Source organism: Citrus clementina, unplaced genomic scaffold (assembly GCF_000493195.1).
Source record: "Citrus clementina cultivar Clemenules unplaced genomic scaffold, Citrus_clementina_v1.0 scaffold_1, whole genome shotgun sequence".
NCBI lineage: Eukaryota > Viridiplantae > Streptophyta > Magnoliopsida > Sapindales > Rutaceae > Citrus > Citrus x clementina.
The window spans coordinates 16,985,200-17,057,288 of NW_006263303.1; the positions used below are offsets into that span (position 1 = coordinate 16,985,200).

A 72,089-nucleotide genomic window follows, 5' to 3' on the forward strand; every position below is an offset into this window, starting at 1 on the left:
GATGGGTTAAGAAGTGTTGAAGCTGAATCCAGTTATTTTCCTGCATCTTCATCTTAGAAGAATCGGAACACGGTGGGTCTAGATGATAGAATGGAGGAGTTGTTAGATCTATTGATCGAGGGACCACCTCAGCTGTCAGTGGTGGTCATACTTGATAGCATTGGGTTGGACAAGACGGCTTTCGCCGGAGAGGCTTACAACAGCAGTTATGTGAAGCATTATTTTGATTGCCACGCTTGGGTTCCAGGGACTTATCCGTATGATGCTGACCAAATGTTAGATATCGTTATTAAGTTTCTGATGCCTTCATCTAGGTTGAGTGAAATAATGGATAAAAATTATGAAATGAAAAAAATAATTCTTCATGAATATCTAATGACCAAGCGGTATTTGATTGTGATTGAAGATGTATAGACCATTGGTGTGTGGGATGTTATTCGAGAAATACTTCTGGATAATCAAAATAGAAGTAGAGTATTAATCACACTCAGCCGAATTGAGATTGTCACCTCATTTCAGTTCGAAGACGGAGAGAACATTGGGCTTGATTTTGTGCCCACTGGAGGACCATTGAGAGCTACATACCAAGGATGGCCTTTCCTCATCTTATATCATGGAAGCATCTCATTAGAAGAAAATATAGGGGAAGCAGTGGCGATACCCCTTGGGCTTTGGTACTTCAAATATTGCAGGTTACCTTTTTGCTTGAAACTTTGTTTTCTCTACTTATCTGTGTTTCCTGCACACCTAGAGATATCCACCAGGCAGTTATATCAGTTGTGGATAGCTGAAGGTTTCATCCCAGACAATAGTGAGGCAACTGCTGAGAATTACTTGGAACAACTAATCAAGGGAGGCTTTGTTGAAGCAAATAAGAGAAAAGCTGCAGGCACTATCAACACATGCTCTATTCGTAGCCGTTGCCATCCTGTGTTGTTGTCAGTTCCTTATAGGGTGGAATTTATCTCTTCCCCTTTCCTGGATCCAAAAGGTAAATCACCAAAACAAGTCAAACGGTTAAACGCTGTTAAAAGACAGGAAGATTTTGCTTGCTTAGATTATTATGACTCGCAACTGCATTCTTTGTTGTGCTGCTCTCCAGAAAGCCGCCACTTTGACCCCATGGATTGGGAGAAAATTTGTGGAATGTTCCAACTTCTCAGAGTATTGGACTTGGGATCTCTTGTTCTCATCCAATATCCATCCGGAATTGAAAATTTATTTCTTTTGAGATATTTGAAGTTGAATATCCCTTCCCTTAAAAGCCTGCCTTCATCGTTATTAAGCAATCTTATGAACCTCTATACCCTAGACATGCCCTTTAGCTATATAGATCACATGGCAGATGAATTTTGGAAGATGAAAAAACTCAGGCATCTAAATTTTGGGTCAATCACACTTCTTGCGCATCCAGGAAAATATTGTGGCTCTCTGGAAAATCTCAATTTCATTTCAGCCTTGCATCCTTGCTGTTGTACTGAAGATATATTGGGCAGACTACCTAATCTTCGAAATCTCCGGATTCGGGGAGATTTAAGTTATAATCAATCTTTGTTGTCTAAAAGTCTCTGCAGATTGAGCTGTCTCGAGTCATTGAAGCTGGCGAATGAAAGCAAGATGCCACGGCTCTCCAAAATCGTCCTTGCTGAATACCTATTTCCTCATGGTCTAACCCACTTGAGTTTTTCTAATACTGACCTAATGGATGATCCCATGCCGGCACTAGAAAAGCTGCCGCTTCTTCAAGTGCTCAAACTGAAGCAAAATTCGTATTCAGGTAGAAAGCTGAATTGTGGCTCTGATGGTTTTCCAAATCTCAAGGTATTGCACCTGAAATCAATGCTAGAGGAGTGGACTATGGGGATTGGAGCCATGCCAAAACTAGAATGCTTGATTATCAACCCCTGTGCTTACTTGAAAAAGATGCCTGAACAGCTCCGGTGCATAAAGAGCTTAAACAAGTTCGATTGCTGGTGGCCTCAGCCGGAGCTGAGGCAAAAGCTACGGGAATTTGAGGATAAGGAACAGTGCGGCATTCAACTATTTCCCTACGGAATTTGATTAGCCCCTATTGAATTTGATGTAAGTTTTTTCTTCTTCCCCGATTACTTCAACCTTTAATTATTGATCTAATTTCATATAAATGTTTTCTTCTCTACAATAGATTTGATAGTACGCAGTGCCTAAACTATAATCATACTATAAAGTTTTTTCTACTAATTGTGATTGCTTCTAATTTTTGTCTCAACATAAACTTAAAGTGTCTACCACAGTTCTTGATGCTGACAGCATTCATTAAAAACTGTATGATGCGATCTTCAATTAGTTGTATGTGTAGGTAAAAGCAGAGCGGAAACTATCTTAACTGCACTGCAGCCAAAGTTTCAATTACAACCAGAATTGAGCCTTCATCCTTTCAGTGTTCACTTCTGCTGGGTTGTCTACACGTTGTTTGGTTTCTTCATTTTCAAGGATTTGCATGCTAACAGTAATAATGTCATGTTCGGATTAATATATTGAACAAAAGTCTGATTAATTGTTTTACTTTCTATTTTCAGTTGCACTGGTGTGTATTCAATTTGTCAACATTCAAATTGATATATGTTATTGTTTTTTTTTATTTTATTTCTTCCTCTAGTTTTTAAGTAGCGGTATAGTTCAACTTCAAGCTTAGTACTTCAGTTAGAAGAAAAGTATTTGTGCGGTGATCTCATCTCATCATGTCAACACTGGCAGAACGACATTGTTGTTCGGTTTTTTGGAATTTCACCGACATGTCGGTCATCATAAGGGTGAGAGTGCTGGTCAAAAGTGAGTTGGGGTTAGGTAAAAAAGTACAGGAAAATTCTAGGATTGTTAGAGATAGCCTTTATCGTAGTTTATAAGGCTGGTTGATGGGCCATCTTCTCAGATCTCATCAAAGCTATGGAGAGAGAGAGAGAGAGAGAGAGAGAGAGAGAGAGTTGAAATAGAAAGTTGTATATTCTTGTTCTCTATAACAAGCTCTACATCCTGGTAACCTTGATTTGTGAAATAGTGAAAGCTTGAAAGCTTGAAAGCTTGTATCCTTGTTCTTCACTGGATTTACGCACTTTGATTCAATTTTTAGTTTGGATTTCTGAGAATGAGTCTTCATACATCAAATCAAAGATGGTCTAAGGTGTTTGATCTTGGTACTGTTAGAGGATTAAACACAACAAAAAGAAACTGGGGCATGGAGATTAAGCCCTAGTCAATTTGGGTTGTCCAACAGCCCTTGTAAAATCGAAAACCAGCACTAATCCTTGGTGATTTGGAGCAGAAGTTTAACGAGTAAAGTTCTGAAAGTGGAAGATTTAATCGATAGTGCTGCACGTTTTGGAAGCTCTGTTAGAATTGATGACTGAATTCTTTCTCTATTGATTGATTAGCAGCCCCATAGCATGCTAATGGTTTTCACATTTTTCCCTCCACAGCATGCAGAGGGTGTCTGTAGTGCAAAGAAGTTGATGGCACGCAAATAAGTTGCTTGTGTTGTTTTTAATCTCAATAAGATATATATCATCGGCATATTGAAGTTTGTGATTATTCTAAGAAAAAATAGGTGCTTTATTATTTGAATTATCGACAAAATAATTCCATTTCATTATTTTGTTAGATCCACTATATGTACATGTTTGAATCTTATTCATAAGTTTTGATTTCACTCTCACGTTTCATATGATGTCAAATCAGATAAAAAGAAAAAAAAAATGAAAGCTAGCTTGTCGGTAGCAATTACATTAGCATTTAGCAAATGTTATTTTGAGTACAAGCACAATTTGGCTCATTTTCCAGGACCAACAATCTTCCATTTAGAAATGCATTGACAAACAGGTTAATTCGTAAAATGATGGTTTCTAGATAGAATCTTTCCAAGTTGCACTAACCTCCTTTCCTTAAAGCTAAACATTAATTAATTTGCATTTTATTAAATTTTTCTTTCTATTCCTTTTACATAATGATTGGTCACCAATCTTGATTCAATTTTTTGAATAGCAACTTACTGCTGGATTAGTTAGAGAATTAGATATCACTCATAGTGTGTCAATCGGAGTTGAGTTTCATCAACAACTAAAGTTATTTTTATACAATTAATCTTTTCATATCACATTAATCTGTACAAATTTATTTATGCAACCCCAGCTGAGGTTGGCATGGAGACACACCGCACAAAATATTATGATGAGACAGTAAACATGGAACATATGTTGTTGGATTTAGATTTGCTTGATGAGAAGAGAAAGGCGACAAGAAGTCGAGCAACAATTTACCAGTAAAAAGTGGCTAAGTTCTACAACAAGAATGTCAGGCTACGACAATTTCAGGAGGGGGACTTGGTGCTCCGTAAAGTCAACCAATCAACCAAAAAGCCAGCTGATGGAGTTTTAGGGCTGAGCTGGGAAGGACCATACAAAGTACTACACTCATTTGGTAATGGCTCATATAAGTTAGGTTATCCAGATGGCAGGGTCGTCGGCAAGGCATGGAATGCAGAGCACCTACGAAAATACTATCAGTAGGCCAATCCTATTTATGATGTTCTTGTTTGTTTGTTTTCTTTAAATATGTTATGATAGTTTGTTTCTTTGTTATTTTAATTCGTTATGTGTTCAATTTTGTAATTTCTGCTATATTAATATCAATAAGGTTATTGAAAAGTGTGACTCTATTTCTTACCTACTTGTGACCGGTCTTATTTGAGATCGGCATATTTGGGCCTTATTGAGGTCTAACATAAAAATTTTGATAAAATCTTATTGAGATTGAGATCAACATTTGGGCCTTGTTGAAGCCGAATGTGAAAATTTATCCAATCTTATTGAGATTGAGATAGGCATTTTGGCCTTATTGAGGTCCAACGTGAAAAAATTTATCCAATCTTATTGAGATTAAGATCGGCATATTTGGGCCTTATTGAGGTCCAACGTGAAAAACTTGATCAAATCTTATTGAGATTGAGATCGATATTTAGGCCTTGTTGAGGTCGAACATGAAAAATTTATCCAAGCTTATTGAGATTGAGATCAACATTTTGGCCTTGTTAAGGTCCAACGTGAAAACTTGTTGAGGTCGACCATAGCCATAACATTTAAGTTCTACAATTTTCAACTTGTTGAGGTCGGTCGTACCCATAACATTTAAGTTCTATAATTTTCAACTTGTTAAGGTCGGCCATAGCCATAACATTTCAGTTCTACAATTTTTAATTTATTGAGGTCGACACTTTAGATTTGTAAGGCCTATGGTTGGGGTCGACAGTTTAGTTTTGTGAGGTCTACAATTGAGGTCGACACTTTTGCGTTGTGAGCTCTACAACTGGGTCGACATTTTAGTTTTGTAAAGCCAACGGTTGAGGTCGACACTTGCTTTGTGAGCTCTATGGTTGAGGTCGACATTTTAGTTTTGTAAAGCCAACAGTTGAGGTCGACACTTGCTTTGTAAGCTTTACATTTGAGGTTGACATTTTAGTTTTGCAAAGCCTACGATTGAGGTTGACACTTGCTTTGTGAGCTTTACGGCTGAGGTCGACATTTTAGCTTGGTAGGATCTAAAACTGAGGTCGACACTTTAGATTTGTAAGGCCTACGGTTGAGGTCAATATTTTAGCTTGGTAAGATTTATGATCGAGGTTGACACTTTTGCTTTGTGAGCTCTACATTTGAGGTCGACATTTTAGTTTTGTAAAGTCTACGGTTGAGGTCGACATTTTAGTTTGGTAAGATCTACAACTGAGGTCGACATTTTAGTTTTGTTAAGCCTACGGTGAAGGTCGACACTTGCTTTGTGAGCTCTACATTTGAGGTCGACATTTTAGTTTTGCAAAGCCTACAGTTGAAGTCGACACTTGCTTTGTGAGCTCTACGGTTGAGGTCGACATTTTAGCTTGGAAAGATTTATGGTCGAGGCTGACACTTTTGAGTTGTGAGCTCTATGATTGAGGTCAACATTTTAGTTTTGTGAGGTTTACAATTGAGGTTGACACTTTAGATTTGTAAGGCCTACGGTTGAGGTCAACATTTTAGCTTGGTAAGATCCATGGTTGAGGTTGACGATTTTGCTTTGTAAGCTCTACGGTTGAGGTCGACAGTTTAGTTTCTTGAGGTCTACGATTGAGGTCGACACTTTAGATTTGTAAGGCCTACGGTGGAGGTCAACATTTTAACCTTGTAATAATTTATAATGAAGTCAGCTTCGCGCTTCTTAAGGTCGACTTTCCAGCCTAGTTACAATCGGCAATAGCCTAAACATCTTCAGTCTTGTTGTGGTCGACATTAGCTTTGTTAAAAATTAGCGTCTAGGCTATGTAACAATTATCCGAATACAAAAACAAAATGAAAGCTCAACAAGAGTTATCAGTTTGTAACACTACAAAAAGGAAAGCCTTATAACAACTTTTCAAATCTACTTAGGAAGCATTCTCCTCGTCTTCAACAACTCTGCTAGTTAAAGATGTCTCACCCTTAACTCTAATCTCATCACCCTTAAGAACTCGATTTGCTTTTTGATCCGTACTCGATGACTTCTTTTTAGCCTTTTCTTTGCTCACATAAGCAGTCAACATCCATTGAAAGTCCATGTCCGGGTGTTTCTCTTGGAACAATTCGATACATGTCTGAATGACATCCGCCTTCAGTTGCCTTTTCTCCAGTCGAATGCATTGATCAACATCAGACTTAACTTTTTCCAACTCATAGCTAAGATCGGCAATCTTGGAGTCTTTGCCCGCATTAGATTTCTTTTCGGCTACTAAGTCTTCTGCCAAGTGAGTATTTTCATCGTTGCGAGCATTGAGGTCACGCTTGAGCCGATCTCGCTCGCTTGCCGTCTTTTCATTCGTGAGGTTTTCTTTTATCAAAGTGCGCTCGAGTTCTTCTATTTTTGCATGGCCTTTCAATGACTTTGCAAACATCTCAATATGCGCGGCCATGATCAAGGATTGCTGGGAAAGAAAGCATGACGGTTAAGATGAAAAGTATAAACATCAAAGAAATAAAGATTGTGAATTAATACCCACCTCAGCTTGGTTTTGAGCAAGCGCTTCAAGGGCATGAGTAGCTGACAAGTGGGAAAAATTCTTGAGGGTATCCTGGCTCACAAATCAAGTAGCTAAGTTCACCATGGGTAGTAAGTCTTCTTCTCTTCCTTGCTTTGACTCTATGATGTCACTGCTTTCAAGCAAGCTTCCTTTTGGACATATCGGGGAAGGGGTAGATGGTAAAATGCACAAGGGACGAGAGTCGCTAGCTCGGTCACTTTTGCTCTGAGGTAGCATGTTGCAAGCAGAAACAGCGGGTTATTTTTCTTTTTTCTCATCAGCTTTGTTTTTATATGATGCCTACCGTGGTTTCTTACTATGTGGTTCGCCTTCCTCGTCTGATATCTCCTCGATCAAGGCTTTTGCAATTTCTGCAGGGGTACACTTGGTGGTAGACATGTTTCCTGCATTTAGCAATCCTTTCTCAACTCTAGCACTCAGCTTGTCACTTATATTAATTTCTTCTTCCAAGTCACTATAGTAAAAACATGTGTTAGATTGTATCCTTATTTTGACCTCAACCTGAACAAAACTTGAATTACCTGGTCTACTAAAATGAGTGGGAACTTTAAACCAATCCTTGGTCAGCTCTACACCCCTACCCTAATTTCCACCCACCACGAAATACTTATTTTTCGAACCTCTACATGAGCCTGGAAAGTCAAGTACTATTCTTCTACTCGTTGATTTTGACATAAAATAGTACCATCCTTTGTGATTGATCCCATGCTCATTACAAAAATATAAGTGAGTAAACTCCTTAAAACACGGCTCGGTTCTATTCTGCTCAGCCCATACAACATACATACCACCTAAAACCTTCCAGCCATTTGGGTCAAGTTGACTTGGACTGAAACCCACTCTCACCAACATTCGAGCAAAATAAGGTTGAATGGGCAACCTAAAACCAAGTTCAAAAATTTCCAGATAAATCGCAGTCTCTCTATTACCCAATTTACTTGCCACCTCATCTTTGCCCAACAACTTAAGTGTAATATGGTCTGGAATAAGATATTCCTTCCTCAACTCTTCAATCTCTTTCTCTGTTGCATCAAAGTTTAGTATGTTCACGCCGTATTCTTCATGCTCATCTCCCTCATTTTCAAATTGTGCACAACTCGATTCCTCATTCACCTTATTTCCGCGTCTTATTCCATATTACAATTTAATTCTACATTATCTTCCCTGACTTTTCCATTATCATCTACACCCAATGCAATATCACTGAGCCCATCCAACAACTCCTTATTCGCATTTTACGAATCGCTACAAAGTGACCCATCTTCACTCCTTAATTCTATTACTGCCTAATGTTACATTTAACAAAACCTCATTTCCAGCCAATATTAACACCCAGTATGTAAACAGCAAATTACAAGCAACCTTTCATTGTCAACATCACATCCAACACAATACAAAACACAGCAACAAGCAAATGCGCTTGGGATGAGACAACTCACCGAATCTCCTTTAGCCAGAATGGATTCCAATTTTGCTGATGGTCAACAATAGTAACATCATTCAACATTGGTTCTACATCAACAAAATGCAACATTAGCTAAGAGTAGTTTAAAAAAAAAGAAAAAGAGAAACACAGCAAAGAGAAGAAGAAGTTCGGGTTTCGACAATAACAAAGAGAGAGGGAGAATGCAAAAAAAAAAAGAGAGAGAGAGAGAAACACAACAAAGAGAAGAAGAGGTTGAGTTGTGACAAAAACAAAAAGAGAGGCGAGTTCTGTTTATATAAAAAAAAAAAGGCATTTGGTTTCAATACACATATATAGATATGGTATTTATTAAAAAAAAAAGCACTCAAAAGAGAAGATGGCGCGCGAGGTACTCACCAACAGGTTTGATTATGGCTCAGTAGCGTCGTTGCTCAATTTGCCCAAAAATTGCATGACGACGACAGCTCAATATTTCACTTTTATTGTGAAAAAGTGTGGAGGATGAGGAAGAAATGGAAGCCCAAACGAAACAGAAGCCAAAAGGTATTGAGAAAAGACAAAATGTATGTTTTCAATTTGCCTTTATCAACTATTCCACAATTATCAACTATTCCCTCCCCCCAACCTGAAAAAGACATTGTCCTCAATGTTTTAAAAGGAAAGAGAAAGAGTGTAGAAGAAATACAACATAAACTCCATAAGCATTTTCCCTCTCTCCCTCAGAATGCCCTCAGGAAAATTTACAAAGCTCGTTGTGAACGATTGCATTTGTTAATGATCAATGGCATTCCTTCTGACATTTGTTGGTTAATTGAAGCAAAGGTCCGATTAGCAGGTGAGTTTTTTGGTCAATTTGTTTCTTACATGCCTGGTTTTGGTAAAAGTACGTTTGCTAAGAAAAGGAGAGCTAAACGACTTGGCTCAAAATGTCATAACTGTGTAAGACTTGGTTGCAAACGACCAGATTGTAAATCTTTAGGAATGGTTTCTGATACTCGTGAAGATAAAATTAAATTCGTTAAAGATGGCATGAGTAAAGAATCGTTGGATGATATCTTACGATCTCTTGAGACGCATCGAAGTGGATTTGTGCAACGTGAGATTTACAATTTGTGGATACTATTCCAAAAACAAAGTGCACAGTTTAGTCTTGGGAATCTGACTCAAAAAGACCCTGTTTGCCAGTTTATAAGAAAACTGGATAGGAAGCCGATCCTCGACCCATAGAGGGCGTTCAAGCCGTTACTGGACGTAAAACCAGAGGAAGATGTGAGCCACAATCACAACTACCAGTAAATATCCTTTCACTTCACTGTTATTTTACTTTACTGTTATTTTATCATTTGCATTATTGCATTTAGCGATGTGATTTTGTATTTAATAAATATTTGGTTTTCTTTTACTGTTTGCTTTTTCTAATCATTACTTTCTTTTTACTGTTTGTTTTTGAATTATTGAGCCACGAGCTTTACTCGTCATTTAACAAATATTGCCAACCCATTTACAGCTGTTTCTCATTATTTATGTTACCAAGATCTTTAAATATGAGCTCATTTTTCAAACACTCACAACTTGTTTTTGAAAAATTAGTCCAATGGCATCATCTTCGAGTAAACAATTCAAAAACATTTGTGTGCTTTCTGGGTTTCACTATGGAAAGTACAAAGAGTTCGTTCAGGCAGCTGTAGATCTTGGTCGTGTCATAGCAGAGAGGAAACTGCATCTTGTATATGGAGGAGGTGAACGAGGGTTATCAAGACTTGTCTCAGAAGCTGTTTTTACCAAAGGAAGCCAAGTACTCGGCATTATCCCAAAACCCATGAAACCGCTAGTGTGCATGTCTGGCCCACCAATTGGAGAAGAATTAGTGGTATCAAGTATGCAAGAGAGAATATCTGAAATGATGAATCATGCTGATGCTTTTATTTTCTTGCCAGGAGATCTTGCAACTTTTGAGGCACTAATTACATTTGCATCTTGGGCCCACTTGAACATTCATCAAAAACCCATCGGTTTGTTAAATGTTAATAATTTTTATGACGGCTTGCTAACTTTTATTAACCATGCAATAAAGAATCATTTTGTTCCACATTCTGTAAAAAAACTATTTATCTCTGCTTCTACTGCTAATGAGTTACTTGATCTTTTACAAGCTTATACACCAGAGCCAGATCCACAGACTGTTGCACTGAATTGGTCGACTAATGATGGTAACGGTAACAGTAGCAGTAATAAGAAGTGCGATTTAGATTTAACTCTCCGTTTGTAAATATTTTATGTTGTAGTGTTCATGTGATGTCTTCTACACTCTTTCTCTTTCCTTTTAAAACATTGAGGACTATGTCTTTTTCAAGTTGGGGGGAGGGAATAGTTGATAATTGTGGAATGTCTTGGTCCTGGTTATGTGTTTACAAGAAAAAAAAAACATTTTTTTTTCTGTAAAGACTAACTTAGGACAAATTTGAGTCGAAGATGGCAGGATATAGATAATGTAGTTTCTCTAGAAACGCATCTTCTTAATCTTAAGAGTGTTGTTAAAAAAAAAAATTGACTTTTTCTTCATCTTTGTTATCTACTTTTAAGCTTCTGCATCAAGTTCAGGTGAGATCTCCTCTTCTTCTTCTTTTATTATTCTCTTTTATTTTTATTTATTTATTTATTTTTATTTTTTGCATATCTGTAAAATTATAAAATGTTAAGATACTTTTTAGATTAGGTTGTGGGGTGGGGATAATTGACGTATGTTTTAAATATGTGTGTTGTATTTCTCTTTTCTCTTTTCTTTTCTTTGTTAAAAAAAAACCAAAAAAAAAATTGTTTTTTGTCTAGGATGGCCGTGTAAAGAGTCACGACTTTTGAGACACATCCTAATAGTCTTGTTGTATTATATTTTGATTTTGAGATTCATAGTAAGTTGTTTTTGTTCCCTTTTCTTTGAATTACTCAAATTTGTGAACTCTCCACTTAGTTATTAAGTTATTTAATTGTTTACTCATTTAACAGGTATTATTGAATCATTCTTCACACACACATTATGACACATACTAGTGGGTTGTAAGTTAAAATTTTACAGCATTTAGTTCTTTTGATTTATTAGGAATAGTATCTAAGGTGGTAGAAAGTGTATATTTCTAAAAAAAAAAATTAAAAAAAAGAAAAAAAATGTTTTTAATTTTGTTATATCTAGAAACCCGAGTAATTAAGTCCATAGGGGTGCTTCAACACCTAGTGCCCTAAGGTCAACTGGTCTGGGAGTCACTGGCCTAAAGCTCGCTACATGGGTAATAGATATATTGTTTGTTTATTAGAAACCCGAGTAATTAAGTCCGTAGGGGTGCTTCAACACCTAGTGCCCTAAGGCCAACTGGTTTGGGAGTCACTAACCTAAAGCTCGCTAAACGGGTTAGAAATGTAATATATAAAAAAAAAAGTGTGAATAATCTATTGCCTAAAGATATAATTTCTAATGAATTTTAGAACGAAAATGTTGTTTTTCTTTTAATGAAGCCCCATAAGTATTGTGTTAATTACTTGAGCACAAAAGAAGGTTTGATGATATTCTGGATAATGAGTGAACATCAATGTGGTGAAGGAATTTGGGAGAGTTCATTTATTTGGTAATTTAGAGGATAGATGAACAACTATTAACTTGCATGTGAATTTTATAAATCTTAATATAACGCTTTAATTGCTAGAGGGCTAGCAATAAGCTGGTTGGGGGGTGTGATTAGTATTAAAAATTGTTTAATTATCAAGCGATAATATGTTATTTTATGCTTATATTATAATTTATATTTGTGTTTATGTAATATATTATGAATTATTAATTATGTTTTAAATATATTTAATTTTGTGTATTTTTATGTGTTTATTAGGAAAATTATTAATTTCACGTACTTCGAGGCTCCAAACAAATAAACAGAGGTCAAATTTGGATTCCAGAGGTCCGAAAACCTTAAGATCAGTCAAGATTGGCTTAAAATTGGGCTTGTGTAAAAAAAATTGACTTTTCCTGTTGACCGAGCACTGATTGGATGATGAAATGAGCTTACAATAGATATGAGTGCATGGGATAACTGGCAATCTTGACTAAATCTCAACCGTTCATGATTCAATGGCCATGATTGTGCCACGTGGCAATGGTTGGTGAAGCAAGTTGGAGGATCCGAATCTTTGTATTCGGGTCGACCCGATCCACCCATTAACCTGTCAAATCTCAACCGTTCTTTGGGCAAATCGGACGAGTCAAATGATGCCATGTGTGATGTTGACTTTTGAAGTTTGACCAGCCATTGGATCTTGATCTAAGGGTTGTGAGGAGCACATGCATGAAGCCTATGATGGACCGCAAAGCACTGGATTATGAATTTATTTTTCTATAAATAGGGCCTCATTTTTATGTTTTAATCATCTCTCTACAACTCTCTTCTTCTCAAATTCTCTCCATCTCCTTGTAATCTTGATTTCCAGGTGTGTTTTTAATATTTTGTATAATTATTTTCATTAATAAAATTAGTTTTATTTCCAATTTTAGTTGTTTTTATTTCTTTTAATTATAAGTAATTCAATTTTACTACTTCTTTTTATTTTAATTATGCTTAACTAAATAATATTAGTTAGGGGAAGGTGAAACTCTTAAGAAATAAATATGATTTAATCAAATTCTATGTTTAATTTTATAGATTAAATTATTTTCTATTTAATTTTATACATGTTTTATATTTTGAAAATTTGATTTATTGTAGACAAACAAATGAATTTGGCACAATAAATTCTTAAGATCTTAATATAAGGCTTGGTGAAATGGTATTTTGACTTATTGTAGACAAATTAAATTTTGGCACAATAAATACTTAATCCATCATAAATTTAAAGGGAAAATAATAATAATTTGTATAATTAATCTGTTTCCAATACCGTTCATATCTTCTCAGTATTGAAAATTAGGGGACTGGTGTTCGGTTTGTAAGAATTTTTCTATTTTTCATTAATTAGTTTCTAACATCGAAAATAGCTTCCCGATGTTGAAAACTAGGGGACTGGTGTTCGAGTTGGATTTTTCTGATAACCTCTAGAAAGAGTCAACATTGTTCTGGTTGGATTTTTCTAGTAATGTTTAGAAATATAGTCGACCCCAATCTACTCAGAACTCATTGTCGTCGAGCTAACCTCGTAAATATAACTTGGAGCCTAATTTGGCGGCCTGATTTACAAGTACGACCTGAGATTTATGTAAATGACCTAATTTAAGAATACAACCTTAAGCCTATATGAGCGACCAGGAAATTCACCAGTCCGACCTTGAAATTTATTTGTCCGACCCGAGAATTAGCTTGACATAGAAAGCTATCGGTTGAGATAACATGGCCTAGTTTCTAGGAAAGTTGTGAGCCACGATCAATTTAAACTATTTCTAATTGATGACCACGTGCAACTGCTGAAGAAAGTGGGCAGAAGTTAAGGTGGTAACCACCCACGACCAAGGGCCTATTTAAGCTGAAAAGGGCAACTGAGGAAGGGGTTAGAAAAATGAACCAAAATTTCTATAAGTCACCTATCTAAAAATCTTAGGGTTCCCGATAATATTTTTAGTTTTTTCTACCGAAAAAATTCGTTAATTTTCACTTTTCACAATTCTCCCTCCTCGTTTACCTTTTTCTTATACACAATTTCTGACTTAAGAATCAGAGAGTTTACGTCAGGACCCCACCGGCGTATCCTAATCGTGTTTTCTGGTTGTCAGGTATATAAAGCTGGGTTCAGACCGACGTTTGAGCTTGGATTCGTGCTGTAATTCCCCAAAAGAAAACAAATTCAACTGTTGAGGTTGTTTTTCGGCATCAACAACGAACATCATACTTGTCACACTCTTGGCCTATAAATCCTTAGATTCACAAGTCTTATATCACTTGAACGAAGATGCTAGTGGTGTGCCTCCATGGAGCTCTGACTCAATAGTTTTCAAGTAATTTTATTTAGCTAACCACCTAAGTTTGAATCGTGGTGAGGAAAGAAGATAAAAATTAATTTGGTCTTTGCACCTCACTACCTTTAAAAGAGTTCAAACTTCAGACTAGGTTTTGAATTTTAATTATTTTAAATTGAAATGCTAAGTCCATATATTATATATGTGAGTTTTTTTTTTTTTTTTGCCTAATGTTGAATTAAACTATATATTTATGAAATTCTTGAGATACATGGATTTCAGGTTTTAATAGAATCATATGTACTAGCTATATATACATCTTAATAAATGTTTGCCAGACCTTTATTTGTACTAAAATTATACATATCTAGACTCCCATTACACTTTAGATTGTAAGAATTTAAATAATTTTTTTTTTCGTAGAAGTCGTTTGGAATTCTAAGATCGGAAGTCAAATTTCAATAACGATTTTTATTTAAATATATATATATATATATATATATATATATAGGGAGAGAGATTCTTGAGTGCATATACTTAACATTATATAGTGTTATAGCGAATTTACACAAAATTTGCATATCGACACTTGAGAATTTCTAAATATCAAAGTTTTCAAATGCATAAGTCTAAACATGGATTTAGTACGGATTCACTACAAAATCATATGATGTTAAAATGAATTTACAATTGACTACAATACCACATGATGTTATAGAAAATTCACACCAAATTTGTATTATATAAAGAGAGAGATCTTGCTTTGCTTTATAATTGAATATAGGGTGATGATATTCCCACCCCTCAAATTTTGTAAACCTACCTCACTTTAAAAAATTAAACCATAAAAAATTCACATTATTTTTGACGATTTCAAATTATTAAGAATAAAATTAAGCAATTGACTAATTAAATCCTCATTAAATAATTAAAATACATTTATGATATGATATCTCAAAACATTTATGCTATTTTTCTCATGAAATTGACTAATTAGAAGAAGGATTTGATTGATTAACAGTTTAAAATTTTATTTATTTTAAATTGAAAAAATGTGAATTATTTTTTAAATAATTCTTTGAAATGATTTAAATGCGGCACGTGTCCCATCAAGTTAAAACCTGAGAAGTTGATTTAAATTTTATTTTGGAACAGAAACCGAGTAGCGAGGCCTCGTTGGTCAGGAAATTCCGAGGTAAGTTAATCAACAGTTCCACTAATTATTTTTATTTTCTTCCAAAGTTTATTTAATTAGACCAATTTCTGGCTTCCTACTTATATTGCATATCCAATTTAGGGGTTGATTTTTGGAGATGGACTGAAACATTAATAAGCTCAGAGAAAAAAAAAAAAGAAAAATAGATTGAGATTGAAAGTCATTATTAACCAACATACAGAATACATATGCAATTAATTCAAATTTCTAAAATTACTGTAATTGTTGGCAATGTGCTTTTTTGTTTTGGTTTTTTTTGGGGGGGGGGGGTTTCGGAAATTTGCATGCATGCCTTAATTGAGTTTTATCACTTTAAATCCTAATTACTAATGTTTTTTCTGTTAACGGTTGAAAATAAGATAAGAAGAGAGAAGGTGAACTTGAAGAAGTATAAGAAGAAAAGACATGTACTGATGTTGATGTGTTTATGTGAATAGAGAAATGGAATCTTTGTCCAAGTTTTTCCCTTGATGTTCTAAAGTTTGCATATATATGTTTCAAGAAACAAATGGAAATTAAATAGTACATAAAGGTGAACTCACATTGTCAACTAAAGGTTACACTACCATTTGCCCAATGGTTCCATTACTATTATCATTTTCTTTATTCACAGAAATATCATCGGCCTCAAATTCATCAGTATAAGCAGAGGGACAAGGACAAGGACAAGGTGAGTCTATTGTATGACAACAACAAGTCTACAATTTAGTTTTATTTCTGCTGCTGCACTGAGGAATCACTAGCATCAACCACCTACTTTATTACCGTTGCTTCGTTTTTCTCATGAAGACAGTTGACTTGATGAAATAACACTTCTAATGAGGCTGCCGTAGAGAAAGCATATATGTTAATCACCTGTTGTAATCTCATGCCAAAATCATTTCAGTTTCTGCTCATACAATTAGTTACTTCAACCTTTGTCATATGTATTCTCCACTACTTTAAGATACTTAGATAGTGAATGTGTCTAAATTCCAACTCAAAAGATTCATTTGAGGAAAAGTTCTTCAGATGGTCATGTAGAGTTCTAATTTATCTCAGCGTCATACTCTAAATACTTGAAAACTACATGTCAATCATCAATGTTCATCTTTTGTTGACAATCTCAACGATGTGTTTGGGAAAAAATTATCACAATTATGTTTAGTCCATTTATAAGACAATGTGTCATGTGATCCATTAGTCTATTGAAAGGTTGCAATCAAATGAGTTCATGTCCAGATTGTGAAGTTGGTTAATTTCAACATAATAGCAATGATTGTATCCATTGCTTTTATCAAGTTGCTATGTTATTGTTTTTTTAATAAGTGGCAGACATGACTTTCTATTTTTCCACAGCTTAAATTGTTAAATAATTGATAATGCTCTTTCGCTTACTCTGTTCTTTTCTTTTTAGACAAGCTTTATTGCTTTCGCCCTTTCTTTCTTGAGAGTGGATGTATAAAACAAATTGGCCTTGACTGATACTTGATGATGTTGTAATTATTTCTCCCTGCTTTATTCTTCTTACAACATATGGAAGACAGAGTACTGTAAGATTCATTTCCCGTACTGCTCTGCCTTGATCTGTTCTAATTTGAGAGTCAGCAATCTTGATTTAACTTCTTGGATGGAGTACTAGCTAAGAGAAGGGAGGTATGGGAGCCAGCACTAATTTTTCAATGAGGATATATGGGCATCACCTTCAGACTATTTTCGGAGAGGCTGAGAAGGGTGTTAGCTGGCCAAGAAGTCACATTGCCTGATGCTGCAAAAGAACCTATTCAGAACCTTCATGCCGAGGTTGAAATCGTTACTCCTTGGCTGAGGGACTATGAATATGATATGTCCTGGCTTCTGCTGCAAAAAATAGGAGAAGATGAAGTTGACAACCCAGACCTTGGGCGGAAATCAATTGCTTTACCTATGAATCTGAAAAGGTCATTAACACATTCTCAACAGCATCACTCAACAAAAGAGTCAAAGCAGGCGCAACAAGGACATTTGTGATGCTCTGCTAGGACTCTAGAGCAGAATCAATGATATAAAACAGCGGATGCAACAACTTCCGTACATCGATTCTGGAATCATTGATGATTTCAAAAATATTGAAGATGAAGCTGGTTATTTTCCTGCATCTTTATCTTCTAAGAATAGCGGCATGGTGGGTCTAGAAGACAGAATGGAGAAGTTGTTAGATATTTTGAAAGAGGGACCACCTCAGCTTTCAGTGGTGACCATCTTGATAGCATTGGGTTGGACAAGGTGGCTTTTGCTGCAGAGGCTTACAGCAGCAGTGATGTGAAGCATTATTTTAATTGTCACGCTTGGGTTCCAGAGCCTTACAACTATGATGCTGATGATGACCAAATATTAGATATGATTATGAAGTTTCTAATGCCTTCATCTAGGTTGAGTATAATAAAGGATAAAAATTATGAAATGAAAAAAAAAATTCAACAATATCTAATGATCAAGCGGTATTTGATTGTGGTTGATGATGTGTGGCGCATTGAAGTGTGGGATGTTATTCGAGAAATTGTTCCGGATAATCAGAATGGATGTGGAGTACTAATAACACTCATTGAAATTGATATCGTCATCTCATTTCAGTTCAAAAGCGGACAGAATATTTGGCTTGATTTAGTGCCCACTAAGAGGACCATTGAGAGTTGTTTACCTTTTGGAAGTACATGGAACAACTAATGAATAGAGTCTTTGTTGATGCAAAGAAGAGAAGCGTTGGAGGCAGAATCAACGCATGCCCTATTCGTAGTCGTTGCTGGCCTTCATTGTTGCAAATGGCTCTCAAAGTGGAATTTATCTTTTCATCCTATCCTAGATCAAAAAGGTAAATCGCGAAAAAAATGTCAAACATGTCTACGTTTTTTAAAAACAGAGTGATTTTGCTTACTTAGATGATTGTGACTCGTACCCGCATTCTTTGTTGTACTTCAAAAAGCGACCACCTTGACCCCATAGATTGGGTGAAAATCGTTTTGAGTAATGGACTTGGGATCTCTTGTTCTCAGCCAATTTCCATCCAAAATTGAAACTTTATTTCTTTTGATATGAAGCTGAACATCCCTTCCCTCAAAAGCCTAGCTTCATCATTATTAAGAAATCTCTGAATCTCTACACCATAGCCATTCCCTTTAGCTACATAAATCATACAGCAGATGAATTTTGGAAGATGAACAAACTCAGGCATCTAAATTTTGGCTCAATCATACTTCCTGCACATCCAGGAAAATATTGCAGCTCTCTGGAAAATCTCAATTTCATTACAGCCATGCATCCTTGCTGTTGTACTGAAGATATATTGAACATACTACCTAATCCTCAAAATCTCTGGATAGGAGGAGATTTATATTTTTATCAATTTTTGATGTCCCAAAGTCTTTGCAGATTCAGATGCCTCAAGTCATTGAAGATGGTGAATGAAAGCAAGATGCCAAGGCTCTTCAAAATTGTCCGTGCCAAATACCTACTTCCTCAAAGTCTAATCCACTTGAGTTTCTCTAATATTGAACAAATGGATGATCCCATGCCTGCACTAGAAAAGTTGCCACTTCTTCAAGTGCTCAAACTGAAGCAAAACACATATTCAGTTAGATAGCTGACTTGTGGGTCTGATGGTTTCCCAAAGCTCAAGATAGTGCACCTGAATTCAATGCCATGGCTAGAGGAGTGGACTATGAGGCTTGGAGCCATGCCAAAACTGCAATGCTTGATTCTCAATTCTTGTGCTAACTGGAAAAAGATTCCCGAACAGCTCTGGTGCATAAAGAGCTTAAACAAATTCGAGTGTTGGTGGCCTCAGCCGGAGCTGAGACAAAAGCTACGGGACTTCGAGGATAAGGTGCAGTATGACAATCAAGTATATCCTTATGGAATTTGATTTGCATGGATTTAATTAGATGTAAGTTTTTCATTTTATGTAATATCATCAACCTTTAATTATTAATATAATTTCATACATTTGTTTTTTCTTCTCCTCAATATATTTGATAGCACGCAGCTTCCTAAGGCTATAAAGTGTTTTCTAATTGTAGTTGCTTCTAATTTTTGTCTCAACATTAGACATGAAGTGTTCTTCACAGTTCCTGTTGCTGACCCCGACCATTTTCCCTTAATTATTTTTAGAAGAGGAAGAACCCTTGTTTATTGATTGTTGAACAGTCAGGAAAAACTATAATTTCATATCTTAAATTACTTGCGCAGGTGAAATCAGAGCGGGAAATATATCAACTGTAGTGCGGCAAAAGTTTCAATTTCAACCAGAATCCGGCCTTGATCCTTTCAGTATTCACTTCTGTTGTCTACACATTATTAAGTCCTCAAGATTAATACAGGACATTGTTGGGTTTCTTTGTTTTCAAGGATCTGCTACAAGCAATAATGTCAAGTTTTTGGATTCACTGTGTATATTCTATTCATGTGTCTTCATTCTTGTAATGTGCTTGAAACTCCAACTTAGTGTGGACGTGTGTGGTTTGGTTGTACCATGTGTAATACATGTTGATTGTCATAATTGTCTTAAGGGAATTCTGCATCACTTCCATCAGAAGAAAAGTTTGGATGTAGGCACCATTGCTGCTGAATCTACTATTGATTTGCTCTATGTTTTCTATTTTTTTTAATTCAATTTTGGGGATTGGGTTTTTAGCATTAAGTGTTGATACATCAGAGGACTAGATAAAATAAATAGAAACTGGGGCAGATTGCCTAATCTTCAGAATCTCCAATTTTATGGAGATTTAAGGCCTTATCATTCATAAATAACTTGAATGCTAGATTGTTATTATCTTAGATTCTCTAAATAATAATCCGAATAAGAATGTAGGAAAAATATTGATTACAAATGCTTGTTTTGAACAAATACTACCTATTATTTTAAATTTTGGACATAGAAATTATAAATAGTATTAGCATGTGAATTTTAAGGTATTAGCTGATTCTGTCCAAAATTTAGTCGTTGGTTTTTGCTGAAAAAATGAATGTGTATAATTTTTTTTCCCTTTTATTTTCTGTTATACATTGATTCCCCTGCTTCTAGCTGATTCTGTTCTCCTTTATAACGAGAAAGAAGTTATTTTTTGTGCTCTTATATATACATGTTAAGCTTGGATAAGTGTGGTTTGGTTTGTTTTAATAATATGATTGTGTGGTGTCATCTGTAATACTTTTTAAGGGTGCAATCAAATGAGTTTATACCTTATAGTGAATTTGGTTAATTTCAAGATATCATTTTTTGGGATCTTCGACTTTGGTTGCTAATACAAAATTCCTCAAATCTTGATTGGAATTTGGGAATCTGTCCTAAATGATACAAGATTTCATAAAAAAATTTCATTCTGATTTATTATTCGAGTTGAGATTCAAGATCTAATTTTCTTCCAACTTAATATTCAAGACGGGATTTGAGACGTCTGAAAATCTCACTTGAGATCCCTTAGGCGATCAAATGAGTTCATATCCTTATAATGAATTTGGTTAATTTCAAGATACCCTTTTCTGGAATCATCCGCTCTAACTGCTAATACGTGAACCTAGGCTGGCAAAATTATCCAGATACCAATCGAGATAGAAACCCTACACAAGATTTGTTACAAGTTTCTTATCCCAATTTTGAATGTGGGTTAGGATTTGAGACCCATTTTACACCGATTCATAAATTTCTTTATTTAGACAATAACTTATGACAGATTTTTAGTTCAAAGCTCACGGAGTAAAGGTTGAGTTATTGGTGCAATCATCCGCAATTTTATGCAAGCATGCAACATATTAAACAAGAGAATATTTAATTATTTTTTGGGTTCTGTTATTACAATAATGATTTTGAAGATATTAGTGGGAGAAAATTCATTTTTTTAAATCATTTTCAAGCTTGAGAAAAAGTTTTCTTGCTGGCATACACTGTCCTTTATCTATATTCCAGTCTTCCATTATGTTAAAAAAAAACAAATATGAAAATAAAAAGAAAATAGGACATCATCAAGTATCAATCAAAGATCAATTTGTTTTATCCACTTTCAGGAAAGAAAAGGTAAAAACAATCCCGCTGGGGACCATAAAGTTGGTGTTTTTTTTGAGGGTTCGGCATCATGTTTGCCTTCATTTAGCAAAGGATATATGAAAAAGAGATGAATATTGCACTTTAGATTTGAATAATTCCAATTGGATTTTGAATTAATTAGATTAGGAAAAAAAAATCATTCGAATCCAACCTGAATCTCAAATATAATCAATTCGATTCAAAATAAATTGATATTTCAGATGAATTTGGTTTTAGATTGTTTCGTATTTAAATGAAATTTTAAATTCAAATAGTATTTTAAACTCGGATTGAATTCGGATTTAGGTCTTTTTGATAATTTTTACAAAAAAATCATGAACTCTGTATATATATGTAGAGTAGTGCAATCCAATCGGATTGTTTAGATTAAAACATCCAAATTCAAATCAGATCTATTCGAATCCAATCCAATGCACACCTTTAGCCCTATTGGAATGATCATCTAACCATTCAAACTATAACGTATTATGTTGTAGTCTGTAGAGCGCTTGAAAAGAAAATCTCTAAACAATAGCGACTATTATGCATTTGATGCATCAATGAATCAAATTCTAAGGTGATGCTTTTTCTCTCTAGACAAGCTTTATGGTCCCGGCGGAATTATTTTTAATCTTTCAGTCTTTTGAGAGGGCTAAAAAGAAACTAGTCTTGATAGCCTATTTTACTTTCTTCATACATATATATATATATATATATATAACACAAATTATAAGACACCCTTTTATCTTCTTGCATAAAAAATATTTTATATACACGTACATTATACCTCAGGTTTTGTGCAGAAAATCATTATTGTACATCAATAATTTCTCAATATAATTCCTCTTATCAATCAGTATCCCCACGGCACCTGCAGCATCTAGGTTTAAGATTCATTTTCCAGTACTGCTCTGCCTTGATCTGTTCTACTTTGACAGCCACCTGAACTTGATTCAACTTCTTGAGAGAAGGAGGTATTGGTGCCATCCTCAGTTGCTTATGTTGACTAATGTTGAAGTAAAAGGAGAGCTTTTAACCATTTTTTTTATAATTGTTTTCTTTGCATGCTAGGGCTGCTGGCTACTGACTACCGAGAGTGAAGGAGATATGGACATCAACCTTGGACTATTTTCAGAGAGACTAAGAAGGGTGCTAGCTGGTGAAGAATTCACGGTGCCCGATGCTGCTGAACAACCTATTTAGAACCTTTACACTGAGACTGAAATCGTTGCTTCTTGGTTGAGGGACTCTAGATACAACACTGCTTGGTTTATGTAGCAAGTCAATGCAGAAGAGGGTCAAACTCTTGCAGAATTAGAAGATTTTAAGGCTATCATTGACAAAATTCGTTGCTTTTCATACATATCTGAGAATGTGATTGACACATTTGCTATCAGTATCACTCAACAGAAGAGTCAAAGCGGATGCAGCAAGGACATTTGTGATGCTCTGCTAGGACTCCAAAGCAAAATCATTGATATAAAACAACGGATGCAGCAAGTTCAGCACATCCACTCCAGAATCGTTGATGAGCTCAAATCGTTTGAAGCAAAAGCTAGTAATTTTCCTGCATCCTCATCTTTTAAGAATAGGGACACGGTGGGTCTAGATAATAGAATGGAGGAGTTATTAGATCTACTAATAGAGGGACCGCCTCAACTTTCGGTAGTGGCTGTTGGAAAATTTTCAAAATAAATGTGTCTTATGGTAAAGACATGTCCTATTAATTGTGCCTTATAGAAAAGGTACCTTTCACTAAAGGCATGTCTAATTAAATGATGTCTTGTTGTAAGGACATGTCCATTTAATTGTGTCTTGTAGAAAATGTATCTTTTTACTAAATGATATAACTTTTCATGGCAACATTTCACTTAGAGATGCATCATTTCATGGTGACATTTCATTTGAAATGGTGATGATTCAATTTGGACCATTGATTAAAATCAAATCTAGATCCAATGGCCATGAATGAAGGGGTATCATGAAATATGACAACCCAAATGAGGGGGCACAAGTATATCTATAAATAGGGGTCATGTTTAAGCCATTTAGACATGAAATTAATGATCCTACACCACTTTTTTCTTAGCATTCCTTTCTAGTACGAATTTCAACACAAAACACCCATTTCTTTTGTGCATTCACATTCCAATATATTGTTTTCTGCAGGAACAATATATTGTTTCTTGGCAGGCTTGTAACATTCAAGAGTATTCTGGTTTGCTTTCATCGATGCACAACACAAGCAAACAAACAAGTGCTTCATTGTATCCTGGAGGCGTATTTGCTTAACCCATGTGCATTACTCAATCGGTGGGGGCAAATAACATCTTAAGGAAAGTGACATTTGTAACGCGCCTTGAAGTACACAAAATTTCTGCAGTTTACTTATTACTATTATTTTTCTTCTTACATAAGTTGTAAACACATTACTTTATGTAATAAAGTTCCGTCATTATTGTTACATTTGCCATTCCCCACAAGTTCAACCTCCAACAGTGGCCGTACTTGATAGCATTGGATTGGACAAGATGGCTTTCGCCGCAGAGGCTTATAGCAGCAACTATGTGAAGCATTATTTTGATTGTCACGCTTGGGTTGAAGAGTCTTTACCATATGATGCTGACCAAATATTGTACGACATTATTAAGTTTGTGATGCCTTCAAGCAGGTTGAGTGAAATTATGGAAGAAAGTTCGGAAATGAAAAAAATTATTCTTCATGAATATCTAATGACCAAGCGTTATTTGATTGTGCTTGATAATGTGTGGAGAATATCAGTATGGGATGTTATTTGAGAAATACTTCCCGATAATCAGAATGGAAGTAAAGTATTGATAACACTCAGTCGAATTGAGATCGTCGCCTCATTTCAGTTCGAAAATGGAGAGAACATTGGGCTTGATTTTGTGCCCACTGGAGGACCATTGAGAGTTACATACCAAGGATGGCCTTTCCGCATCTTATATCATGAAAGCATCTCACTGAAAGAGAATATAGAGGAAGCCCTTGATGAACCCCTGGGGCTTCAAGTCGTTGCATATTGTATGTTACCTTTTTACTTGAAACTTTGTTGTCTCTACTTATCTGTGTTTCCCGTACACTTTGAGATATCCACCAAGCAATTATATCAGTCGTGGATAGCCGAAGGTTTCATTACAGACAACAATGAGGCAACTGCCGAGAAATACTTAGAACAACTAATCAATGGAGGCTTTGTTATCCTCATTGAAGAAGCCAAGGGATTAGTATTTATATATAAACACTTAACCATGCATGAACAAGAATTTTAAGGATAAAGACTCTCTCCACACGAGCGTACGTGGGGCGAGGGGGACAAATCCATGACCAATTTGGTTGAACTTGTGTGCGCCCTTAAATGTCAGCCCAAGCACCGATGGAACGTGTTTTATTTCCTTTTAAATTTGTTCTAACAGTTTCACACCTTTTGAATTCAGAAGATTTGTAATAGCTTCGCAATTATTTTGGGCTGGTATGCAATTCAATTTTTGAATTGAATTGTTTAAAATTCAATGGCTATTACAGCAATTAAATTGCATATATTGAATTCTGAAATTCAATTTTTATGTTATTGTTACGTACCCACATGAGTATAAAAAGGCACATTCCTCTTCTGTTTTTACACACATTGAAACTAGCACACAGAGCACTTACAATTTTTCTTTCCTCCTTTCGTCTTGTTTTCTGATTGAGTTTACCGCTGTTGTGGTTCGCCGAAATTATCTGTCTGTGCTTGACAGAAAATTTGTGCCCGTTGTATCCTGAGAAACAGTTACCAGCAAACTTAAAGCACTTCAGTAGGTAGTAAATCTGTTTTAAGGACACTGTATTACAGGCCTCAAGTTTATTTTCTTCAGTTGCTATTTTTCTTTTCCTGTTGTTTATAAGTTGCTGTTTTGCTGTAGTCAAATTAGCTACTAGTTTATTTGTTTAACTCACTGTGATTATTTTTTATAACATTGAAATCGTCGCCTCATTTCAGTTCGAAAATGGAGAGAACATTGGGCTTGATTTGTGCCCACTGGAGGACCATTGAGAGTTACATACCAAGGATGGCCTTTCCACATCTTATATCATGGAAGCATCTCACTGAAAGAAAATATAGAGGAAGCACTTGATGAACCCCGAGGGCTTCAAGTCGTTGCATATTGTATGTTACCTTTTTACTTGAAACTTTGTTGTCTCTACTTATCTGTGTTTCTCGTACACTTTGAGATATCCACCAAGCAATCATATCAGTTGTGGATAGCTGAAGGTTTCATTCCAAACAACAATGAGGCAACTGCTGAGAGATACTTAGAACAGCTAATCAATGGAGGCTTTGTTGATGCAGGGAAGAGAGGTGACAGAGGCAGAATCAACACATGCTCTATTCCTGGGCATTGCAGTCCTGCGTTGTTGACTGTGGCTTTCGAGGGGGAATTTTTCATTTCCCCAATCATGGATCAGGAAGTTAAATTATGGGAAAATGTGAAACGCTTCACCGCTCATGGAAATTTGAATGATTTTTCATTTTTAGATCATTTTGACTCGTTCCTCCATTCCTTGTTGCACCTCACTTTAGGAAGCCACTACCTTGACTCCAATTATTGCGAGAAAATCTATAAAATGTTCAAATTTCTCAGAGTATTGGACTTGGGATCTCTTGTTCTCATTCGATATCCTTCCGAAATCGAATATGTATTTCTTTTGAGATATTTGAACTTGAATATCCCTTCCCTGAAAAGCCTGCCTTCATCGTTATTAAACAGTCTTTTGAACTTGTACACCCTAGACATGCCCTTTAGCTACATAGATCATACAGCAGATGAATTTTGGAAGATGAGCAAACTGAGGTATCTAAATTTTGGCTCAATTACACTTTCTGCACATCCAGGAAAATATTGCGGCTCTCTGGAAAATCTCGATTTCATTTCAGCCTTGCATCCTTGCTGCTGTCCTGAAGATATATTGGGCAGACTACCTAATCTTCGAAATATCCAAATATGGGGAGATTTAATTTATTATCAATCTTTGTTGTCCAAAATTCTCTATAGATTGAGCTGCCTCGAATCATTGAAGTTGGCAAAGGAAAGCAAGATTCCACGGCGATCCAATATCATCCTTGCTAAATACCAATTTCCTCCAAGTCTAACCCACTTGAGTTTTTTGAATATTGAGCTAATGGATCATCCCATGCCGGCACTAGAAAAGCTGGCGGTTCTTCAGTTGCTCAAACTGAAGTAAAACTCGTATTCAGGTAGAAAGCTGGCTTGTAGCTCTGATGGCTTTCCAAAACTCAAGGTGCTGCACCTTAAATCAATGTTATGGCTACAAGAATGGACTATGGGGATTAGAGCCATGCCGAAACTAGAATGCTCGATCCTCAACCCTTGTGCTCACTTGAAAATGATTCCTGAACAGCTTTGGTGCCTAAAGAGCTTAAACAAATTAGAGTTGTGGTGGCCTGAGCTGGAGCTGAGACAACAGCTACGGGAATTCGAGGATAAGGAGCAGTATGGCATTCAGCTATATCCATATGGAATTTGATTAGCGTGGATGGAATTTGATGTAAGTTTTTTTCCTTTTTATCCAATAACTTCAACCTCTAATTATTTATCTAATTTCATGTAAACATCTATTCTGTATGATTGATTCGATAGTACGCAGCAGCCTAAATAATAATGATACCATAAAGTGTTTTCTATCTAATTTTTGTCTCAACAAAGACTTGGAAGTGTCCATCACATTCCCTGATGCTGACACTAATCATTAATCTCTTATTAATAGAAGAGGCAGAACCCTTATGTATTGGTTATTGAAATAATCAAGAAAAACTGTAAAATAAGATATTCAATTACTTGTATGTGTAGCAGTGTAGGTCAAAGCAGAGCGGAAAATATCTTAACTATACTGCAGCCAAAGTTTCAATTTCAATAAGAATCCAGCCTTCACTGAAATTGTGTGGTTTCTCTTTTTTTTTTTATAAGAATTGTTTGGTTTCTTTGTTTTCAAGGATTATGTCATATTCGGATTAATATTTTGTACAAAAGTTTTATTGATTGTTTTACTTTCTATTTTCACATTCACTGGTGTGTATTCAATTTGTCAACATTGAAGTTGCATATATGTTATTGTTTTTTATTTTATTTTATTTTTCTAGTTTTTGAGTAGTGATACAGTTCAATCTCATTACTTCAGTTAGACGAAAAATGTTTGTGCTGTGATCACACCTCATTATCTTAAAACTGACAGAACGATTTTGTCGTTCGGTTTTTTGGAATTTCGCCGACGTGTCGTCCATTGTAAGGGCGACAATGCTGGTCAAAAGTCAGTTGGGGTTCGTTAAAATAGTGCGTGGAAATTTCGGGTTTGTTGGAAATAGCCTTTATTGTAGTTTATAAGGCTGGTTGTTGGGTCATCTTCACAGGTCTCATCAAAGCCATAGAAAGAGAGAGAGTTAAAGGGAAAAAGTTGCATATTCTTGGAATGATTGTGAAATGGTCCTTGTTCTTCAGTGGATGTAGGCACTTTGATTCAATTTTGAGTTTCGGTTTCCGGAACGATTCTTGATACGTCAAATAGGGTCTTAGGTGTGTGATCTTGGTACTAACAGAGGATTAAACACAACAAAAAAGAAACTGGGGCATATTGTCTAATCTTCATAGACTCCAAATATATGGAGATTTTAGCCCTCGTCAATCTGGGTTGTCCAACAGCCCTTGTAAAATAAAAAACCATCACTAATCCTTGGTGACTTTAGGGATCCAGTAAGGACTAGGTAGAATTGAAGAGGAGATTTAACGAGTAAAGTTCTGAAAGTGGAAGATTTAAAATTTAATCTGTAGCGTTGCAGGTTTTGGAAGCTTCGTTAGAATTGATGACTGAATTCTTTCTCTGTTGGTTGATTAGTAGCCCAATTGCACTAAGAGAATAAAGAGCAGCTGTAATCGTTTTCACATTTTCCGTTCCAGCATCCAGAGGGTGCCTTGTAATGCAGTGCAATGAAGTTGATGGCGTGAGGATGTGCTGCTGCTCACTCAATTCCTTACAGTCACATCAAAGCCCTTGTTTGCAGCAGAGGAATTCCCTTTTGTATTCAAATTAATCCTTCTGCTTTGGTTGTCATTGGATTCTTTCCACTCTTTAGCCAGTAACATAATGTTGAGTTTATTGATTTTGCTATCTTAAGAATGTCCAAGACATTTTGTAATCATGATATATTGTCATTTTATTTTGAGACAAAAGACTTTTTTCCCAGTTAGCAAATGCTTATTGCTTTCATTTTTTGGATTGGAAAAACAAAAATTGGAAGAAGAAAAATGAAAATTAATAAACAAAAAAAAGATTACAGGACAGCAGCATCATGTTCTTTTCTTTGAACTAAGTCTTTGTTTAACCTTTCACCTTTTCCATTTTGTGAGTTTGGTATCTCTTTCTTTTCTTGAACCAAGATTTTTACTTTACTTACAAGTAAAGTTTAAATGATCTTGATCGTTTATTTTTCTCTGAACTTATTTTTCTTTCACATGCACGATCATTTTCAATTCTAACAAATCATTCATCTATCAATACCCAATTTGAATAAAATTCAGCATTCCTTTTCATATTCTTTCTATGTAATAATTTGATTGTGTTGTTTTTAATCAAAATAAGATATATATCGTCAGGATATTGAAGTTTGTGATCACTTTAAGAAAAAACAGGTAGTTTAATATCTGAATTATCCACAAAATAACTCCATTTTATTATTTTTATATCATGAATGTGAGGTTCATGATTTATTTGCGTTTGATTCTTGTTTACAAGTTATGTTTTTCCTCACACGTTTCATATGATCACAAATCAGATAAAAAGGGGGAAATTAAAAAAAAAAGATTGAAAGCTAGCTTATTTTGAGTACAAGCAAAATCTTGCTCATTTCCAGGGCGAAAGTAGCAGGGACGTTTTGAGGTGTTTTTAAAAATACAGGGACTAAATGGACACTAACCTCATAATATAGGGACTAAACAAGCTTTTACCCCATTTAGAAATGCGTTGACAAAGAGATTAATTTGTCACATGATGGTTTCTAGGTAGAATCTTTCCAAGCTAATTTGCATTTTATAAAATTTTTCTTTCTATTCGTTTTACGTAATGATTAGTCACCAATCTTGGTTTGAGAATGCATACTCAACATGAGGTTATAAGATTCATTTCCGGCACTCTACCTTTCATCTCTTGTAATTTGACTGTCAGCAATCTTGATTTAACTTTTTGAATGGCAACACTCGGCATGATTAATTAGAGAAGGAGGTATCAGGCATAGGGTTCTGAGTAGAGTTTCATCAACAATTAATGCTGGTTAATGTTTGAATTGACAGACATAAAAATTTCTTATTATTATTATTTTTAATCTTTTAATAATTGTCTCTCTCAATTATGTCTCAATTTGCATGTTAGGACCACTAGGCACAGAGAGAGGAGGAGATATGGACATCAACTTCAGACTATTTTCCGAGAGGCTGGGACGGGTGTTAGCTGGTGAAGAAGTCACGTTGCCTGATGCTGTAAAACAACCTATTCAGAACCTTCATGCGGAGGTTGAAATCGTTACTTCTTGGCTGAGTGAATTTGAAGATGATATCTCCTGGCTTCTGATGCAAAAAATAGGAGAAGTTGAAATTGACAACCCAGATCTTGGGACCGTTATGGATGAAATCAATTGCTTTACTTATGAATCTGAGAAGGTCATTGACACATTCATCAGCAGCATTACTCAACAGAAGAGACAAAGCGGGCGCAGCAAGGACATTTGTGATGCTCTGCTAGGACTCCAAAGCAAAATCATTGATATAAAACAACGGATGCAACAAGTTCAGCACTTCGATTCCGGAATCATTGATGAAGTCAAATCAATTGAAGCTGAAGTCGGTAATTTTCTTGCATCTTCATCGTCTAAGAATAGGGAGACGGTGGGTCTAGATGATAGAATGGAGGAATTGTTAGATCTATTGATAGAAGGACCACCTCAACTTTCAGCAGTGGCCATACTTGATAGCATTGGATTGGACAAGACGGCTTTCGCCGCAGAGGCTTACAGCAGCAACTATGTGAAGCATTATTTTGATTGTCACGCTTGGGTTCCGAGCCTCACAGCTATGATGCTCACCGAATATTAGATCTCATTATTAAGTTTCTAATGCCTTCATCTAGACTGAGTGAAATGAAGGATAAAAATTATGAAATGAAAAAAAAATTCTTCGTGAATATTTAATGACCAAGCGGTATTTGATTTTTTTTTATAATGTGTGGAGAATATCAGCATGGGATGTTATTCGAAAAATACTTCCCGATAATCAAAATGGAAGTAGAGTATTAATAACACTCGCTCAAATTGAGATTGTCACCTCATTTCAGTTTGAAAACGGAGAGAACATTGGGCTTGATTTTGTGCCCACTGGAGGAGCATTGAGAGCTACATACCAAGGATGGCCTTTCCACATCTTGTATCATGGAAGCATCTCATTGGAAGAAAATATAGATGAAGTATTGACCATGTCCCTTGGGCTTCAATGCATCATATATTGTATGTTACCTTTTTGCTTGAAACCTTGTTTTCTCTACTTCTCCGTTTTTCCCGCACACCTAGAGATAGCCACCAGGCAGTTATATCAGCTGTAGATAGCTGAAGGTTTCATTTCAGACAATAATGAGGCAACTGCTGAGAAGTACTTAGAGCAACTAATCAACAGAGGCTTTGTCAAAGCAAATAAGAGAAGAACTGGAGGCACAATCAACACATGCTCTATTCCTGGTCGTTGCCATCCTGTATTGTTAGGAGTGGCTTCCGAGGTGGAATTTATCTTTTCCCCTTTCATGGATACAGAAGGTAAATCACAAAAAAATGTCAAATGTTTCTACGCTTAAGAACAACAGAGTGATTTTGCTTAGATGATTATGACTCGCACCTGCATTCTTTGTTGTACTTCACTTCAGAAAGCAACCACCATGACCCCATAGATTGCCAGAAAATTTGTGAAATGTTTAAACTTCTCAGAGTATTGGACTTGGGATCTCTTGTTCTCATCCAATATCCGTCCAGAATTGAAAATTTATTTCTTTTACGATATTTGAAGTTGAATATCCCTTCCCTCAAAAGCCTGCCTCCATCATTATTAAGTAATCTTCGGAACCTCTACACCCTAGAGATGCCCTTTAGCTATATAGATCATACAGCAGATGAATTTTGGAAGATGAACATACTCAGGCATCTAAATTTTGGGTCAATCACACTTCCTGCGCATCCAGGGAAATACTGCGGCTCTCTGGAAAATCTCAATTTCATTTAAGCCTTGCATCCTTGCTGCTGTACTGAAGACATATTGGGCAGACTACCTAATCTTCAAAATCTCCGGATATGGGGAGATTTAAGTTATTATCAATTTTTATTGTCCCCTCGAGTCATTGAAGTTGGTGAACGAAAGCAAGATGCCAGCTTTCTCCAAAATTGTCCTAGTTGAGTACCAGTTTCCTCCAAGACTAACCCACTTAAGTTTCTCTAATACGAAACTTATGGAGGATCCCATGCCCGCACTAGAAAAGCTGCCACTTCTTCAAGTGCTCAAACTGAAGCAAAACCCGTATTCAGGTAGGAAGCTGACTTGTGGCTCTGATGGTTTTCCAAATCTCAAGGTATTGCACCTGAAATCAATGCTATGGCTAGAGGAGTGGACTATAGGGACGGGGGCCATGCCGAAACTAGAATGCTTGGTTATCAACCCTTGTGCTTACTTGAAAAAGATGCCCGAACAGCTCTGGTGCATAAAGAGCTTAAACAAGTTCGATTGCTGGTGGCGGCTGAGACAAAAGCTACGGGAATTTGAGGATAAGGAACAGTGCGGCATTCAACTATATCCTTACGGAATTTGATTAGCCCCCATTGAATTTGATGTATGTTTCTCATTTTAACCAATTTCTTCAACTTTTAATTATTTATCCAATTTCACATATATTTTTTTCCCTTCTCTTCAATATAAAGATGGTTATACAAAGTGTTTTCTTTTAATTTGTCTCAATATTGAGTACATTGAGTACCTTTTAGAGTTTCCGATACTCACCCCAATCATCAAGCCCTCTTTAGCAGCAGTGGAGACTTAAGTACCCTTGTATATTCAACCATGAGCCTAGCAGACATCGCGTTCATTTGCTTTAATAGTTAAGACAAAAAATGTAATTAAAAATTCTTATTTTTCACAATTTCTTCAATAACTTGTGTAGGTGAAATCAAAGCAGAAAACAACATAACTGCAGCCCGAGCTTCAATTCCAACCAGAATCCTTTCTGTCTTCACTCTGCTGTCTACACAAATAAATCCTGATCCTACGGTGGTGGACTTTTTTTTGGTTTCTTTGTTTCAGCTGTCTATCCATAAATAAGAAATCTCGCTTAGGATTTTCAGTTGAGAGTTCATTGATTTGTGCTTCGGCCATGGTTTCGTTAATTGTGTACAAAAAATAAATAATATTTGTGATGCTTTCTGGTGTTGGGTTCAGTTGAATGTATTTTCTGTCTTTGTTCTGTTGCTTGCTCTGAAATCCTATTTCAAAGGCTGGGCAAGTTTGGCACTCGATATGCTTCGTTTACTTCCAGAAAAGATTGATTATTGATGAACTTCATACTTGGCTGAATATCTTAGTAAACGTTCTTGTGAAGAAATCCTAATACCCACTGAGGCACTACAATAAGGCAGAAATACTAATATTGCTTTACATGTGTTGATTGATTAACAGTTTTGTTCTCTGCTGCTCTTTCTTTATCTGTTGCAGAAAATTCCTTCAATATGATTGATAGTTGCTACTAATTATAGAAGCATTCCTCCTTTGGCTCATTTCATGGAATATGAAAGACAGATTACTGAGACAGAGCCACGCTTCTTTACCTTCCCAGAGAAAGTTGAAGTTTGGGCTGCGTACTTGGGAGTGGAATGAAGAGCGGCAGCAAAATGATTACAAGGATTGCCATTTACAGGGGCATTTTTGTGACTACTGATGTGTCCCTCTAATGGTTCAATAAATTGAAACCACGTCTAGTAAAAGGCTAGAAAAACGCCGTGTTATAGTAAGCATCGACTTTCAATAATAGAATTTTGTGTGCAAGTGTGAAGTTCATCAATAATCAATCTTTATAACTATTGCCTACGGTATAAAAATATTTATAAAAGAGCAAGTAATTGCAATCCCTCGTTCAAATTTATAACAAATCAACTATAAAAATATTCAGAGCAAAATTCAAGATTAAATTATGTTCTATATTGGATCACACGTTAAAATAGTTATCAAGATATGCATGTATATAATTAAATAAATGTAGAAATTTAATTTGGTTTGTTAGCATTCCATTAAGAATAAATTTAAACAATTAACTAATTAAATCCTCGTTGAATAATTATTAAGCTTCATTTAAACTAATAAAATATGTTTGTGATATGATATCTCATAACAAATTAACTAACGACTTTGAAATTTATGCTATCTATCTCATGAAATTTATCAAACTCATACTTGATTCTTAGATCAAGTTACAAAAATCGTGTGAGGTGAATCAGTAGATTAAGGGCTAGCTCAAGTGAAGCTTTGAGGCAGCAGAATCAACACATGCCACATTTTAATATTGTCATTATTATTAGCAGTGTATCAAATTTGAAAAGTAATTCCAGTTGTCTTTGTTTCAGCTGTGTACTCATTAAGTAAGAGATTTCATTTCAGCAGAGAGTTGACTGTGTATAAAAATAAAGAATGTTTGTGATGCTTTCTAGTCTTGGATTAAGTGGGATTAATGTATTTTCTATAAAAACTGATCAAAAATTTCCTCCCATGGATGCATGCTAATGCAAATTAGCTGAACCACGTTGAATCGATTTGTCCTCTGTTGGTTCTTTCAATTCTTTGATTCAATTTGATCTTAATTGCTTTATATCCATTCATCATCATCTTGTTTCAATTCCATTTTCAATTGAGCTTCAAATCAGTTCATTCTTGGTAGCATCTTGATTGATTGGATTGTGATATTGGGCAGCAACTGAGGTATCTCTGGTTTTAAGCACTCCAGTTGCTACAGTTAGGCACTCAATCAATATGCTTTGTTCATTTACAGAAGAGATTTGATTACTGATGAACTTCATGCTTGCCTGACTCTGATCCCGTGTAGTGGGTTGAGAGGATTACATGGAGGTGCTGTTAAAGCTAAGGCATAAGGCAGAGAAGCAAGCTATGGAAGCCAATTAGGTTGAAGACTGTCAATAAACAAACATAATTCGATTAGCAGTAGGTCGTTAATACTTAATATTTAACGTGAGGAACAAGTTTTTCAGCCTCGCCTCAGAGTGATAACTACTTCGACTTTGTCTGTTACTTGGAAACTTTGGTGCCTTCCATGACAATCATTTTGTGGCAGCACAGTGAACGATTCTGTTGCTTTTGCTTTCAATGAACAGGGCTACCTTACCAGATAGGGTTAGCATTTTATTAATTGCAAGTGGTAGCTTATTTATTCATTACTTTTGTCTTCTGTGAATATAAAACACTGACTATGTAATCATAATACTTTTTTAATAAGGAGTATGATGAAAATTAAAAACAAATAATGATTTTGTAATTATTTATTATGCTCCAAGTCAATAAATATCACATCAACCCCCAATATTTTCTCTGCTACTACTTTCTTATTGTACTCATTATCAAAATTCTATAATAAACATCATTTATGTGTAGGAGAAACTATTGACTAAACTGACTTTCTTGCGCTACTGGAGTACTAAGAGAAAGAGTTGTGTAGGTCAACCTAAGATCAATTTCATTCATCAGACTATTTTCAGAGAGGCTGAGAAGGGTGTTAGCTGATGAAGAAGTCACGTTGCCTTGTTGATGCCAAAATCTGGATAAGTTGGTCAGATCTCAGATTCCTGCATCATCATTAAATTTGTTTGATGGGAAGCTGCTGATTAGTTAGCACCATGAGCAGATTTTCTATGAGCAGACAACCCATGAGCAGATAATCCATAAGCAGACGATCCATGAGCAGAGAACCTATGAGCAGACAATCCTTGAGCAGACGATTCATGAGCATACAAACCATGAGCAGACAACCCATGAGAAGACAGTCCATGAGCAGACAATCCTTGAGCAGACGATTCATGAGCATACAACTCATGAGCAGACAATCCATGAGCAGACAACCCATGAGCAGACAATCCATGAGCAGACGATCCATGAGCAGACGATCCATGAGCAGACAACCCATGAGCAGACGATCCATGAGCAGATAACCTGTGAGCCTGTGAACACAACCAACAGTCAAGAGGTGCCGGATGTTTTTCCGGCGAGAACCCTCCGACACTCAAGTCAGCGATTTGGGTCTTACTTGGAAAAACTCATACCACAATTCATGTGGTTTAATTATGATTGCTTTAAACAAAAAGCTTTTAAGTAAATTTAAAGGAAAAGAATTCGAAATAATCAATCTTAAAGAAATCACAGGCGAAAGAGAAATTTCTCAGTTGTAGAGAGAGAAAAAGGTCCAATGGGTTCAGTTACCCAAAGAGAGAGAGAGAGAGAGAGAGAGAGCTAGAAGAATCCCCCTTTTTTCCTTCCCCTTCCTAGCGTTTTTATAGGAAACTATAGCGGTTTTCATCCACTCTCCTAAAATTATTAAGAAAACTACTAATTTTTAGCCCACTAAGAATATGGTCCCTAATATTTCGAAGAAAATATTTTGACTGAATCGTGCTTTTTGGTAACTTCCTGGTCGAGGTGACCAATAACATCCTGGCCGAGGTGATGTGCTCGAGGTCACCACATATTATTCTGGTCGAGGTCACCACATATTATTCTGGTCGAGGTCACCACATATTATTCTGGTCGAGGTGACTAATAATATCCTGGTCGAGGTGATCTGGTCGAGGTCACCACATATTATTCTGGTCGAGGTGACCAATAACATCCTGGTCGAGGTGATCTGCTCGAGGTCACCACATATTATTCTGGTCGAGGTGACCAATAACATCCTGGTCGAGGTGATCTGCTCGAGGTCACCACATATTATTCTGGTCGAGATGACCAATAATATCCTGGTCGAGGTGATGTGCTCGAGGTCACCACATATTATTCTGGTCGAGGTGACCAATAATATCCTGGTCGAGGTGATATGCTCAAGGTGACCAATAACATCCTGGTCGAGGTGATATGCTCAAGGTCACCACATATTATTCTGGTCGAGGTGACCAATAATATCCTAGTCGAGGTGATCTGCTCAAGGTGACCAATAACATCCTGGTCGAGATGATCTGCTCAACCATTGCTCGCTTTTACTCTGGAGGAGAGCACGATAATGTATGAGCAAACACCTTTATCTTGGTCACCCTATTTCATTCCCTAAACACCCCTGATGCTGCAAAACAACCTATTCACAACCTTCTCGCCGAGATTGAAATCGTTACGTCTTGGCTGAGGGACTTTGAATATGAAACGACCTGGCTTCTGGTGGAAAAGATAGGACACAGAGAAATTGAAAACCAGATCTGGCGACCGTTATGGACGAAATCAATTGCTTTACGTATGAATCTGAGAAGGTCATTGACACATTCATCAACAGCATCACTCAACAGAAGAGTCAAAGCAGCTGCAGCAAGGACATCTGTGATGCTCTGCAAGGGCTCCAAAGCAGAATCACTGATATTAAGCAACGAATGCAACAACATAAGCACATGGATTCCGAAATCATTCATGGCATCAAAACTTTTGAAGCTAAAGCCGGTATATCTTCATCTTCTAAAAGTAGGGACACGGTGGGTCTAGATGATAGAATGGAGGAGTTGTTAGATCTATTGATCGAGGGACCACCTCAGCGTTCAATGGTGGCCATACTTGATAGCATTGGGTTGGACAAGACGGCTTTCGCCACAGAGGCTTACAACAGTAGTTATGTGAAGCATTATTTTGATTGTCACGCTTGGATTACAGAACCTTACAGCAATGAATATGATGCTGACCAAATATTAGATATCGTTATTAAGTTTCTGATGCCTTCATCTAGGTTGAGTGAAATAATGGATAAAAATTATGAAATGAAAAAAATAATTCTTCATGAATATCTAATGACCAAGCGGTATTTAATTGTGATTGATGATGTATGGAGCATTGGTATGTGCGGATGTTATTTAAGAGATACTTCCTGATAATCAGCATTGGTATTAATAACACTCACCGACATTGAGATTGTCACCTCATTTCAGTTCGAAGACGGAGAGAACATTCGGCTTGATTTAGTGCCCACTGGAGGACCATTGAGAGCTATATATAAAGGATGTCCATTCCTCCTCTTATATCATGGAAGCATCTCATTAGAAGAAAATATAGGGGAAGCAGTGCAGATACCCCTTGTGCTTAGGTATTTCGAATATTGCATGTCACCTTTTTGCTTGAAACTTTGTTTTCTCTACTTATCTGTGTTTCCTGCACACCTAGAGATATCCACCAGGCAGTTATATCAGTTGTGGATAGCTGAAGGTTTCATTCTAGACAATAGTGAGGCAACTGCTGAGAGTTACTTAGAACAACTAATCAAGGAAGGCTTTGCTGAAGCAAAGAAGAGAAAAGCCGGAGGCACTATCAACACATGCTCCATTCCTGGTCGTTGGGGTCCCCTGTTGTTCTTAGTTCCTTCTCAGGTGGAATTCATCTTTTCCCCTTTCGTGGATGGTAAATCAGGAAAAAAAGCCTTATTGTTCTTGACTTCTTGTGCTTACTTGAAAAAGATGCCTGAACAGCTCTGGTGCATAAAGAGCTTAAACAATGTCAAGTGTTGGTGGCCTCAGCCGGTGCTGAGACAAAAGCTACGGGAATTCGAGGATAAGGAGCAGTATGGCGTTCAGCTATATCCTTACGGAATTTGAGTAGCCCCTATTGAATTTGATGTATGTTTCTCGCTTTACCCAATTTGTTCAACTTTTGATTATTTATCCAATTTCATATACTTTTTTTCCCCTTCTCTTCAATATAAAAATGGTTATACAAAGTGTTTTCTTCTAATTTGTCTCAGCATTAAGTACCCTTTAGAGTTTTCGATGCTCACCCCAATCATCAATCCCTCTTTAGCAGCAGTGGAGACTTATGTACTCTTCCATATTCAACCATGAACCTAGCAGACATCGGTGTTCATTTGTTTTAGTAGTTAAGAAAAAAAAATGTAATTTAAAATTCTTATTTTTCACAATTTCTCAATGACTTGTGTAGGTGAAATCAGAGCAGAAAACATCATGACTGCAGCCCGAGCTTTAATTTTCAACAAGAATCCTTTTCGTCTTCACTTCTGTTGTCTACACAAATAAATCCTGATCCTACGGTGGTGGACATTTTTAGGTTTCTTTGTTTCCGCTGTCTGTTCATAAATAAGAAGTTTCGTTTCAGATTTTCAGTTGAGAGTTGATTGATTGGTGCTTCAGCCACGGTTGGCTAATTGTGTACAAAAAAATAAATAATATTTGTGATGCCTTTCTAATCTTGGATTTAGTGGAATGTATTGTCTGTCTTTGTTCTGTTGCTTGCTTTGAAATCCTGTTTTAAAGGCATGTTTGACACTCAATATGTTTGGTTTATTTTTAGAAAAGATTGATTATTCACGGACTTGATACTTGGTTGACTCTCTTAGTAAATGTTCTTGTAAAGAAATCCTAAGATTCTCTTAGGCCTTTTTCTTTTTTTTCCTATGATGAATTGTGCTCACTACGGTAGGCATATCCACCTAGGCAGTAAATAGATTCTAGAAATATTCCTTCTTTGTCTCTTTTTTCTTTTCTTTCCCTTTTGTTTTTTTGAAAATGGTTTATTATGATGTTAAAGAGGTGTCTAGACATTGAGTGGAAAAAGAAAATACTACCGAATGCTAGAGGCTTATTTGAACTTGGTAAAACCAGCGTCATAGATGTGATATTTTTCTCATTCCAAGGAATATGAAAAATATATTACAACATTGCACAATTCACTATTTTTTTGGCACCCTTATGTCGCTGTTAGAACTCTTTATCATTTTTCGTTTCTTAAAAAAGAATGTTAAAAAGATCCCCAAATTTATGCGGGATATGTATGTAGTTTTAAAATGAAGATATATTAAATATAAAATTTTACAAAGGATTTAGTACTTTCTCTAAATCTCGTTGAAAAAATAAGATAGTATCGTACATGATTAATAGTGCATATATATTTGAGTAATTTTACATTTATAACCTTGGGATACAAATTTTATCTGTGATATACATACATGCAAGTCTCGCAATAAATTTAACACACCAGGCATGATTTTGCGGAGAAGTCTATGTTGCGGAGAAGCCCATGTCCTAATTTTGCATTTTTCCACAGCATAAATTATTAAATAAGTCTCGCAATAAATTTGACCTTTCCTTTCTTAAAAGTGGATGTATAAAACAAATTGGTCTTGATCGATGCTTGACGATGTCCTGTTCATTTTTCTCTACTTTATGCTTTTTACAACATATAGAAGATAAGAGTATTGTAAGATTCTGCCTTGATCTGTTCGATCAAAAGAAAAAGCCATTTTGGAGTTTTATCAACAATTTCCTTGTGTAGGCGGAGATCCCGGAGTACTCCTATGGTCGATCTGTCACCCAACCTACTTAAGGCTTGGCCCCGTCCCGTTTGGAGAATGACCCTTATGGCATGGCTTAGTTAGTTATTCTCGCAGTTCAGATAAGATTCGGGCCCCCATCCTGATTTGTCTCTGGGCATCCTTAGCCAAATACATTCTACTTTCGTTGTGGCAATGTTATGGTACGGTAAAGATAATGGATGACATTGATGAAAGGCATCCTTAAATTCAAGTTGTCTACACCACATTGTTTCCATTCAGGGACTGGTCTTAGAAATGAAGATAGAAGGCCATTTCTGCATTGGCAGGTTACGGTTTTGAGAGTCAACGATCTTGATTCAGCTTCTTGACTGAAGAACTAGCTAAGCAAAGGGAGGTATGAGAGTGTTGTGAAAATTTTAATATACTCGCAAGCGCACGAATCTAGAAATAGAATAGTGGTAACGAGGTCGATCCCACAGGGATTGTTATAAATTGGAAAGTCTAATTTAAATCTAAAAGTAATATTAATTCTAACCTAGTTGAGCAAATTGAGTTTTAAGAGAAATTAAACTAATTAAACTAAGAAAACAATTAAAGTAAATGAGAATTCAATGAGATAAAAATTACCAAGGTTTCAGAATCCACCACTATTCAACTAGTAATTATCTAAATATTCATTAATCCCCAATTTTAGAGTAACAACTCGAAATCAATCTATGTCATCTCATTGATATAACAATTAAGCCCAAATAAAATTAATCTTGTGTAGGTTCTTTTTCTGCTTAATAATATGACATCTAAGAATCTCATGTAAACATATTGAATAACAAAGAGTCAAAGTTTCCCTAAGCACTCTATGTAAACAATTTAATGAAAGACATAAAATCAAAGATAATCATGTATAAACTTTAAAGATCCAAGCATAGATTTCATCGAATATTAATCCTAACAATCAATAATGCATGACAGAATTGATGAAAAGATTTTAATAACATCCAATTAATTATGTGAAATAAAAACCATAATCATTAAAGAATATATATAGGGAATTAATTAAATAAAAAGAGATAATTATTTCATTGAATAGGGTTTCATCCTTAACCTCAGTGTAAGAAAATTAGTTAGACATACTTGAATTGGAAGCAACAAAATAAATAAATTCAGCCATGGGGAAGCCGAATTGCTGCAGATTTTCTTCTCTATCTTGAATCCTTGCGTCTGCAGTTCTCTTCTTCCTCTCGTGGCCCTCCTCTCACAAAAGCCAAAGTTCAGCTTTTATATTGTAACACCCTCCAAAATCCTCAAATCAAAAGGATTTAAAACAAGCCAAGCACAACCGACTTTGAGCCCATGCACTTGGAGCCCACTTGGAATTTTCATTCTTTTTGTAATGCCATGCAATTGCTTCTCACGTGCAGGCCACTTTAGCTTTAAATTTCTTCTTTGTTTGCACCAGCATGGAAAATTCAATTTATTGGCTTTTTTTTCAGATTGAATTTCATATACATTTACTTAACTGCTTCTACAAATTGACTTGATCTTCAATGTTGTTCAGTTGTTATTCTTTATGCACTTTTTATCCATAATCTCCAATTAATTCCCTATTCAATAAAACAATTCAACTAATTAAAAATAACAAATAAATATAACTAGTATGCTCATCAGGGAGCCAGCACAAAGCTTTGAATTGAGAGTTTTAAAGCATATTTTCCTTTTCCCCTCTCTTTTAATTATTTCTTTGCATGCTACAGGACTGATTTCAGGGTGAATATGAGAGAGGAGGAGATATGGACATCAAGTTCAGACTATTTTCAGAGAGGCTGAGAAGCGTTTTAGCTGGTGAAGAAGTCACGTTGCCTGATGCTGCAAAACAACCTATTCATAACCTTCATGCCGAGATTGAAATTGTTACTTCTTGGCTGAGTGAATTTGAAGACGACATGTCCTGGCTTCTGCTGCAAAAAAAAAGGAAAAGATGAAATTGACAACCCAGATCTGGCGACCGTTATGGACGAAATCAATTGCTTTACCTGTGAATTTGAGAAGGTGATTGACACATTCATCAACAGCATCACTCAACAGAAGAGTCAAAGCAGCTGTAGGAAGGACATTTGTGATGCTCTGCAAGGACTCCAAAGCAGAATCACCGAGATTAATCAACGGGTTCAACAACTTAAGCACATCGATTCCGAAATCATTGATGAGTTCAGAAGGGCTGAAGTTGAATCCAGTTATTTTCTTGCATCTTCATCTTCTAAGAATCGGAACACGGTGGGTCTAGATGATAGAATGGAGGAGTTGTTAGATCTATTGATCGAGGGACCAAATCAGCTTTCAGTGGTGGCCATACTCGATAGCATTGGGTTGGACAAGACGGCTTTCACTGCAGAGGCTTACAACAGTAGTTATGTGAAGCATTATTTTGATCATCTAGCTTGGATTCCAGCGCCTTATCACTATGACGCTTACCAAATATTAGATATCGTTACTATGTTTCTATTGCCTTTTTCTATGTTGAGTAAAATAAAGGATAAAGATTATGAAATGAAAAAAATTAATCTTGGTGAATATCTAATGACTAAGTGGTATTTGATTGTGCTTGATGATGTGTGGAGCACAAATGTATTGGATGTTGTTCGGGAAATACTTCTGGATAATCAGAATGGAAGTAGAGTGCTAATCACACTCACTCGAATTAAGATGGTCACCAGATTTCAATTTGAAAACGGAGAGAGCGTACGGCTTGATTTAGTGCCTACTGGAGGACCATTGAGAGTTACTTATCAAGGATGGCCTTTCCTCATCTTATATCATGGAAGCATCTCATTAGAAGAAAATATAAGGGAAGTATTCGAGACACCCTTAGGGCTTCTAATTGTAATATGTTGCAAGCTACCTTTTCACTTGAAACTTTGTTTTCTCTACTTATCTGTGTTTCCCGCACACCTAGAGATATCCACCAGGCAGTTATATCAGTTGTGGATAGCTGAAGGTTTCATTCCAGACAACAGCGAGGCAACTGCTGAGAAGTACTTAGAACAACTAATCAATAGAGGCTTTGTTGATGCAAGGAAGAGAAGAGCTGGAGTCACAATCAACACATGCTCTGTTCCTGGTCGTTGCCATCCTGTGTTGTTAGCAGTGGCTTTCAAGGCAGAATTTATCTTTTTCTCATTCATGGATCCAGAAGGTAAATTACGAAAAAATGTCAAACCGATCAACGTTTTTGAAAAACATAGTGATTTTGCTTACTTAGATGATTATGACTCGCACCTGCATTCTTTGTTGCACTTCACTTCTAAAAGCGACTACCTTGTCTAATGTTGGAATTTCTCAGAGTATTGGACTTGGGATCTCTTGTTCTCATCCAATATCCATCCGGAATTGAAAATTTATTTCTTTTGCAATATTTAAAGTTGAATATCCCTTCCCTCAAAAGCCTGCCTGCGCCATTATTAAGCAATCTTCTGAACCTGTACACCCTAGACATGCCCTTTAGCTATATAGATCACACAGCAGATGAATTTTGGAAGATGAGCAAGCTTAGGCATCTAAATTTTGGCTCAATCACACTTCCTGCGCATCCAGGAAAATATTGCGGCTCTCTGGAAAATCTCAATTTCATTTCAGCCTTGCACCCTTGCTGCTGTTCTGAAGATATATTGGGCAGACTGCCTAATCTTCAAAATCTCCAGATACGGGGAGATTTAATTTTTTATCAATCTTTGTTGTCCAAAAGCCTCAGCAGATTGAGCTCCTCTTGAGTCATTGAAGCTGGCAAATGAAAGCAAGATGCCACGGCTCTCCAAAATAGTCCTTGCTGAATACCTATTTCCTCATAGTCTAACCCACCTGAGTTTTTCTGATACTGAACTAATGGATGATCCCATGCCGGCACTAGAAAAGCTGCCGCTTCTTCAAGTGCTCAAACTGAAGCAAAACTCATATTCAGGTAGAAAGCTGACTTGTGGCTCTTATGGGTTTCCGAACCTCAAGGTATTGCACCTAAAATCAATGTTATGGCTAGAGGAGTGGACTGTGGGGATTGCAGCCATGCCAAAACTAGAATACTTGATTATCAACCCCTGTGCTTACTTGAAAAAGATTCCTGAACAGCTTTGGTGCATAAGGAGCTTAAACAATTTCGAGTGTTGGTGGCCTCAGCCGGAGCTGAGACAAAAGCTACGGGAATTCGAGGATAAGGAGCAGCATGGCGTTCGGCTATATCCTTACGGAATTTGATTAGCCCTCATTGAATTTGATGTAAGTTTCTCTTTTTATCCAATTTCTTCCACTTTTAATTATTCATCCAATTTCATGTACTTTTTTGCCCCCTTCTCTTCAATATAAAAATGGTTATAAAATTGTTTTCTTCTAATTTGTCTCAGCATTAAGTAGCCTCTAGAGTTTTCGATGCTCACCCCAATCATTAAGCCCTCTTTAGCAGCAGTGGAGACTTATGTACCCTTGTATGTTCAACTATGGGCCTAGCAGACATTGGCGTTCATTTGTTTTGATAGTTAAGAGTAAAAAAAAAAAGAGTAATATAAAACTTTTTTGTCACAATGACTTGTGTAGGTGAAATCAGAGCAGAAATTATCATCACTACAGAACGAGTTCCAGTTTCAACCAGAATCCTTTCAGTCTTTACTTTCTGCTGTCTATGCAAATATCCTGATGCTACAGTGGACATTTTTTGGTTTCTTTGTATCTTCTTTCTACTCATAAATAAGAAATTTTGTTTCAGATTTTCAGTTGAGAGTTGATTGATTGGTGCTTCAGCCATGGTTGGCTAAATGTGTGCAAAAAAATAAATAATATTTGTGATAGCCTTTCTAGTCTTGGATTCAGTGGAATGTATTGTCTGTCTTTGCTCTGTTGCTTGCTTTGAAATCCTGTTTTTAAGGCATGTTTGACACTCAATATGTTTGGTTTATTTTCACAAAAGATTGATTATTCATGAACTTCATACTTGGTTGACTCTCTTAGTAAATGTTCTTGTGAAGAAATCCTAAGATCCTCTTAGGCATTACAATAAGGCCTTTTCCTTTTTTTCTTTTTTTTCCTATGATGAATTGTGTGCACTACGGTAGACATATCCACTTAGGCAGTAAAAAGATTCTAGTAATATTCCTCATTTGGCTCTTTTTTTCTTTTCTTTTTTTTTAAATAGTTTATTATGATGTTAAAGAGGTGTCTAGACATTGAGTGGAAGAAGAAAATCCTGCCCAATGCTTGAGGCTTATTTGAACTCGGTAAAACCAGCGTCATAGATGTGATATTTTTCTCATTCCAAGGTATATGAAATATATTATAGACTTAATATTTAATGATCCTGATCCTAAAAAATATTTAAATGAAGAATTATTTGAAGAATTATGTAATAACAATGAATTAACAAATGACGAGATAGACAGAGAATTATTAAAAAAATTTATATTACCGAGACCGAATTGCACTTCATTACTTACGCAAAGAAAGTTGAAGTTTGGGCTATGTGCGTGGGACTGGAACGAAGAATGGTAGCAAAATGATTACAAGAACTGCCATTTATAGAGGCATTTTTGTCACTGCTGCACTGACGTGTCCCTCTAATGGATTCAATAAGTTGAAGCCACGTTCTTCTGGAAGCAATAAGAGGCTAGAAAAATACCGTATTTTGTGTGTGTGTGTGTGTGTGTGTGTGTGTGTGTCCATGCATTCGAGAAAGCAATTATGGGTAGCATATCCTACAGCATATGGGTGAGCCTCTACGATTTGTTTTGCAGTGAAGATTTGATACGAAATGGATACATAAAATATTTTGAGTCTTTTAACACGATTTTCATCCACATCCGTCTAATAACCGGTCTTCATTGCTCCAGCTAGATGTAAAGAGTAAGCAGCTACAACGTACTTGTTCTACTTAAATTAAGTGATGAAATTTGGTATAGGCCCAAAAAAATGTAGAAATTTAATTTGGTTTGTTAGCATTAATTCCATTGCTTGGCTAATTTCCTTAACATGGAATGATTGAATAAATTTTTAATTTTTCGCTTTCAAAGAGGTTATTGGATTCGTTTGGAGCTAAATTAAAAAGGATATTTATGGACCAGTTGAAAGCTGACATAAGGCTCAAGAATAATAAGTTCGAAATTAATCAGTGAAAAAAAGTGACATCTCGACTATCCCACGTGAGCTAATAAAAGAAAAAGATAGTTTTGGTAAAATTAGCTCACTTAGAATGACAAATCTTGAATAAGATAAGAGAACAAGAAAAAATTATTTGTCTTCCAGCTCGAGAACAAGGAAACAATAGAAAATCATATATGCATAAATATCTGGTCAGTAAAAAACTCCTCAGCATCTCTATAATTAAGGCAGCAATGCTTCATAGTCAACAAGCGTAACGTGATCAAGGATCCAAATGATAAAAACCACTTGTAGCACGATGAAAGTGCCCTATGGTACCCGTCCTAAATATATTCACTTAAAAGGGACATAAGAAGGACTCCATTTTTCTTTTTCTTTCTCTTCAACTCTATTGAGCTCGAGTCACAACTAGTAATTGATTCAATTAAAATCAGAAAATTCAGTGAAAAAAATAACCAACCATAAGTTGAGATGTCCTGTTTATTTTTCTCTGCTTTATTCTTTTTACACCATATGGAAGACAAGAGTATTGTAAGATTCTGCTTTGATCTGTTATAATTTGAGAGTCAACGACCTTGATTCAACTTCTTAACTGGAGAACTAGCTAAGAGAAGGGAGGTACGGGAGCCAACACTAATGTTTGAATTGAGAGCTTTAAAGCATGTTTTCCTTTTAATTATTTCTTTGCATGCTACAGGACTGATTTCAGGGTGAATCTGAGAGAGGAGGAGATATGGACATCAACTTCAGACTATTTTCCGAGAGGCTGGGACGGGTGTTAGCTGGTGAAGAAGTCACGTTGTCTGATGCTGCAAAACAACCTATTCAGAACCTTCATGCGGAGGTTGAAATTGTTACTTCTTGGTTGAGTGAATTTGAATATGACATCTCCTACATTCTGCTGCAAAAAATAGTAGAAGATGAAATTGGAAACCCAGATCTGGCGACCGTTATGGACGAAATCAATTGCTTTACCTGTGAATCTGAGAAGGTCATTGACACATTCATCAACAGCATCACTCAACAGAAGAGTCAAAGCGGCTGCAGCGAGGACATTTTTGATGCTCTGCAAGGACTCCAAAGTAGAATCACTGATATTAAGCAACGGATGCAACAACTTAAGCACATGGATTCCATAATCATTGATCGCATCTGAAGCCGGTATATCTTCATCTTCTAAAAGTAGGGACACGGTGGGTCTAGATGATAGAATGGAGGAGTTGTTAGATCTATTGATCGAGGGACCACCTCAGCTTTCCGTGGTGGCCATACTTGATAGCATTGGGTTGGACAAGACGGCTTTCGCCACAGAGGCTTACAACAGTAGTTATGTGAAGCATTATTTTGATTGTCACGCTTGGATTCCAGATATTAGTTACGCTGACCAAATATTAGATATCGTTATTAAGTTTCTGATGCCTTCATCTAGGTTGAGTGAAATCATGGATAAAAATTATGAAATGAAAAAAATAATTCTTCATGAATATCTAATGACCAAGCGGTATTTGATTGTGATTGAGGATGTATGGACCATTGGTGTGTGGGATGTTATTCGAGAAATACTTCCGGATAATCATAATAGAAGTAGAGTATTAATAACACTCACTCAAATTGAGATGGTCACCTCATTTAAGCTCGAAGATGGAGAGAACATTGGGCTTGATTTAGTGCTCACTGGAGGACCATTGAGAGCTACATATAATGGATGGACTTTCCTCATCTTATATCATGGAAACATCTCATTAGAAGAAAATATAGGGAAAGCAGTGGGGATACCCCTTGTGCTTCGGCACTTCAAATATTGCAGCTTACCTTTTTGCTTGAAACTTTGTTTTCTCTACTTATCTGTGTTTGCCGCACACCTAGAGATATCCACCAGGCAGTTATATCAGTTGTGGATAGCTGAAGGTTTCATTCCAAACAATAGTGAGGCAACTGCTGAGAGTTACTTGGAACAACTTATCAAGGAAGGCTTTGTTGAAGCAAAGAAGAGAAAAGCCGGAGGCACTATCAACACATGCTCTATTCCTGGTCGTTGGCGTCCCGTGCTTCTCACAGTTCATTATATGGTGGAATTCATCGTTTCCCCTTTCATGGATCCAAAAGGTAAATCACCAAAAAAAGTCAAACGGTTAAACGCTGTTAAAAGACAGGAAGATTTTGCTTACTTAGATTATTATGACTCGCAACTGCATTCTTTGTTGTGCTGTTCTCCAGAAAGCCGCCACTTTGACCCCATGGATTGGGAGAAAATTTGTGGAATGTTCAAACTTCTCAGAGTGTTGGACTTGGGATCTCTTGTTCTCATCCAGTATCCATCCGGAATTGAAAATTTATTTCTTTTGAGATATTTGAAGTTGAATATCCCTTCCCTCAAAAGCCTGCCTTCCTCATTATTAAGCAATCTTCTGAACCTCTACACCCTAGACATGCCCTTTAGCTATATAGATCATACGGCAGATGAATTTTGGAAGATGAACAAACTCAGACATCTAAATTTTGGGTCAATCACACTTCCTGCGCATCCAGGAAAATACTGTGGCTCTCTAGAAAATCTAAATTTCATTTCAGCCTTGCACCCTTGCTGCTGTACTGAAGATCTATTGGGCAGGCTACCTAATCTTCAAAATCTCTGAATACGGGGAGATTTAAGTTATGATCAATCTTTGCTGTCGAAAAGTCTCTGCAGATTGAGCTGTCTCGAGTGATTGAAGTTGGCGAATGAAAGCAAGATGCCACGGCTCTCCAAAATCGTCCTTGCTGAATACCTATTTCCTCATAGTCTAACCCACTTGAGTTTTTCTAATACTGACCTAATGGATGATCCCATGCCGGCACTAGAAAAGTTGCCGCTTCTTCAAGTGCTCAAACTGAAGCAAAACTCGTATTTAGGTAGAAAGTTGACTTGTGGTTCTGATGGTTTTCCAAGGCTTAAGGTGTTGCACCTGAAATCATTGCTATGGCTAGAGGAGTGGACTATGGGGACTAGGGCCATGCCAAAACTAGAATGCTTGATTATCAACCCTTGTGCTTACTTGAAAAAGATGCCTAAACAACTCTGGTGCATAAAGAGCTTAAACAAGTTCGATTGCTGGTGGCCTCAGCCAGAGTTGAGACAAAAGCTACGGGAATTTGAGTATAAGGAACAGTGCGGCATTCAACTATATCCTTACGGAATTTGATTAGCCCCCGTTGAATTTGATGTATGTTTCTCGTTTTAACCAATTTCTTCAACTTTTAATTATTTATCCAATTTCATATACTTTTTTTCCCTTCTCTTCAATATAAAAATGGTTATACAAAGGGTTTTCTTCTAATTTGTCTCAACATTAAGTACCCTTTAGAGTTTCCGATGCTCACCCCAATCATCAAGTATATTAAATTGACCACCTTCATTTATTTTCTCAAAACAATACTAAAAGAAAATTCTTTAAAAAAAATTAGCATATAATACCGAAGTTTTATTGGCAAATCGGCAAATTCTAATATCATTTATTTATATCCTCTACCTCTTCCAAATTTAAACTTGGAGTGATTAAAAGAATAATAATAATAATAATGTGCTTAGAAAACCACAAACCAAGCCCTATATCATCATATCATATGAATTTTTTTACAAATTAGTTAATTATTAATATTTTGATAATTTAGGGACTCTCATTCAACCAAAGTTGGATAGCTCTCTCTAATGGGGAAGGTATTCGCATCCAACCCACTATCTCTAAATGTACCCGACCCAACATTCGAGTCATGGCTACGTGACTCAGGAGGGTTTTTTATTTAAATATCCCTAATTTATCTTTAAATACCAAATTTATACCCTATTACATATATATACCTCACGAAGATAGGAAAAGTAAAAAATAACCTTAAAAAAACTAAGAATCCACACATTTCTTCCTCTTAGTGCAGGAAGAAGTCGAGTACGAAGTCGAGTAAGTCGAGAATTTAGTCGAGTAAGAATTGGTCTAGTAGGAAGTCGAGTAAGCATATTAAATGAGTCGAGTATTAAGTAAAAGTCAAATAAATTTTTTTAACAAGTCGAGTAAAATATATGTAATTTTTAAAGAGGTCGAGTATTAAGTCGGGTAAGTACATTGAGTCGAGTATTAATATTTTTAAAAAAGTGAAATCTGGTAAGTTGAGCATTCAATCAAGCAAGAAGTGAAGGCAATTGAAAAAGTCGAGTATCTAGTCGAGTACGAAGTCGGGTATGAAGTTTGGTAAGTTGAGCATTCAGTCGAGTAAGAAGTGAAGGCAATTGAATAAGTCGAGTATCTAGTCAAGTACGAAGTCGGGTATGAAGTCTGGTAAGTTGGGCATTCAGTCGGTAAGAAGTGAATGCAATTAAATAAGTCGAGTATCTAATTGAGTACGAAGTCGGGTATGGAGTATGGTAAGTTAAGCATTCAGTCGAGTAAGAAGTGAAGGCAATTGAATAAGTCGAGTATCTAGTCGAGTATGAAGTCGGGTACGAAGTCTGGTAAGTTGAGCATTTAGTCGAGTAAGAAGTGAAGGCAATCGAATAAGTCGAGTATCTAGTCGAGTACGAAGTCGGGTATGAAGTCTGGTAAGTTGACCATTCAATCGAGTAAGAAGTGAAGGCAATTGAATAAGTCGAGTATCTAGTCGAGTACGAAGTCGGGTACAAAATCTGGTAAGTTGAGCATTGAGTCGAGTAAAAAGTCGAGTAAGTAGATTGAATGAGTCGAATATTAATTTTTTATTGGTATTTTATTGAGGCTATTTTTGTACTTTCCCTAATTTATTTAAGTATGTATGTGTAAAGTTATAAATTTTAATAGATTGAGGTATATTTTAGGTATTACGAAGGAAACGGGATATATCCCATGCAATTCCATCGACTCAGGCTACCTCGAAATCCTCAACACCGCCACAACCACGTCGGCCACCGCCGTCACAACAGCCTCCACCAAAGAAACAGCCACAGCCACGACCATAACTCACAGCCTTTTACATTATTTATACACCTTTGTCGCTCTTCTTATCGTCAACCCTTTTGCTAAACTCACCACTGATGATTTCTCAGCCAAGACCCCATCTTGGACCCGTGAGTTTATTGGGGCTCTTGGGTCTTACTCGTTTCCCTCTTCCCCACACACCCTTAAGTTAAGAGTTCATGAGAATGTTAAACTTTATGCCAGGAATTCTGTTTTTTTGTTCATCCTCTTCTTTGCTTGCTCTCTGTAAGAATTTAGTTTCCTTTTCTGAATGGTTTTTGTATGTGGGTATATGAATTTTGAACGAGATTTTGGGATGGTTTTGGATGTGATTAGATTTATGTGGCCTTGATTGGATTTTTAATGATAATTTTGATTTGCTTACCTGTGTTTGTAAGGGTTTCAATCTGCTTAAATGAATAATTAAGTATAGATTTTTTTTTTCTGGGTTCCAATTGATAAATAACAACACTATGAATTTGCAATTTTGCGTTGTTTTTTTTTTCCTGAGCTAGAGCAAGTGATTTATGATACATTACTCGTTACCCCTATATATGAATGTGTGCACTTTTGCTTCTATACTTGTTCTTGCCTTCTCTGGATGAGTGTTGCTTTAAACTTTCCTTAGCAAGTCTTTCCATTATACTACAGTCTAGCTGTTGATAAATAATGGAATTCTTTCCTCGTCTTCACGGTAGTAATTACATCTCATCTTTGCAGCTACATTGGTTGTTCTTATGCTCCTGAATGTTCATATGGCTCTATTCTGTGCACTTGCTATAAGTTATATTGGTAAATATTAGAAACTCTTCTTCATCTTTTATGAATGTTGCCTTTGCTTAGAGTCAGCTAACAATTAGTCTACTGCTTTGTAGTTATGATTTTGCTTGCTGCATTTCATAAGCTCTCTCCTTCAAAGCAACCTTCTCGAATAAGATGAAAATCAATTTTCCAAACGAAGGTTCCTCATTGAAGAAATTTAAAGATTCGGAAGCAACTAGCTGATATGACTTCTACGGAAGCAATGAAGAAGAGGGTACCCTATAAAAGATGAGAAATTACTGCAACAAAACCTCCCAAGGGAGTGACATAATCATATTGGTGGTGTACTCCACTCGGGCACAATCCATAGTCATTTTGTCACCTCAAGGGGAGGAAATGACTCCTGCAACATGTAAGAAAACATAATCAAATTGACATAACAATAATTCCAATTATACCGTTGTGATAGAGAGAAAAAGGAGAGCAAACAAACCTGAGTTTTCTTTATCCAATTGCATTGCTCGCCCATTTTAACTTCATAGCGCGGTGTCTCTTTCGAGCCAATGGAATTAGCAGCATTTAATATGCACTCATCCACGTCTTCGCATTCAGGAAATATGGAATAAATATAGATCTGCATAAAAGCAATCTGTAAGTAATACTTAAAACAACTATAGTTTTTATTCAGAAGCCACTCTACATTCAACAAAATCTAAGACCAGCTAGTAACATTATAATGGCGTTTTCGAGGCACTCTTTTAACACAGAAAGAAGACAATTTTCAATTCCATACCAAACATTGAAAATTTTGTGCTTATTTAGTATTATTATTAATTTTTTCCTCTTGCTACCTTTCTAGCAAGTGAACCAACAAAGTCAACAAAAATCTAAGGCTAACTGGTAACATTACATTGGAAATTAGAAGCACATTTTTAACACAAATAGAAGCCAATTTGCAAATGGGAAATGAGTTTCATTTCTTGTTTATTGTTGCTCTCAAGATCCTTTACAAGACATGAATCAATAATCAAAGAAAAGAAAAAAGAAGAAATTAAAAACTAAAGTTTCAACCTCATCAGAATTCTCATCAGCATCATTATCATGTTCATCCACGCTTGTAGAACTTGCACCGAAACATAGAAGAGCTTCAGAAAACATATCCTGACAACACAAGTTAAGGCACCTCAATTTTAATGCCAAATAATTACTAATTCAAAATGCTTAAAAACACAGACAAGTAAAAAAAGTGAAACTCACTAAGGCATGTTTTTGACAGCAAATGCGAACTGAGAGATAAGAAGAACGGGCTAAAACTTTTATGAGAACGGAAGAGGGTGCTGTTGATTGGGTTCTGGGTTTTTGATTTATGAGCGGAAATAGATTCTGATGGCGGGTGAGTTGTTTGTACGGAGGACGTTTGAAGAAATGACCCAATGAGAAGAATGACATTTCTAAATTCTGCTCTGCTTTACAAAGATAGTTGTTTATCTGAGAGTGGGTCTTCGACTCGCAGAGCACTCAAATAATTTATTTTCTATCACAATTTATTTCCCCTCCCTTCTGAGTAGGAATTAGTGCTGATTTTCGAGCTATCTTCCCTATAAAACTCTCAACTATTAGAACAATTGAAAGAAAACATAATTATATATTAACATAAAGCAGCAAGTCAATTAGATTAGATTGTTTGATTACATTGGATCAAATAAGAAGACGGTACCTAGATTCTGTAAGGTACGTCCATCCAAAATAAGTAAAATAAAGGTGGTCTTAAGTGAGACACGCTCCATTCTTATTAGAGAGGTGTACCTCACAGAATCTGCAAGGTAGTAAGGTCCATCTAATAATTTGATATTGTTTAACCTATATGCACATTAATGAAAGCTATCGGCACCCTCTAAGACCTTCATAGAACCCTGTGTTTAAAACTTGCAGAACTACAAAAAGAGAATAGAGTGGAGCTATTGGCACCTCCAAAAGAATTCTTATATCTTAAATTTATATTTTTAACTTTAATCAAATCACGTTTGACTATTCATCTATCTTCCTCTAACCCCACATGGGTTTTATTTTTATTAAATAAAAGATAATTTTGTTGTTTTAGTGAAAATGTTTTTTATTTTTATTTTTATTCTTAAATTAGTGGTTTCTGTTGGACTGAAATTTTAGTTCATTATTTTCAAATTATGAAAGGCTTATTTTTTTATGGCTACTTGTTCTCTTGATTTTATCAATTTACGTGTTCATATAAAAGTATGTGAATTGTCACATTCAGAGTATAAAATAATATTGGATTAGCTTCAAACAATCTTTTTTAGTATAAAAGAAATATTTATTTAATTCTTTTTTCTCTCTCTCATAGTAAAGTTAGTGAGAAAGAAGTGTACAAGGACGTTTGTGGAATTAAAATAGATCCACTCAAGAGGATGGCCTAGAATATTTCTTATCTAGTTTTTAGATTCTACTTTCTACTAGTTTAACTTACTTCATAGTAATGTTTTGATATCTTTTCCCATGGAATGATAAAATAAAGTAATAAAATGAATTCTATATTATAAGAATCTCATTTATATATAAGAATAAGAATAAAAACTTGGAAAAAGAAGCTCAAACAGTTCTAAATTGAAAAGTTGATTCTCATGGACCGAACAAGGGCTTCAGATTGAATTGGTGAAAAGGTTTTGTACTAAAAGATTTTTGTTTTCATATGATTTTTTAAGAAAAAAGAATATATAAGGTTATTTGTGGAATTAACATAGGTGTTGTTAAAAGTACTGTGATTTACATATGTTTTTAATGGTGTATTTTTAGAAGAAAGGTTTTATGAGGAGTTTAAAGTGGTGCTAATAGTTTCACTTATTGACAAATGGGTCAAAAAACATCTAAAAACTTCAAAAACCTTTCATAATACCTGTAATGGAACACAAAATAGTTAATTATACTTTACAACTCAATTTTTAAAAAAAACATTTTACAACTCAAAAACACACTAGAGGATCTTTAATATTTCTTAGTTTACTATAAGATACTATTAGTATATATAACAAAATAAGAATTTATTGATTGATACCATATATTTCATACAAATGAAGTGGAAAATCTTCCACCTGATAGAATATATATATCATATGACAAGTTACATACATCTAATTTTCTGCATGCATATGGAACAAAATTAATTGTTTCAATTTCTAATTTGTCAAATTGAGGTCTGATTTCTGAATTTTTTAGTTGTCAAATGGATTAAATTTCCCCCATATAGGATCCAGCTATCTTGCATCATGACTTTGGTACCCTAGTCCTTTGTCTTATAGCGAATGAGCCTTTAGAATGTGAAGAAATGTATCTAACAATTGAGATTTAACATTTGGAAAATGGGTAACCAGCTGAAGGCGTAGCACCTGTAAATCAAAAAAAAAAGTTTGTACGTGTAAGCATCATTTGCGATTTTTCCGACGGATAAAGTTTATAGGCGATGGTTCTTAGCATTATTGTCTTGATACTGTTTTCTGAAAGCTATGATGAAGTATTGAATCTTCTTAATCTGGGTTTTGTTTGAGAAAAAGAAGGTTTTCACTTATAAGTTTATCGTGACAAACAACTTTTGCTCATAATCACCTATAACACCATACCATTGCCTATATTCAAGCCACAATACTAGTTGCAACCTTCTTAAATATTCATTCAAGTAAAATAATAGCAAAATTAAGCCTATACAAAAAATTGTATTCTTTGAGGCATTTAGCAAACATTTGTATTGTCATATTTAACAAACTTATTTCCATAAGCATTTTATCAATTTTCATTCCTAGTTCAAGCTTAATGTTACAAAACTAATCGCTCAACAAGATCTAACCTATAATCATCAACAATTAGTACTAAAACAATAAATCCATTATCCATTTAAGAATTTGGACATAAACTCAGCGAACTAACTCAAATTAAAGAGGCCGCTCTTGCTGGAAGTAGCCATTGTCGTCGCGGCATCGATTAGCCGTTGTTGTTGCCATTAATTTATTTGCTTGATCAAAAACTGCTGGTTTAGATTTTTGCTGGAAGTAGCCAATAATTCATAAATTTTTAGGTTAATTTTTTTAATTTCCCTATGCTCAATTACCAATCTAGGTGACCGGCCCATTATTTGTTTTTCTAGTTACTCCTATTTCTCTGTGTTTCTTTTCTAGCCATCAGATGAAATCCAACGGTGACTTTGGTAAATGACAAATGAGTGGTGTACAAAACCTACAATGCAAAGTAGTTTTGGCCTCCCCATATATACTGTCTAGAGAAACTCATGAATCTAAACGAACCAAACCCATATTAAATTTAATAATATCATTATCCTCAGACTCTCAGTTTTTCACTTTTGCTTACATAAACATTGTGGAACTTAAACTTAAATCCACATTTTTCATCACTCTCTTGGTGGCCTCATGTTGTTCCTTAATCTTCTCTTCCTCATCTTTTTAATGCATGCATAATTAACTATATTTTTGTTTGTGTTCCTGGACGCAATTCAATGTGTTGTTGAAGAGATTAAAGCTTGTATTGCAAGTTCTAGTGATATTTTGGATGCTGAATTGCAAAATTTGTAACGTTACAATCTTTGTTTCATTTCTTACATCATATGTCAAATAAAAGTATCAACTAAGATTGCTGCCTCTCTTCTGATGTGCATATTAAAATTGCATGCAAAAATTTACAAATCATCTCCATGTGATTGGTCCTATTATACAATATTGTACTATACATTTGGAGAAGTATTTAAGGCTTGGAATTAGGGATGACAAAACATTGGTTTTTTTTTTTCCAAAGGCAAGCCAAAAAGCTTGAAGTATACATTCTGTATTTTTTTAAAAAACTTTTTTCATTATATTTTACAAATTTTATAGTTTATAAAATTTAGTTTTTTCTTTGTTAGATCAGGCTTTAATAGTTGGGTTCAAATAACTTAAAACTTTAAATATATGCTATAAGTGGATTACATATATGTAAAAAGTTGTATTTTAATTAAAGTAATATAGATTTTTAAAATTTTCAATATTTTTTGGGCTTTCTGGTTGGGTTCGGGCTTTTAAACCAAAGTCCAAGTCCAGCCAGAGTACTTAGAAAACATGCTCTAGTTAGACCGGATTTTTCTGTCATTCCTACTTGGAATTCGACTATCATTAATTTCATTGTTATATTTTTAACACTAAGGACTCAAATGAAAATAATTACAAATAGTTTCTTAAGATGTAATCCTTTCAAAAAGGTGAGGGTTCATTTAATACTGATATTTGAATCAAAGAATGATACAATGATGACAAAACAATTGTAAATTTTATTTACAGTATTAAATAAAAAATTATAACTATTTTTGAATTAACATTGTAACATTACACAATTTACTATTATTTTTGTCACCCTTATGTCACGGTTAGAACTCTTTATCATTTTGCATTTCTTAAAAAATAATGCTAAAAAGATCCCCAAATTTCTGCGGGATATGGATGTAGTTTTAAAATGAAGATATATTAAATATAAAATTTTACAAAGGATTTAGTACTTTCTCTAAATCTCGTTGAAGAAATAAGAGAGCATCGGACATGATTAATAATGCATATTTATTTGAGTAATTCACATTTATAACCCTGGGATACAAATTTTATCTGTGATATACATACATGCAAGTATGTGTGTGATATGCATACATACTTGGAAACTTTGGTGCCTTCCATGACAATCATCTTGTGGCAGTAAGGTCAAAGATTCCATTGCTTTTGCTTTCAATGAACAGAGCTAGCATACCAGACAGGGTTAGCATTTTATTAATTGCAAGTGGTAGCATATTTATTCATTAGCGTCACCTTCCCCTCATCTTCTCCAACCTTGCTGCAAGTGGTAGCATATTTATTCATCACCTACATTGATAAAGTTTTTTTCACGAGAAACAGTCACGGAAAAACTTGTGCATGATATAGCAGTCAGTGACTAACTCCATGAAATCATTATTTGTCTTTAATTTTCATCGTACTCCTTATTAAAAAAGTATTATGATTACACAGTCAGTGTTTTATATTCACAGAAGACAAAAGTAATGAAGTACTGCAATTTTGGATTTAATTGCAACTTGTATAATTTATTATGCTCCAAGTCCATATCAAATAAACCAAAACCCAATCTCTTTTCTACAGCTACTTCCCCATTGTACATATTATCAAAATTCTATAAGGGAAAATATCCACCGTCCACCTATTTTTTACACCTTTTTCAAAAATACACAATTCCTTCATTTTTTAACTAGAATCCACCTAAAGTTACATTTTTTTTCACTTTTCCACTTCCGTTTGGAATCCGTTAAGAAAACTAACGGAAACTTAATAAAATGACCATTTTACCCCCAAAACGAAAATTACAATTTCACCTTAAAAAATACCAAAAATAATAAGATTTAATGATGAATATCATTATTGGTACTTTAATGAAGTACAAAAAAATCTTAACTACTAGAGATTATAACTCAATTAATAATAAAACTCTACTTATCTTAAATTCAATTGATGATTTGTGAGATTGGGCTATTTTTAATACTACTGTTATAATTTAGCATTCTAATTACAGATATATTTATAAAAAAAACATGCATTTGATGGTTATGGAATTAATTTATTTATTGACCGATGGGGAAAATAATTAGATTTAATCTAATTATTTTTTGTAATTTTTAAGGTGAAATTGTAATTTTCGTTTTGGGGGTAAAATGGTCATTTTTTAAAGTTTCCGTTAGTTTTCTTAACGGATTCCAAACGGAAGTGGAAAAGTGAAAAAAAATATAACTTTGGGTGGATTCCAGCCAAAAAATGAAAGAATTGTGTATTTTTGAAAAAGGTGTAAAAAATAGGTGGACGGTGGATATTTTCCCATTCTATAATAAAACATCATTCATGTATAGGAGAAACTATTGACTAAACTAACATGCTCACACTACTTGAGTGCTGAGAGAAAGAGTTGCGTCGGTCAACCTACGACCAATTCCATTCATCAACAACAAATGTTTCAGCGGACACATAAATATTTGAATTAAGAGCTAAGAAGTTTTAACAATGAATTTTTTTTTAAAACAAAGATTCTGCCTTGATATGTTCTAATTTCAGAGTCAACGATCTTGATTCAACTTCTTGACTGGAGAACTAGCTAAGAGAAGGGAGGTACGGGAGCCAACACTAATGTTTGAATTGAGAGCTTTAAAGCATACTTTCTTCCCCCCCCCCCCCCCCCCCCCCTCTCTCTTTTTAACTATTTCTTTGCATGCTATAGGACTGATTTCGGGGTGAATCTAAGAGAGGAGGAGATATGGGCATCAACTTCAGACTATTTTCAGAGAGGCTGGGACGGGTGTTAGCTGGTGAAGAAGTCACGTTGCCTGATGCTGCAAAACAACCTATTCAGAACCTTCATGCCGAGACTGAAATCGTTACTTCTTGGCTGAGGGAATTTGAAAATGAAACTTCCTGGCTTATGGTGGAAAAGATCGGAGAAGAGGAAATTGATGACCTAGATCTGGCGACCGTTATGGATGAAATCAATTGCTTTACGTATGAATCTGAGAGGGTCATTGACACATTCATCAACAGCATCACTCAACAGAAGAGTCAAAGCAGCTGCAGCAAGGACATTTTTTATGCTCTGCAAGGACTCCAAAGCAGAATCACTAAGATTAAGCAACGGGTTCAACAACTTAAGCACATCGATCCCGAAATCATGGATGACTTCAGAAGTGTTGAAGCTGAATCCGGTTATTTTCCTGCATCTTCATCTTCTAAGAATAGGAACACGGTGGGCCTAGATGATAGAATGGAGGAGTTGTTAGATCTATCGATCGAGGGACCAACTCAGCTTTCGGTGGTGGCCATACTCGATAGCATTGGGTTGGACAAGACGGCTTTCACTGCGGAGGCTTACAACAGCAGTTATGTGAAGCATTATTTTGATTATCTCACTTGGATTCCAGCGCCTTATCAATATGACCCTGACCAAATATTAGATATTGTTACTGTGATTCTATTGCTTTTTTCTATGTTGAGTAAAATAAAGGATAAAGATTATGAAATGAAAAAAATTATTCTTGGTGAATATCTAATGACTAAGCGGTATTTGATTGTGCTTGATGATGTGTGGAGCACAGAGCTATTTGATGCTATTCGAGAAATCCTTCCGGATAATCAGAATGGAAGTAGAGTGCTAATCACACTCACTCTAATTGAGATGGTCACCTCATTTCAGTTCGAAAATGGAGAGAACGTTCGCCTTGATATAGTGCCCACTGGAGGACCATTGAGAGTTACCTACCAAGGATGGCCTTTCCTCATCTTATATCATGGAAGCATCTCATTAGAACAAAATATAGAGGAAGCAATCGAGGGACCCATGGGGCGTCTAACCGTCATATCTTGCAAGCTACCTTTTCACTTGAAACTTTGTTTTCTCTACTTATCTGTGTTTCCTGCACACCTAGAGATATCCACCAGGCAGTTATATCATTTGTGGATAGCTGAGGGTTTCATTCCAGACAACAGTGAGGCAACTGCTGAGAAGTACTTAGAGCAACTAATCAACAGAGGCTTTGTCGAAGCAAATAAGAGAAGAACTGGAGGCACAATCAACACATGCTCTATTCCCGGTCGTTGCCGTCCTGTATTGTTAGCAGTGGCTTCCGAGGTGGAATTTATCTTTCTCTCGTTCATGGTTTCAGAACGTAAATCAAAAAAGAATGTTAAACGGATCAACGTTTTTGATAAACAGAGTGATTTTGTTCACTTTGTTGATGATGACTCGCACATGCATTCTTTGTTGTACTTCACTTCAAAAAGCGACCACCTTGACCCAATAGATTGGGGGATAATTTGTCTAATGTTGGAATTTCTTAGAGTATTGGACTTGGGATCTCTTGTTCTCATCCAATATCCATCTGGAATTGAAAATTTATTTCTTTTGAGATATTTAAAGTTGAATATCCCTTCCCTCAAAATCCTGCCTTCATCATTATTAAGCAATCTTCTGAACCTTTACACCCTAGACATGCCCTTTAGCTATATAGATCATACAGCTGATGAATTTACTTTGCATGCTAGGAATACCGCGTGATGAGACGGGAAGGGAAGGAGTCACGTTGCCCTAGGCTGCTAAACAACATATTCAAAACCTTTACGCAGAGATACGAAATCGTTACTTCTTTGCTGAGTGACTGTGGATACAACACAGCTTGGATTATGTTGCGATCAAATGCTATAAAAGATCAAATTGATGGAGAATTAGAAACAGATCTTCAGCCCATTATTGAATTAGACTGTTAGCTCTCTCAAATAGACTTGCTAACATCGTTCCAACTGAAAAATGGAGAGAACATTGGGATTAAGTTAGTGCCTGCAGGAGTGCCACTAAAAGTTACCGACGACCTTTTCTCATCTTCTACCATGGAATTGTGTCATTAGAAAAGAATTGGCTAGATACTTGGCATATCTCTAGTGGGTATCAAATGTTTTCATATTCCACATTTTAGGATTCTATACTGATCTGAGCTACTACGATTATGTAATTATGTGTTATTATATGAAATAAAATAATGAATAAATCTTGATTGTATATAAATAAGAATACACATATATCATAAGATTCTTCAAAACCCATATAAGTTTAAATTATAAGAGGATTTAATACCATTTCACATTACCTTTTTCTTGAAAATTTAATTGTATCAATTGTGGGTAGCTGAAGGTTTCAGTCCAAACAATAATGAGTCAACTGCTGAAAAGTTCTTGGAACAACTAGTCATGGAGCTTTTTGGAGCAAAAATGAGAAAAGCTGGAGGCACAATCAACGCTTGCTCAATTCCTTCTCTGTAAATTTGAACGCTTAAACACGTACCATCATCCCAGTTCCTTGCAGTCGCCCCAAAGCCCCTGCTTGCAGTAGAGGAAAAACGATTCTGTATAGCCATCGGGACTCATCGATGAAACAGAGAAGAAAATTTGAAACAATCCAAGGTTTCATAGATCAAATGAAACCCCAAGATCAATCAAGACCAATGGAGACAAGATCAATGGATGATCTTGTACTTAGCTCTAAAACAAATAAGTAAAACCATCAAAGAAATTGGATCAAAACCAGCAGGTTTAGATTGATTATTTATGAATGTTCGGGTTGGATTTTTCTGATAACCTCTAGAAAGAGTCAATATTGTTCAGGTTGGATTTTTCTAGTAATGTTTAGAAATATAGTCGACCCCAATCTACTCAGAACTCATTGTCGTCGAGCTAACCTTGTAAGTACAACCTGGAGCCTATGTTGGCAGCCTGATTTACAAGTATGACCTGAGATTTATGTAAATGACCTGATTTAAGAATACAACCTTAAGCCTATATAAGCGACCAGAAAATTCACCAGTCCGATCTGAAAGTGAAGAAATCCAACCTCGAAATTTATTTGTCTGACTCGAGAATTAACTTGACATAGAAAGCTATCGGTTGAGATAACATGGCCTAGTTTCTCATAAAGTTATGTGCCACGATCCATTTAAACCATCTCCAACTGATGACCATGTGCAACTGCTGAAGAAAGTGGGTAGAAGTTAAAGGTGGTAACCACCCACGACCAAGGGCCTATTTAAGCTAAAAAGGACAACTGAGGAAAGGGTTAGAAAAATGAACCAAAAATTCTATAAGTTGCCTCTCTAAAAGTCTTAAGATTCCCGACAAGATTTTTAGTTTTCTTTACCGAAAAAATTCCTTAATTTTCACTTTTCACAATTCTCCCTTCTCGTTTACCTTTTTCTTATACACAATTTCTGACTTAATCATCGGAGGGTCTACGCCGGGACCCCACCGGCGTATTCTAACCGTGTTTTCTGGTTGTTAGGTATATAAAGCTGGGTTCAGACCGATGTTTGAGCTTGGATTCGCGTTGTAATTCTCCAAAAGAAAACAAATTCAGCTGTTGAGGTCATTTTTCGGCATCAACATCTTGGCGCTATCTGTGGGGAATGGTGCGAAAAGCCATACGTTTGAAGATTTAAAAGGAGGAGGCTATCGGATTACAAAACAGCGATATATGATAATGATGGAGACAGGCAGACCTTGCGCCAATTGGCGGAGGAAATGAATGCCACGACAGATAAGAGATGGAGAGAATGGATCGAGAGGCACATGGCAAAATTTGAGGAGATGGTTAGGGGGCTGATTAATGCCCAAGTTAGAGGGGCTCAAGTTCGAGCTAGTGACCCAGGGAGTAGTGGAGCGCGAGAGAGGGAAGAGCTTGGTGGTGAACAGTAGAGCAGAATGGGACTACCACAAGTTGGGGTACGACAAGAAAATAGAAGTGTAGGAGAACAAGTGAATGAGTTGAGATACAGAATCAATGACTTGAATCAAGAAAGAGAGAGGGAAGAGCTGAGAGACCCCCACCAGGCAAATGAGCTTGAGCAGCGAATGCTGCAATTTTAAAAAACTTTAGAGGCATTAAAGGCGAAAACAGAGGGCAAGCAAGTGGTAGGAAGGTTGTTACTTGATGACAAGTCCCTCTTAGTACGTAAAGTGATGGCGGTAACTTTGCCATCTAAGTATGTGGTTCCAGCCTTGGTGTATGAAGGAAAAACTAACCCGAATCATCATATGGAGAAGTTTAATAAGATGACCGGGATCCAAGGTTTGAATAATTTTCAAAGGTGTCGTGTTTTTCCTTTAACCTTAGAAGGACGAGCACGGGAGTAGTACCAGAGATTAAAGAAGGGAAGCATAGAAAATTTCAATGAGTTATGTGAGCTTTTCGCTGTGCGTTTTAGATGTTCATGCATACTAGAGTAAGATACGAGTAGATTGAAAAAAATTAGTCCAACGAGAATTTGAAAGTTTGAGGAGTTTTGTGACCAGGTATCATAAAGAGATTACTGATCTAGGGGCCTTTGATCATCCAGATGCTCTAGAGGGATTAAAGAAAGGGTTGAGAATCAATCGATTGTGGAATAACTCATATAGTAAGAGGATAACAACATATACTGAGGCGTATGACCAGGAAAATTTGGATATGAAAATTGAAGATGCAGAGGAAGAAACAAGGAGAATGGAAATGCAGACATGGGGTCCGATGAGAAGGGGGGACCTGAGAAGAAGATGAGATAACTTTGGGTATAGCTCGAGGATGAACACGAATGATAAGCATCATTACGACAAAGGATTGTTCAATTATAGACAACCAGAAAGGCCGGGTCAAAATTAGGAAGGAAATCATGAAAGAAGAAAATCTCATTAGTAGGAAGGGGTCGAGAGGGAGGAAATAATTATGAGAGGAACCAACGGGAGAGCCAAGTATAAGATTACAATAGGTTGCCACCACCTGTAGACCGAAGAGGATCGAGACCTGCTAATGGGGTGAATTTATTATAACAGAGTGGAAGATACACACAACTAAACATAAGCAAAGTAGAAATATATGTTACAATAAAAGATAAGGGGTTACTAACACTGCCAAAGCCGATTGTAGGGGGTTTGAGTGGAAATGCTCACCACAAGTATTGTGAGTTTCACAAGGTGACCGGACATGGAACTGTAGATTGCATAGACTTGAAGGAACAAATTGAATGGCTAGTGTAAAATCAATATCTAAAGAAGTATGTGGATGACCAAAGAAGAGGTGGGAGAAGAGAAGACATTAGAGATAATATAGCGATGATGATTATAGGAGGGCCGACCTTAGCAGGAGACTCAAACCGCTTGAGGAGAAATTATAGCAGATATTCACTAAAAAGTTTCGAGGTGAATTTTAATATTCTGGCACTAAAGAAGCAGCGGATTCACAAGGTGTCGATCATGTTCACGGACGAGGACGAGGAAGCGATCGTACATCCACATGAGGATATGCTTGTAGTGAAGGTTGTCTTGGCAGGGCAAGAATTGAATCGAGCTTTTGTAGATGGGGGAAGCTCGGTAGACATTTTGTTTAAGCAAACTTTGGATGATCTACAAATAGGAGACCTCAGGCTTGATCCCGTCAGAACATCGCTAAAGGAGTTTGGTGGATTTGAGCTAATTCCACTTGAGTTGATTGACTTGCCGCTGACAATAGGGTCCAACCCACTACAAAAGACAGTGATAGTGACATGGTTGGTAGTTGATGAGCTTAGCCCTTATCAAGTTATTTTGGGCAGACCGTTCAATAGGATAGTATGAGTAGTGAGCTTAACTTATATGCAATGTGTGAAATTTAGAGTTCAAGGTGGAGTTGGAGTGATGATAGGCCAACAATAAGTGGCTCGAAGCTGTTACACTAAAATTGTGAGAGAATCCATGAAGATCACAAGTATCGATCCACGAGCTGAAAATAGGTTATGCCAATAGCGACCTAATGAAGAAATGAAACAAGTACCAGTAAGTGAGGATGATCCGAGCAGAGTAGTAAGAGTGGGAACAAAGATAACAGATGACATTTTTAATGAGCTTCAGAATTTATTGGTGGAGTATAATGACATATTTGCTTGGAGACATGAAGATATACTGGGAATAAACCCATGAATCATGTGTCACTAGTTGGCTATAGATAAAAAACATAGGCCAATGAAGTAGAAAAGAAAAGTGTTCAACCAGGAAAGGTATGCGGCCATCTATAATGAGGTAGATAAATTGTTGAAAGTGGGATTTATAAGGGAAGTGAACTATCCAGAATGGGTTTCGAATGTGGTAATGGTTAAAAAGGCGAATGGAAAATGAAGGATGTGTGTAGACTTTACCGACCTCAACAAAGCTTGTCCTAAAGATAGTTTCCCTCTCTCAAAGATTGATTAGTTAGTGGATTCAACAATCGGGCATGACTTGATGAGTTTTATGGATGCATTCTCAGGATACAACCAGATTCGTATGTCCACAGTAGGTGAAGAAAAGACAGCTTTTGTGACCGACCAAAGATTGTATTGCTACCATGTGATGTCGTTCGAATTAAAAAATACTGGAGCTACTTATCAAAGGTTGGTAAACAAGCTTTTCAAGCCCTTGATTGGTAAAATGATGGAGGTATATATAGATGACATGATAACCAAGTATGTTGAGCAGGCGGAACATACAACGCATTTGCGTAAGACATTTGAAGTGCTACAAAAGATAAGATGAAGTTGATTTCGGAAAAGTGTGCCTTTGGAGTGGAATCAGGGAAATTTTTGGGCTTCCTAGTTAGTCAAATGGGGATAGAAGCTAATCTGAAAAAAGTAGAAGTCATCCCCAAGATGAGGTCGCCGAAGGATCTTAAAGATGTTCAGAGCTTAGCTGGAAAGGTTACTGCGCTGAGTAGGTTCATTTTGAAATCATCAGAGAAATGCCATCCATTTTTTGAATTGATGAAGAAAGGAAAAAGATTGAGGTGGTTGGAAGAATGTGAGACAACATTTCAACAATTAAAGGCATATTTGGCCAATGTACCCACTTTGGCTAAGCCCTTAGTGGGTGATGTTCTCTTGATCTACTTGGTGGTCTTAAATTATTCAACTAGCTCAGTCATGGTAAAAGAAGAAGATGAAGTATAACAACTTGTATACTACATGAGCAGATCTCTTACAGGGGCAAAAGTAAGATATCCTATTGCAGAAAAGTGGCCAATGGTTTTTGTTGTAGCTACAAGAAAGCTGAGGCCATATTTTCAAGCTCATGAGATCGTGGTAGTCACTAATCAACATTTGAGATCAATTTTTCAAAAATAAGACATTTCAGGAAGACTAGTTAAGTGGTTAGTAGAACTAAGTGAATTCGACATCGGTTACCAATCGAGGTCAGCAATTAAAGCACAAGCTCTGGTCGACTTCATTAATAATTGCAGTGAAGGGAGTGAAGAGATGGATGCCGAGCAGGAGATTAAAGAGGCAGAGAAGAAGAATGATGTATGGGAGCTTAATGTAGATGGAGCTGCAAACCCATAAGGGTCAGGCAGGGGAATTGTTCTTGTTTCACCCGACCAGGAAGAAGTATGCTACTCTCTCAAGTATGAATTCCATCCTACAAACAATGAAGCAGAATACGAAGCTCTCAGTGCGGGTCTAAAATTAGCAAGAGCATTGGGAGTTTGGCATTTGAAGGTGAAGAGTGACTCTCAACTGGTAGTGAACTACTAGAATGGGACATTTCAAGCCAAAAGTGAGAACATGTCCAAGTATCTGAGCAAAGCACTACTGTTATGTGGTAGTTTTGATCACGCTACAATGGAGAAAGTTCTGAGGGGAAAGAATTACTGAGCAGGTTATATAGCAAGACTGGCAGTTATAGAATGCCCAAAGTTCCAACGAGGAATTCCATTGGAGTCAGTTTCAAAGCCAATAGTTAATTCTGAAATGAAAGTTTGTATGGTAAAAGATGAGAAGAACTGGATGGTGCCTATCATGAGGTATATTGAATTTGAGGAACAACCTCAAGATAAAGCAGAGGCAAGAAGGCTGCGATGCCAGGCAACACGGTACTCCATTATCGAAGATGTGCTTTATAAGAGAAGTTGCACTTTACCTTACCTGCGATGTTTGGGCTCAGCTGATGCCAACTATGTGATGAGAGAGGTGCATATGGGAATTTGTGGAAATCACAGCGGAGGTATGGCATTGGCCCATAAAATAATAAGGTATGGTTATTTTTGGTCGACCATGCATGAAGATGCACAAGAGTTAGTTCGGAGATGTGATGAATGCCAGAAGTTCGTCGTAATTGTAAGACAACCACCAGAAAACATGATGACAATGGGGAGCACTTGGCCATTTGCACAATGGGGGGTGGATCTTATCAAACCAATGCCAACCGGGAGAGGCCAAATGAAATACGCGGTGGTAGCCATTGATTATTTTACTAAATGTATTGAAGTTGAGCCGTTACAAAAGATAACCGAGAAGCGCACAACATATTTTATATGGAGGAATGTGATTTGCAGATATGGCCTACCGCAAGCTATTATCACTAATAATAGAACCTAATTCAATAATGAGAATTTCAAGAAGTTTTGTGGTCAGCTTGATATTGAACTTCGGTTTAGCTCACCTGCTCATCCGAAGGCAAACAGACAAGTGGAAGCGGCAAACAAAACTATAAAGCAATTGTTGAAGAAAAGGTTAGGTGAGAAGAAGGGAGCTTGGGTGGATGAGCTTTCAGGAGTACTGTGGGCCTATAGAATGACCGTGAAGACTTTAACGGGGGAGACTCAATTCTCACTTGCTTTCGGACATAAGGCAGTAATCCCAGCTGAGGTTGGCATGGAGACACACTGCACAAAATATTATGATGAGACAATAAACAGGGAATATATATTGTTGGATTTAGATTTGCTTGATGAGAAGAGAAAGTCGGCAAGAGGTCAAGTAGCAATTTACCAGTAAAAAGTGGCTAAGTTCTACAACAAGAATGTCAAGCTACGACAATTTTAGGAGGGGGACCTGGTGCTCTGCAAAGTCAATCAATCAACCAAAAAGCCAGCTGATGGAGTTCTAGGGCCGAGCTGGGAAGGACCATACAAAGTACTACACTCATTTGGTAATGGCGCATATAAGTTAGGTTATCCGGATGGCAGGGTCGTCGGCAAGTCATGGAAAGCAGAGCACTTACAAAAATACTATCAGTTGGCCAATCCTATTTATGATGTTCTTGTTTGTTTTTTTTTAAATATGTTATGATAGTTTTTTTCTTTGTTATTTCAATTCGTTATGTGTTCAATTACGTAATTTCTGTCATATTAATATCAATGAGGTTATTCAGAAATGCAACTTTATTTCTTACCTACTTGTGACTGATCTTCTTTGAGATTGGCATATTTGAGCCTTATTGAGGTCCAACATAAATTTTTATCAAATCTTATTGAGATTAAGATCGACATTTGGGCCTTGTTGAGGCCGAATGTGAAAATTTATCCAATCTTATTAAGATTGAGATAAGCATTTTGGCCTTATTGAGGTCCAACGTGAAATTTTTCATCAAATCTTATTGAGATTGAGTTTCGACATTTAGACCTTATTGAGACCGAACATGAAAAATTTATCCAAGCTTATTGAGATTGAGATCAACATTTTGGCCTTGTTGAGGTCCAACGTGAAAACTTGTTGAGGTCAACTATAACTATAACATTTAAGATTTACAATTTTCAACTCGTTGAGGTCGGCTATAGCCATAACATTTAAGTTCTACAATTTTCAATTTATTGAGGTCGACACTTTAGATTTGTAAGGCCTATGATTGAGGTCGACAATTTAGTTTTGTGAGGTCTACAATTGAGGCCGACACCTTTGCGTTGTGAGGTCTACAACTTTGGTCGACATTTTAGTTTTGTAAAGCTTAAGGTTGAAGTCGACACTTGCTTTGTGAGCTCTACGGTTGAGGTCGACATTTTAGTTTTGTAAAGCCTACGGTTGAAGTTGACACTTGCTTTGTGAGCTCTACTTTTGAGGTCTACATTTTAGTTTTGCAAAGCCAACGGTTGAGGTCGACACTTGCTTTGTGAGCTTTACGGTTGAGGTCAACATTTTAGCTTAGTAGGATCTAAAACTGAGGTCGACACTTTAGATTTGCAAGGCCTACGGTTGAGGTCGACATTTTAGCTTGGTAAGATTTATAGTCGAGGTTGACACTTTTACTTTGTGAGCTCTACAATTGAGGTCGACATTTTAGTTTTGTAAAGCTTACGATTGAGATCCACATTTTAGTTTGGTAGGATCTACAACTGAGGTTGACATTTTAGTTTTGTAAAGCCTACGGTTGAGGTCGACACTTGCTTTGTGAGCTCTACATTTAAGGTCGACATTTTAGTTTTGCAAAGCATACGTTTGAGATCGACATTTTAGTTTGGTATGATCTACAACTGAGGTCGACACTTTAGATTTGTAAGGCCTACGGTTGAGGTCGACATTTTAGCTTGGTAAGATTTATGGTCGAGGTTGACACTTTTGAGTTGTGAGCTCTACGATTGAGGTCAACAGTTTAGTTTTGTAAGGTCTACGATTGATGTTGACACTTTAAATTTGTAAGGCCTACGGTTGACGTCGACATTTTATCTTGGTAAGATCCATGGTCGAGGTTGAAGCTTTCGCTTTGTAAGCTCTACGATTGAGGTCGACAATTTAGTTTTTTGAGGTCTACGATTGAGGTCGACACTTTAGATTTGGAAGACCTACGGTGGAGGGCAACATTTTAACTTTGTAAGAATCTATAATGAGGTCAGCTTCGCGCTTCTTAAGGTCGACTTTCCAGCCTAGTTACAATCAGCAATAGCCTAAACATCTTCAGTCTTGTTGTGGTCGGCATTAGCTTTGTTAAAAATTAGCGTCCAGGCTACGTAACGATTATCCGAATACAAAAACAAAATGAAAGCTCAACAAGAGTTATCAGTTCGTAACATTACATAAAGGCAAGCCTTATAACAACTTCTCAAATCTACTTAGGAAGCATGCTCTTCGTCTTCAATAACTCTGCTAGTTAAAGATGTCTCACCCTCAACTCTAATCTCATCACCCTGAAGAACTCGATTTTCTTCTTGATCCGTACTCGATGACTTCTTCTTAGCCTTTTCTTTGCTCACATAAGCAGTCAACATCCATTGAAAGTCCATGTCCGGGTGTTGTTCTTGGAACAATTCAATGCATGTCTAAATGACATCTGCCTTCAGTTGCCTTTTCTCTAGTCGAATGCGTTGATCAACATCAGACTTAACTTTTTCCAACTCATAGCTAAGATCGGCAATCTTGGAGTCTTTGCTCGCATTAGATTTCTTTTTGGCTACCAAGTCTTCTGCCAAGTGAGTATTTTCATCGTTGTGAGCATTGAGGTCACGCTTGAGCTGATCTCGCTCGCTTGCTGTCTTTTTGTTCGTGAGGTTGTCTTTCATCAAAGCGCGCTCGACTTCTTCTATTTTTGCATGGCCTTTCAATGACTTTGCAAACGTCTCGATATCCGCGGCCATGATCAAGGATTGCTGTGAAAGAAAGCATGATGGTTAAGAAGAAAAGTATAAACATCAAAGAAATAAAGATTGTGAATTAATACCCACCTCAGCTTGGTTTCGAGCAAGCACTTCAAGAGCATGAGTAGCTGACAAGTGGGAAAAATTCTTGATGGTACCCTGGCTCACAAATCGAGCAGCTAAGTTCACCATGGGTAGTAAGTCCTCCGCTCTTCCTCACTTTGACTCTATGATGTCATTGCTTTCAAGCAAGCTTCCTTTCGGACATATCGGGGAAGAGGTAAGTGGTAAAATGCGCAAGGGACGAGAGTCGCTAGCTCGGTCACTTTTGCTCTGAGGTAGCATGTTGCAAGCTGAAACAGCAAGTTATTTTTCTTTTTTCTCATCAGCTTTGTTTTTCTGTGATGCCCGCCATGGTTTCTTACTATGTGGTTTTCCTTTCTCGTTCGATATCTCCTTGATCACGGCTTTTGCAATTTCTGCAGGGGTACGCTTAACAGTAGACGTGTTTCCTGCATTTAGCAATCATTTCTCAACTCTAGCACTCAGCTTGTCATTTATATCAACTTTCTTCTTCAAAGTCACTGCAGTAAAAACATGTGTTAGATTGTATCCTTATTTCGACCTCAACCTGAACAAAACTTGAATTACCTAGTCTACTAAAACGAGTGGGAATTTTAAACCAACCCTTGGTCAGCTCTACATCCCTACCCTAATTTCCACCCACCACGAAATACTTGTTTTTCCAACCTCTACATGAGCTTGGAAAGTCAAGTACTATTCTTCTACTATTTGATTTTGACATAAAATAGTACTATCCTTTGTGATTGATCCCATGCTCATTACAAAAATATAAGTGAGTAAACTCCTTAAAACACGGCTCGGTTATATTCTGCTCAGCCCATACAACATACATACCACCTAAAACCCTCCAGCCATTTTGGTCAAGTTGACCTGGACTCAAACCCACTCTCACCAACATTCGAGCAAAGTA

At 36.3% G+C, this 72,089-nt stretch overlaps 2 protein-coding genes and 5 pseudogenes across 2 annotated transcripts; all 7 read left to right on the forward strand.

The window, feature by feature from the left end:
• The first annotated feature begins 70 nt into the window (after positions 1 to 70).
• LOC112095806 (probable disease resistance protein RF9) lies at positions 71 to 2,502 on the forward strand. The gene is given in 2 exon segments (XM_024178146.1): positions 71 to 2,082; positions 2,339 to 2,502. A coding segment is annotated over 1 exon segment (1,971 nt). The 5' UTR covers positions 71 to 90; the 3' UTR covers positions 2,062 to 2,082; positions 2,339 to 2,502.
• A 15,305-nt stretch (positions 2,503 to 17,807) lies between these two features.
• LOC112095678 lies at positions 17,808 to 19,526 on the forward strand (annotated as a pseudogene).
• A 3,774-nt stretch (positions 19,527 to 23,300) lies between these two features.
• On the forward strand, positions 23,301 to 27,233 carry LOC112095679 (annotated as a pseudogene).
• A 3,422-nt stretch (positions 27,234 to 30,655) lies between these two features.
• Positions 30,656 to 38,993, forward strand: LOC112101557 (annotated as a pseudogene).
• Positions 37,454 to 49,635, forward strand: LOC112101558 (annotated as a pseudogene).
• LOC112101556 lies at positions 42,469 to 44,921 on the forward strand (annotated as a pseudogene).
• A 10,021-nt stretch (positions 49,636 to 59,656) lies between the features above and the next one.
• LOC112095680 (disease resistance protein RPP13-like) lies at positions 59,657 to 61,282 on the forward strand. The gene has a single exon (XM_024177783.1). The coding sequence runs from the start codon at positions 59,657 to 59,659 to the stop codon at positions 61,280 to 61,282; it is 1,626 nt and encodes a 541-aa protein (XP_024033551.1).
• The last annotated feature ends 10,807 nt before the right edge of the window (positions 61,283 to 72,089 follow it).

What these genes read in the sequence shown, in the direction of transcription:
- LOC112095680 (XM_024177783.1), top strand. Translation starts at nt 59,657, where the DNA reads ATGGTGGAAAAGATCGGAGAAGAGGAAATTGATGACCTAGATCTGGCG.